The sequence below is a fragment of the Lutra lutra genome, chromosome 1 (genome assembly GCF_902655055.1).
Source record: "Lutra lutra chromosome 1, mLutLut1.2, whole genome shotgun sequence".
NCBI classification, from domain to species: domain Eukaryota; kingdom Metazoa; phylum Chordata; class Mammalia; order Carnivora; family Mustelidae; genus Lutra; species Lutra lutra.
Genome location: NC_062278.1, coordinates 77671537 through 77736594, shown reverse-complemented (window position 1 = coordinate 77736594; position 65058 = coordinate 77671537). Strand labels below are relative to the sequence as shown.

Here is a 65058-nt window from a genome sequence, read left to right as displayed (position 1 = left end):
AGGATGGTAAGGGGCTAGGAAAGCCATCCCAAGTCCTTCAGATTACACCCTGCACTGAACATGCAAGACATGTGCATTGCCTTGGGAGGAAGCTTCCAGACTATGTGCAGAGAGGTTGGGCTGCAAGGAGGAGGAGGGCCCCTCACCTCTGTGAATTTTGCAGTCCACCAGACATCTTTCAGGGCAGCAGCTCTCAAGTCACTTTGCAAGCATTCAAGGCTGATCAGTCCGTTATACAATCTTAGAGCACCTGCTCTCCTCTCTCTCTGCCCATTTTTTGGGACAGGCTGGGTGGGATGAGGAGCTTCCCTCTCCCAACCCTGGTAGATGGAGACTGGGTTTGCCCTGGTAGCTGTGGGGTGTACCAGCTTCAAGGCAAGCATGACTCACCATTAAGGTGGACATTGGTCGAGACTATTTACTGATGGAAACCTGAACAAGAGGAAAGGGAGAGACTCTGAGGGGTAGGGGGAATAGGGAGCTTTAACCTCTCACTAGTTGTTCTCAACCTCTTCCCTTCCAGTTAAATCCAGTACAGGTAAAAGCATGGTTGTTCTAGAAATGTTTCTTCAAGACCAGCCCCAAGCCATCTGCCCAGTTTTTCTAAGTGATTGCTGTTCCTGATCCCTTTTCTTTAGAAGTATAGAGCCTGCACTGTCCGGGTGCTCGGTGTTTGATCTGGGGGCACTCCATTTCTGAACCCTTTTCAATGTGACAGTCATTCCTGGCTCAGGGCTGTTGGGTGGTTCAGCAGATAAGCCCCATCCTCTAAGGGACAAGGGACAAAGCCATGTAGGTCGGTTTAGAGAAACAGGCACCTGCTCCTTAAAACTAGAGAGAGAAAGCCTGGGCAGGCGTGGCGCCCTGGCTTTTGGGATGAAATTCCCCCTCAGGAAACACCTTGAGATAAAATGCTCATAAAAATGCTGCTGTAAATTTAATAAATTTGTACTCTGATTTATAGACATGATGACCCTTCCCTCCCCCAACCTGCCACTTCTCCTGAGAGAAGCAGATACACCTCCAGTGACTCACCCTTGGCTGCTGGCCCTATTAAGAAAGTCTGAATGAGTCTGAGGCTGTGTGGGGGATGACCCAAGTCAGAAATCTCCAGCGTGTTTCCTGCAGGGCCTAAAGGACAGCATCAGACAATGGTTGTAGAGACGCTGCGGGAATAACTGTGTTGTTGTGAAAACCAGCCAACAATTAAAAGGCAAGTGTCTTAAAGGATTATGTTTCTTTGTTGGAATCTTGATGTGAGGGGTTTCGATCTACTCTCAGAGTAAACAGAATGGTAGATGTGTCCTCCCCTGAGGGCCATGAATCTAATCCTGGAGGAGAGGAAGACCTGGGGGCTCCCACTAGCTTCCGCCCCCTCTGTCCTCCATTTGGCTTGGTCAGCAGGTGCTCCAAGTGCTGGCCTGGGCCCCTCAAGTAGTTTGAGCGCACGCCCTACAGAAACACGCAGTTGGGGTGCTCACCGCTGCTCCCTCTGCACCTGCTTCTCCCTGGGTTCCCATTTGCCAGGGGCTGTACCTCAGCAAAAAAGCTTATGGTATCTAATACTCAGACATCCCAGGCCAGAAACCCCAAGAGAAGGTGGTGAGTGCACTTGTTTCCTGCCCCAGAGCGGCTCTCTTCGCCCCACTCCTCTGTGTGTCCCTGTCCTCCAGGAAGCTGTGGCTGGTGGGCACATTACCCACCATCCACTGAAATGAAGACCAGAGAGTGAACCCTCAGCCTAAATCTCTAAAGAGGAAATGAATACTTTGCTTATGCTGATATCCTGATATAGGATTCTTTCCTAATGACAATTAATAAACCCTTTTTCATCCAGTCAAAACCATTTATCTTGCATCTACAATGGATCTAGCCATCTATAAGGCACTGGGGATTGTGGGGAGGAAATGTAAAAAGAATGAGAAAAAAACATGTGAAAAGATCTTTTGTTGAGAGCAAAGAAGAATATCCTTCAAGACTCTCCACCCTTATTTTCTTTTTAAGGCTTTAATTTATTATTAAAGACAGAGTTTTTAAGTGTGCCAGTAAAAAACTCAAGCTAACCCAGGGACATTCCTTGACTACATTAATCACCAAAAATAACAACAATTATCCTAGAGTTTCAATTTTCACAAAATGGTAAAGAACTGTCTATCTAATTAAAGAATGCCAAATAAAGTTCTTCAATGTGCCTGAAAGAGTGGGGAAGGCAGTTCCACCTCCATGAAGGTTAGTCAGGCAGCCATTTCTCCCTCCACCACTTCCCCTCATTCTCTTCTTCCTGAGGGGTCAGGGTACTTGGAAGAGGGATATTTTTCTATAGTCTGAGTCAGACAAAGCCTTAGTGAAGTCTTGGGGCCCAGAAGAGTGTCCCTCCTACAGGTCTGTTGGTGGGGGACCTGCTCCCCGTTGTCATCTTGGGCTTCACCTGGACGGCAATAAGGATGACAACTGCACACAAACTCAGTTTCCCCGATGTTCTCTGGCGCTGGAAGAAGATGGTACTTGCTCCAGCACACATTCTGGGTTTAACCTAGCAGTACCTCCTCTGCCCCTCCCACCCATCCCCAACCCTAGGAATTTTCTAGCTAGTCTGTAGGCAAAAGCAAACATATTCCACAGGAATGTCTCAGACTCCGTTTCACACCTACACTAGTGACTATGGAATCAAACATCAATTTTTAAGTTCACCATGGTCATCCCCTTTTCCCAAAGCTTATGCGTTGGACTGGGCAGAGGTCTCTGGAGCACAGGTGAAGAAATGAAGTGAGCACAGGGGAGCAGAAAAACACAGCAGAGAGAAACAGTGAACTATCCCCCCACACACATCAGCACTAAACTGGAAGCTCTTTGGTCTGGATATATTTTTTTTATTAGCACACTTCATAGCTGACTCCCCTCCCCCCATATACTTGCTATTTCCTTTCTCAAATACATAAATATAAAATATATTTATGCCATACCAACGAATCCTCTCTTCTTTACATCAAAGGAGAGAAAACCTTCCTATTTTCCTTAGTATCTTAATCAGGGAGCATTTAATACGAAAAACAAAAACCCACTTAAAGCACCTTAGGCAAGAGAGTGAGAGCAAGAGGGCATGGGGTGGAGAGGGTGTGGGGAGAGGGAGAATGAGAGAACAGTGCAGTCAGCCCCTCAGGACCCACTCCCTCAAGCAGACGTCCACCTGCGCTCCCCACAGGGGAAGTGCGAGAGGGAGGGGTCACAGCTGCCGGGAGCGTGCGCGTGTACACGTGCGCGTGCGCGTGCCTGTGTCGGGGGGGTTCTAGCCAGAGAGTAAGTGAATTTGGCAGGTACCCCAAAACTACCCATCATGGTTGGTTATGTGATTTTGCATCCTCCATAGTAATCTTTACTCCTTGGAGTCTTTTCATCTTGCTTCTTGCTTTATGCCTGACCATCAATCCTAACCCATTTTACCGTGTTCCAAAATCAGAGAGAGGACCCTGAGAGAAAGGCATGGAGACGCAGTTTAACTTTTTTCTGTATCTCATTCACAGACATCCCAGTTGACTGAACAGCAGTTCCTTAGAAAAAGAAAAAGAAAAAGAAAAAGAAAGCACTTGATGATTTTTACTGACTAGGCAAAGCAGTTTCATTTCTAGATTTATTCATGCTACTCCAACATGACCAACTGTTTGCCTCCTTCCTCTGGTCTCCCCTCACTTCACAGACGCCTATGGCCAAGCCTCCACGTGCAGAAGGAGCTGGGGGTGCAAAGCAGCCTGCGCTGAGATTGTTCTGATTATGTTTACCAACACACATTTCTCTGCAAGAAGCTAACGTCAAGCCTTCTTATCTCCCTCCTGCCTTGCTTCCAGCTATTCTGTGAATCACATTAAAGTTCTTTATCTCATGAAACACATGCAAGATCGATGGCCACACCTTTCCCGTGTGTTTAATATCTACTGAACAAAGCTGCAGGGACTGACTTACCATGGGCATCCTGGTCCCTAGCTCTGGCCTGGAGATGCAGTACTAACTCACAAAGACAGCCACCCAATTCAAGGTGACAGCTCTGCCGGTCTCATCCATGTGGCGTTTCGCTTGTTAAAGTAGTTCCGTAGCTCAGCCACAGAGTAGCCTGTTTTTTGGAAGATTCTTAGAGAAATGTCCTTCTGGTCTGAGTATTAGGATTCATTGTGCCTCTGCCAATGAGCAGTGACTATTTATTTGTTTCAGTGGTACCATCAGCCACCATAGGTTTGTCACTGGAAAGCCAGAAGCCACATCTGTGGCTCACTTGTTGCTGTGTCTAGCATTTCAAGCATGGACGTTCTAGCCTTGTAACTAGCCTTATTACTGTTGGGTTGTGGGTTTCAATGATTTTTAAATTTTCTAAAGTTTTTATTTATCTCTTCGAATTCCATTTCAAGCTTGGTGAATTGTATACTACTTTAGAAGTTGCTTTAAGTTTTTTAGAACAAGGTACCACACAAATTTTACAAATCCAAGACTACCCATCATCCTAGGACTATAAGGCCATTAAGGAGAGATGTAAATAAAATATAACCTCATCCCAGGGGAACCTAGTGGCTCATTTGGTTGAGTGTCCAACTCTGGTCATGGCTCAGGTCATGATCTGAAGGTCATGAGATCAACCTCTGGTCAGGCTCTGCCCTGGGTGTGGAGCATGCTTGGGATTCTCTCTCTCCTTTTCCCTCTGCCCTTCCCCCCACCCACGGGCACACATTTATGTGCATGCACTCTCTCCTCTCTCTCTCTCCAAAATAAAAAAAATATATGTATATAAAACTCCATCCTCAACATGCTTTCACTTTAAATCAGTTCTGTGTTGTCCCCTGCTGAATCCCTGGCCCTTAGAACAACAACCCCTGACATGCATTAAACACTTGATAAATATTTGTTGAACAACTACGGCCAATTTTCAACCCTTCTTTCTATTCCAGAAAAAGCTGACTGCCTCTTCTTCTTCCTTTTTTTTTTTTTTTAAGATTTATTTATTTATTTGAGGGAGAGAGAGAGAGCCAGGGAGGGGCAGAGGAAGAGGGAGAGAGAGAGAGAGAGTCTCAAGCAGATTCCACACTCAGCACAGAGCCAGATGCAGAGCTCTGTCTCATGACCCTGAGATCATGACCTGAGTGGAAACCAAGAGTTTGAAGCTTCTAATCTTTGTTGGAGTCCCTAAACCGAGTCCCCTCCCTACCGTCTTGCATGTACCCCTTCTGGGTTTCCATCTAACCATAAATCTACCAGAACCCACACCTTCATTTTGAAGGGAGTGATGTTTTTGAGACATGAGGTCTATTAGACTGCCACGTCTTCCCAATCCTTTGCCAGCAACTGCCCACAACACAGGAGAGAAGATGTTGTCTATTCTAAGGAGTGAGTCAGATGATTTATGAGATAATGATTAAAATTTAGCCATGGACCCTATTGGAAAGAGAAGCACAGGACATGGTCCCTGTTCATAGAACTTAAATCAGTTTTCAAAAATCAGAGATACAGTGGTGCTGCTTAGATACAGATCATTTTCTCTAGAAGTGAATTCAAGTTGAGCCAGCTTGTTGAAGGTGGGGAGAAACTTGGTTCAAGCCCAAACTCCTGCTCTCACCAGTTCCGTGAGACTGGAGCCCACCTAACTTTTCCGGACCTTTGTGTGCTTATCTGAAACTAATTTAAGGGTCTGCAGACGTCCCCGGTAGATGAACATAAAGATAATCACACTGGATTTCATTTCCAAATTTTGATGGCTCTTAATAGCCCCCTGCCAAATAAAGAACCAAGGCATTGATTTCTGCCCTCTCTCCCACAGTCCTCCCATTTCTTTCTGGGAGTGTCTAAGTTCTGTTTCCTCAGGAACAAGTCTGTCCACACCAAGGCAGCTCACAGCCTACCCACCTCCCAGGCCTCTGTGAGGAGATTATTTTCCCAAAGCAAAAGGATTGTTCCATGAAGGCTACCCAGCATCCCTAAGGATCCAGAATGCACTGAGGTCTGTGACGGAGTCGGGGTGGGGATGAAGAAGAGCCCCTCCTCCACTCTGTTGCACACGTTGTCATCTGCTTTCCCAACCAGCCTTGTTTGTGTCTGGGATGTCACATATCTTCCAAGAAATCTCAAACCCAGACCCACAGGCTGAGCATGACACAAGTGTTTGCCTTCTCTGCTGTCACAAGACCCTATTCTCTCCTCTCCAGACACCCAGCTACAAAATTATCTTCTCCAACCCAAAAGGAGAAGCCTCACGGTGTATCAGCTCTTGTCAATGTCATATCAATGCATCCAGAAGGATCCCTAACTCACATTCTGTAAAGTCAGAATTCAGTCCACAGCTGGATTACTCATGACATGCATGAGGATCTCTAGCATCCCTCACAGCTACAACAGCCAACGACTCGAAGGAATCCAGCTCTTCTTCAGGGCACAGAACTGCCAGGCTGGGCGACACCTCCTTGCAAGCATAGACTTCAGTGGCATGAGGGTGACAGAGCATCCTAGGGCCGGCCGTAACCCAGTGGTCCCACATCATGGGCATTTGGGAGTCTGTTCTCTGTGGGGTTCCTCCATGCAGACCAGAAAGACAAGAAGGCGGACAGTCAGTATTTAAGGCCATCGGTATCCCTTGCTGATCTGATCTTTGAGGTTTCTTCTTCCCTTGTTTTTCTTCTCCTTCATATTAGTACTACTTTCCATTTTTCTTAAAAAGGCTCCCTAGGGAAATTGGAAGTTTCTGGGGAGGGCACCTCCAAATCTACCCTTTGCTCAGAAAGTTTAAAGCTGTGTCTTTAGCACCTTGTGAACTATAACTGTTCCAGAGTCCAAGTCAAATTAATCACTGCCTTTAGCTGAGGTTTCTTCCAGCCGCTGAAGGGAGGGAGGATTGCCCTGGTTTAACAAGCTGAGGTAATAGCCCGAGAAGGCATGTACAGTGCTGATTAGATCTATCTGGTGGCGGCAGTGTGGAGAGTGCTGGGAGTCCGTGGGAGGCCAGCTGCCTAGAGGCGGCATGGAGGAAGCAAGCACAGACTCCAAGGAAGGGCCGCGTGGGCTGGCAGTCCCACCATTTCTAACGAGAAATGGCATAGTTGGACTTACACTACTGAAGGGTAGTGTAAGTACCTACCAAAGCCTGTGGAGGAGGGATTGAAACAGAGACGGCTCAACCAAGAACATTTACAGAAACTCACCCAGGAGAAGAGAGGCTGCCTCAGGCAGTGGAAGGATGCAGAAATGTTTATGAGGCAAAGTAAATTGGGGTTCAGTGATTGGCCAAATGTGAGGAGTGAGGAACCGGTTGTCTTTGCCGTACTCAAGAGTTGATCTCAGGCTGTTTCCCTTACTGTAATAGATTGAATAAAATCTCTCCTGTCATTTTTTTAAAAAAGATTTTATTTATTTATTTGACAGACAGAGATCACAAGTAGGCAGAGAGGCAGGCAGAGAGAGGAGGAAGCAGGCTCCCCGCTGAGCAGAGAGCCCAATGCGGGGCTGGATCCCAGGACCCCGGGATCATGACCCGAGCCCAAGGCAGAGGCCTTAACCCACTGAGCCACCCAGGTGCCCCTCTCCTGTCATTTTTAACAAGTGTCTGGTGAAAGGGTGCCCCCCCCAAATGTCAGGAGGTGGGTGAGGAGCGAAAGGACAGAACGCAGGACTGGAGCCTCAGAGGCAGGGCCCACAGGTCAGAGAGGCCCCCTGGGAGTAGCCGCACAGGAGGTCTAGATGCTTGAGAGGGGCCTCAGAGGGAAGCAGAATCTCCCGGGAAACACGTGAGGAGGCAGGTCTTCCAAAGCCAGCTAGCTAAGCCTGCCTGTGGTGATCACGCAGTGCGGCGTGAAAGTGTGCCCATGTGGGGTCACACACATGTGTTTGAGCACACAAGCAATCCCAGCAGCCACCTGTGCAGCCCGATCTCAAGTAGAGGAAAGATCTGCCCTTTCTCCAGGAAGTCCACCTCATCTCTTTCCGGATACATCAAATCCCTTTCTGGAGAAAAGTATGTTTTTTAATGTAATTACAATTAAGGATAACGTGATCACTGGAGGGGAGGTAGATATCCAAAAACTCATATGTTTTCACAGTGTCGATGATGGCCGTTGGAGTCTTTTCTAATGGCTAATTTTGACTGGGAAAAAGCATGGCAGCAGGAAGAAACCGTAATGTACCTTTCAAAAGGGCACAGATTTTTAAGATAAGGGCACGAAGTGTTAAATTTTGCCAAATTTCCCTATAATTGAATTGCTTAGCTCAAGGTTCTTGTAAGAGAAACTCCTCTAATAAATACCAGCCAAGAAGTGAAATGTATTGAAGAAATAAGGTATATCACAGAATACAAAGACTTGATGACTTCCAGGACTCAGAGAAGACTCTAGGACCCCACAGATTTGAAAAGTACCTGCAGACCTTGGCCACTAAGAGGACTCCGTCATGATCAGCTGACCCTTGAGGCCAAAGTCATGTTTCCGAAACAAACAAACAAGCCAATTTGGGACAAGATTCTATGTTGGAATCATCCAGTTATGACTGGGATGTGGTCCCGTGCAGACAGCCGGCTCCTAGGGGCTCCCTCTGCAAGGTTAGCATGATCACATTCAGGAATAGTACAGAGCGCCAGGGTTCCCTCCACATATTACTAAACAGTAATGTGGCTTTTTCTTTCAAAAACCCAGTCACTTCCTTCTGACTCTTCACATCCTCACTTATCACATAAGGTAGGCTAAGAAAGGGTTCTTTCCTGTGAGGCAGTGATGCTTTCTTCCATGTGAAGATGAGGCTTATAAAGCTTAGCTGACCTGCCCCAGGTTACATATGGGCTAAATGAAGGCAGAAGGACTGCAAACCCATGCATCCTGAACTACAAAACCAAATATGTGATGGCGAGTGTGGGTGTAGGAGGGGCCGGGTGACTGCATGGACAGGAATGCAGGCACAATAGGTGAGTGGGTGTCTGGATCAGAACCACCAGACCTGAAGGAATGTGGTCACATGGGTTCCCACACCAAGCTGTTTACAAGAAGGTAAGGAAAAGGGGAGGAGGGGTCAGAATACTGATGGAGGAGAGGGAAAGCAAAAAAATAAACTCAGATAAAGAGGGAGACTCCTAGAGTTTGTGTACAAACATAATGTAAACATAAATATATACATCCGTGTGCCCCAACAGCTACTCTCTCCTTACTCTGTACTTAAAATATTCCCAAGACAATGAATGGTTGCCCAGCTAAGGACTACACTTCTAACCTCTCTTCCAATTAGTAGCCACACAATTCTGGCCTGTGAAAGAGAAGCAGAAGTGACATGTGCAAATTCTGTGTCATGCCCTTAAACATGTCCTTTAGCTTTTTTTCCCTCTCCTGCACTCTGGAATGCAGAGTTAATGGCAGGAAGTGAGGCAGCCATGTTGGACTATGAGATGAAAGCCAAGCATGAGGAGGGCAGGGCCACAAAATTGAGATGTCTGTGTCCTGAAGCCCTGATGCCAGATGATTAAGAAGCCACTATACTAATCACTGGGAACCCAGATTTATTTTCAAGTCCAAGAAACAGTTTTATGACAGTTATAGTGAAGAAATAATAAATTTCCATGTATCATGCACAGTATCATAGTAGGCACCCAACAAATGGTAAATGTTTCCATGATTGATGCATATGCTAAAAACTAAAAAAAAAAGTTGACTTGACTAGAGAATTAGGGATAATTTCTATGTCTTCTTTATTTATCTACTTTAAACTTTCAAATGATGTTTAATCAATAAAAATTTTATTAATAAAATGTATTCCATCAACTGAAATTTTTAAATGCTAGGAACTTTTAACACAACCATTTTTCCCCAAGGAATTTTTTTTTTCTCATAGGAAAACTTGTTTCTAAGTATTTCTATTATAAACACATCTACAATGGCTGTAATTATACACTTTTGGCAGTTGTGTGAAATTTTTCATGGACCAAATTCCTTTAAAGTACAAATTTTTAATCATTGGTTATGAACATGAAGTATTTTCAACTTTTATTATGGAAAGCTTCAAATATATCTATGATTAGAGAAAGTAATATAAGATACCCTTCTGAACCTATTACACATTTTCAGCTACCGACTCCTGACCAATTTTTTTTTAATCTATACATCAACCACTTTCAACCCTCCCCAACTCATTTATTTTGAGGCAAATTTCAGACGTCACATCACTTCATGCATTAACATTTTAGTATGGACATCAAAATAAGGACTTAAAAAAAAAGCAAAAAACACGATCACTGTACCATTATGACACCTTAAAAATGATCAGTAATTCTTAATGATTATCAAACATACAGTGCTTAAATTTCCCTAATTATCTCCTACTTTTTTTTGCAGGATCCAAATAAATTCTATGGATTGCAATCAGTCAATGTCTTTAATGTATTGGTTACCAGGACTTTGATGGAAAAGCCCAGTGACCTTCTAGTTTGTTGAAGCCGCTACTATTCGGATTCTCTGTCACAGCAGGGACATCCTAACACCCCATCTCTTTACTAGGTCTGCAGGATCCTCCATCTAGAACCACTACGTGTCCCCAATCTGAGGGCAAACCTGTGGCTCATGACCCTGGTCCCCATGCCTGGGCTGACCCAGCATGGGGACAGGACCAGAGTCTAGCACCCCATCTCATCTTGGGCCCAGACATGTCTGGTTTTTTCAGGCCACCCCAGGGTAGCAAGTAGGACTCATGGAAAGTACCAGATTTCCTGTAAGAACAGCCCAGGCGTGGTTCACCTGAAGCCTGGAATTTCTTTCCGGGTGAGAGGGAGCTGTACAAAGAATCAGTCAATTTGTAAAAGGAGTTACAGGGACCTAAGAGACAATCTAGCTCAGGGATCAGCAAACTTTTTCTGTAAAGAGCCAGATAGTAATTCTTTTAGGCTTTGCAGGCCTTAACAGCCTCTATTGCAACCATTCATCTCTGCTAGAGTGTGAAAGCAATCACAGGGGACAAGTAAACCAATGAGTGCGGCTGTGCTCTGATAAAACTTTATTTGTGGATGTAAATTTGAAAATCATAATTTTCATGACATATTATTATATATTATTGCATGTTACATCTTATAACTATACATTGTTTATAGTATACTATGATGTAGTATGATATTTTGTGTCATGAAATATTATTATTCATTTGTTTTCAACCATTTAAAAATGTGAAAACCATTCTCAGCTTACACGCCATACCGAAACAGACAGCAGACCAGATTTGTTGGCCTATGGACCATAAGCCTCCAACCCCAGATCCAGCCAACTTTCTCATGTCTTTTACTGAGAATTAAACTTAAGACCAGAGAAATGAATTAATTCGCCCAAAGTCACACAGCATGCTGATGACAAATTAGAACCCAAGCCTTCATCTCTCAAAATGCCCAAAAGAGTTGAATAATTTGCAAGAACAGTCTACTTAAGAACCATTGGAAAAGGCCAAAGACAGAGAGCCTGAGCTTATATTCAATGCCATATGGATACGTAATGACAACAGAAAGCCTGACTGCAGGGCCGTCTCCTAGTAACCACAGCCTCTCTGATGAAAGATTGCTCTGACTTGTTATTTATAACTTATTTCCCAATAGGGAGGGTGAGTGATTTGTTTATATTTAGTTACAAGGGCCAAGGAAATCCTGATCTACCATCTTCGGATAGACACAAACCTTATAGCCACAGCTGCCAGGAGATGGGTGAAAGCAAAGCAAACTGCAATGCACAGTGTTGTCCCCGTTACCAACAACAAGGGTCACATATAGCAATTACTGACTGCCTGACACAAATAACAGATGGTGTGAGGGGAGACGGGGAGGGAAGGGATGCATTCCTATTTATACTCTACGGAGGCAGTCATTATGAAAAACCTTTCTGCACCTTGTTCATTACTTGGAGCATCTGTTAATTTTGCCTGGATTTTGATGTTGTTAGCATTACTTTGCTTCTGGTTCCTAGAATTACATTCCTGAGAATGAATTCTGCTGTCTCTGAAGGGGCTTTCTTGGTTCCATAGAAAACTGAGTAATCTGAAGTGGAATGAGAGGGTACAAAGTATTACAAAACCACAAACAGCCTGTAAATGAAGAAGGCTCATGGGCCTGAATCAAGAGATTCCAGGTGGAGTTAGGTAGAATGGACAAATGAGGCCCAGACCAGGGAAGGTAAGCACTGAAGGGGTTATCAGGCAATTATATAGTGTTGTCCAATGTCTTATTTTACCTTCTCAGCCCCAGAGAGGGTTAGTGACTTGCATATGATCACACAGCAGATTCAGTGAACTCATATCTCATTCCTCGCTGCCCCATGACCTTTTTGACACATGAGCAGCCTCTAAAACAAGACAGAAAATACCTCAGGGCAGGCAGATGTAAAACACCAACAAGATAAATCAATACAGAACCTCTCCTTCCCTCTGTCCACAAATATAAAGAGACAATTATGTGTCATTCCACAATCAGAGGAAAGGAATGAAAAGCTCTATTCGTTAAAGAATGAGGAAGACAAGCCCTAGAACAATAACTCATCTCATCTGTGTGATGTCTTTCAGTTAACAGAGAGGTCTCATCCCCCTGAGTTTTGAAACAACCCTAGTCAGGTGGTGAGAAGTACCAAAATTGGCAGCAATTGTCCCTATTTTGAAGACAAATGGCTAAAAGTCATTGAACACTTGCTATGTGGCACTGTTCTAAATGCTTCTTAGGTATTAATGAATCCTCATAGTGAATCAATAAGATGGTTAATATTATTATACCCATTTTACAAGAGTAGAAACTGAGGCATATAGGTGAAATGACTGACCCAAGATCACTGCCAGCATGTACCTGTGGTGGATATACCCTAGGGTGATCCTACCACCCCCGACAAATATAATATCCTCCCCTTGAGTGTTGGTGGGACCTGTGACTTGCTTATCAACAGAATATGAGATTTTAAAAAGCCATTACATAATGATATAGAAGCCAATTCTCCAAGAAGACATGATGGTTCTTAATGTGTAAGCACCTAACAACAGAGTGTCAAACTATGCAAAGGAAAAACTAATAGAACTGCAAGGAGAAATAGATGAATCCACTATCATAGTTGGAAACTTCAACACCACTCTCTCAGAAATGGAAAGATCTAGCAGGCATAAAAATCAGTGAGTACATAGTTGAACTCAACAACACTGTCAATTAACTGGATATAATTAACCTATAAAGACTGCTTCATCCAATATGGAACACTCACCAAGATAGACCACTTTCTGGGCAATAAAACACACCTGGCCAGTTAACTGGTTGACCTCTTACAGTTGTTTTACAACTTAACAAATTTAGAAGAATAAAAATTATATAATGTCTGCTCGCAGACTACAATAGAATTAAACTAGAAACCAGTATCAGAAAGATAACTGGAAAATCCCCAAATACGTAGAGATTAAACAACTTTAAATAACATATGGATCAAAGAAAAAAATCTCAAGAGAAATAAAAAATATTTTGAGCAAAATGAAAATGAAACACAACCTACCAAAACCTGTGGGATGCGGCAAAAGCAGTGTTTGGAGGGAAATCTATAGTTTTGAATGTGTATATTAGAAAAGAAGAAAGATCCAAAATCAGTAGTCTAAGTTTCCACTTTAGGAAATTAGAAAAAGAAGAGCAAATTAAATCCAAAGTAAGGAGAAGAAAATAAATAAAAATTAGAGCAATTGAAAATAGGAAACCAATAGGAAAAAACAATCAATGAAACCAAAACCTGGTTCTTTGAAAAGATCAATGCAAGCACTACCCTCAGGGCACCTGGGTAGCACAGTTCAGTTAAGCAGGTTTGGACTCTTGGTTTTGGTTCAGGTCGTGGCCTCAGGGTCTGGAGATCAAGCCCTGCCTCACATCAGGCTTTGAACTCAACATAGTCTGCTTAAAACCCTCCCTTCCCATGGCGTCTAGGTCGCTTAGTCACTTAGTCGGTTAAGTGCCTACCTTTGGCCCAGGTCATGATCCCAGAGTCCTGGAATCAAGCCTGGAATCAGGCTCCCTGCTCAGTGGAGAGCCTGCTTCTCCCTCTCCCACTCGCCCTGCTTATGCTCTCTCTCTGTGTCAAATAACTAAATAAAATCTTAAGAAAAAAAAAAGACTCTTCCTCACTCTCCCTCTGCCCCTAGCCCCCCCCTCGCTAGAATAAATAAATGAATCTTTAAAAAAACAAAACAAAACAAAACAAAAAACAGTATGCGTTTAGCCAGGCCAAGAAAGAGAGAGGACACAATGGCTAATATCAGAAGTAAAAGAGAGGACATTACCACAGATTCCACGGACATTAAGAGGATGATAAAGGAACACTATGAACAACCCTATGCTCACAAATTTGATAACCTAGATGAAATGGACCAATTCCTTGAAAGACACAATCTGCCAAAACCCACAAGGAGAAAGAGACAATCTAAAAAGCCAACAGAATATGGCAAAGGTGAGGGGATATCACTCCCACGATTATGCTACCTTATCCAGCAAAGGTGAAGGGCTTTCTCAGGTGTAATCAATGTCCCTAATCAGTTTCGACTTTGAGCTAATCAAAAGGGAGATTATTCTGGGTGGGCCTAACCTGATCAAGCGAATGGTTAATAAGGGAGCTGGGGCCTTCCCCATGATGAGAAGGACTTGAAGCTGCAGAAACCTTTTCTGTTAGTCTTGAAGACACTAGTCCTATAATTGTGAGGAAGAGGATTCTACCAACAACTATGTGAGCTCCGGAGAGGACCCTGAACCTCGAGGGGAGCTGAAGGGCTGGCTAACACCTTGGCTGCAGTTTTGTGAGACCCTGAGCAGAGAACCCACTTAAAGCCATGGCTGGGCTCCTGATGCATAGAAACTATGAAAGAGAACAAAGGGACGTTGCTTTAATCTGCTAAATCTGTCTTAATCTGTCCTACTATCTGTCAGTAATAGATAACTGATAGAGTAAAGGAGTAAAAACTCCTGCCCAAGTAGCCTGACTTATGCTTAAAAAGCTGGGTGCCCAGTTGTTTTTGACACTAAGTGAGAAGTTCCCCCACGCCCTGCCCCGATTCTCCGATTCTCCGACTAGGTGAATTAGGTGTCCCACAATTAATTCAGTTCTGGCACTATCTAGAGTTAGAATCCATGGGTTGAAGGGCTCAGTTCCACAAGACTGTTTCCACTTCAGACTCCAGTCACAAGTATCAGATCATTCTGACCAACTGGCTAGAATCGGGGCTTCTCACAACCCCCTCGTTGGAACAGTAATTTGGTAGAACAACTCACAGGACTCAGGAAGCACTTTCCTTATATCAACTAGTTTATTATAGAGAATATAAATGAATATCCAGGGGAAGAGGTACATGGCGGGGAGGGTCCAGAAGGTCTCAAGTGCAGGAATCTCTGTCCCCAGTGGAGTTGGGGTGTGTCACCCTCCTGGCCCCCAGATGGTTAGGGGCTTTATGGAGGTTTCATTACACAGGCATGATTGATCAAATCATTGGCTATTGGTGATCAATTGCTCTCTGGCCCGTATCCCCTCCCTGTAGGTGGGGGGCAGGTGCTGAAAGTCGCCGAGGTCCCATCACTCTTTGTCACTCCGGAAATTCCAAGGAATTTTAAGAGCTCTGTTCCAGTGTGGAGGCCGAGAAAAATCAAGGCCATCCCACCTCAGATTTAGCCTTAGCATAACTACAGCCATCTTAGCTCCGGCAGCCATCTCAGACCCCTGTGCCCAAGGGCTGAACTTTCCCCCACCCTGCTTTAGAAAACCCCACCCTGCTTTGGTTCCAGAGACCCCCCCCCCAACCCTGCTTTGGTTCCAGGAAGCCCCACCCTGCTTTAGTAACAGGAACCCATAAATACCCCTGCCTTAACTAAGCTCGGGGTCCAAGTCCCTACTCCGCTGTGTCAGGTATACTTGGGCCCAAGCTTAATCTTGTCAATAAACCCTCGTGTGATTGCATCGGTGCTTGGCTCCTTGGTGGTCTCTCGGACATGAAAACTCGGGCATAACACCAGTAACCAGGGACAACAACTAAATATGTATTTCCCATTATACCACACTGGTCTTTTAGGTCTTCCAGATGAGGACTGGGCCCCACATGAGTGACTAAGTGACAAACCAAAGCCCACATGGACTGAGGGACTAGTTGGGACCAACATCTGCATTTTCTCACTTTAGGACTTGGACTTCTGGCTCCATGAGGCTCATGATGTGACTCTCAAAATACATAAAGCCATGAAAAGATAAAACATTTACAGGAGAGTTTTTAACATACAGGAGGCAAGAAAACATTGGTTAAAGATTAGGAATTTTCACATAAGTCATATTCATTATGATTCTATGAATTAAGCCAAAGAGCCACAGCAAATGAAGTTCAGAGAGACTAACTTTTCCAAGGTTACCAAGTCACCGGGAGGGCCCTGGCATTTGACACTGGGCCTAACACCCTCTTTCTCCTCCTCATCTCATCACCGGAGAACAAAAAGAGAAGATATCAGCCATCTTCTAGTTTCCAGGGGATTGGCAGAATTCTTTCAGTAAGGAATGTCATCAGGAAATTTCCATCTCCACAGAAAGTAGAACTAAAGAAAATGAATGATAATCAAAGCACAAAGGATTTAACTTAATCCTAAGGAAGAGCTCTCCAAGGGTAAGGTTAATTAAACACTAACGAGATTCTGTTTAAAAAAAAAGTCAGAAGTTTCTAAAATTTTACTTCTGGATTTCTGTTTATGAAGCATCATCATAAGAGAACAGCAACGAGAAAGGTTGGGGATCATTTTGCAAGCTAGTCAAAACGCTTGCAAGCCCAAGGTTTTCAAATTTGACTCTAATGCTGATTGAGTAAAGGATTGTAAAGATCAATCAAAGCTTTCTGGGAAACTACAGCAAATGTTAACCACATTGCATTTTTATATACTAATTTCCAAGGTTGGAATAGATCCTAGCTTTTCTCATGAAATCACTGGTATTATTTTTCAAATTTATCAACAAAGAAAGCAAATAGATTAAGACACAGGTTTCTGCACTTACTTAGTACACTTCCTTCATGGGTGAATGATTTCGGACCCTCTACCATCACCCACTACCCCCACTACATGGCCATAAAGTCTTCCCCCTCCTCCACTGTCCCTGCTCTGTTCTTGCTCTTGCCTTGAGCTGCTGCAGACCTACTATTGCCCAAGACTCCATAATCAGCCCCAATCCTTTGCCTCAGCAGGGAAGGCCTGGGAGCAAGAGCTTTAGGTGACTTCACATGCCATGAGGTAGGAGGAAGAGCCTAAGAATATAGAAAAGGACAATCCCCGATTCCACATATTTCTCCTGCCCTGTTCTTCCAACCTGGCCCAGGATCCCCCATCCCATCTTTCCTTTCTACCCCACTTCTTACACTCAGGCCTCCTGCTCTGAGTCTTGACAAAATGGCCTAAGAGGCGGCGTGGTTTCCTCTGGATGTGGCTGAATCACATTCTGGACTCTTGGTGTATTCCAAAGGCCAGCCCTTTCCATTTATAGAGCCCTTATCAATATCCAACCAAAAAGGGAGAGAATAGTAAGGAAATAAAGACAGTGCTTTATTTAAAAGAGCAGAACCATGAATTCCAACTTGAGAGTGAAAGGAATAAGAGGGCTGAGCAAGGGATGCTCACCAACAATGAAGAAAGTTTGGAATATGTATCAGAAGTCTTTGAAATGACCATATCGTTGGATTCAGGCATGCCACTTCAGGGGATCAAACAACGGGAAGATAAGTCAGGTCTAAACAAGTGGAGTGGCATACTGTTCTCAGAGATTAGAAGTCTTTATATGGTAAAAATATGAAAGTATCCCCACTTCACAGATGAATAAACTGAGGCACAAAGAGGTTAAATAACTTGTCCAAAAGCCATACAGTTCCAAGAGGTGAAGCCATGCTTCAAAACTAAGCCGTCTGGGCCCAAAGGCCACATTGTTACCCAGTCAGCTTTCCTGCCTATGTCTTGGGCACCCATAACCTGCTGAGCCTGTGTACACAGCATTTTTCTCTCTCTGTGTGTCTGTTTCCACCACTAGAGAGAGCAGGAACCTCATCTTACTCACCTTGGCTCTTCCAAGTGCCTGGGACACAGGAAATACTCAAAATGTGTTTATTAAACCCAACAGAACAGTTTACTGGTTAAGTTGTCTGTTCTCTGGGATTTATGCTTCTACCTTTATAGAATTGTCTGAAAAGAAGGACAGAGACACAAACAAACAAAAAAACGCAGATTTAATGATTCTTAAGGAAAGGGCTTTCTTATGATCTCACTGATATGTGACATTTAAGAAACAAGGCAGAGGCTCATAGGGGAAGAGAGGAAAAAATGAAACAAGACGAAAGCAGAGAAGGGGACAAACCCAAGAGACTCTAAATCATAGGAAACAAACTGAGGGTTGCTGGCGGGGAGGGGCTGGAGGAAGGGGGTAACTGGGTGATGGATTTGGGGGAAGACGTGTAGTAATGAGCACTGGGTATTATATAAGGCTGATGAATCACAGACTTGTACCCCTGAAGCCCAATAATACATTATATGTTAATTAATTGAATTTAAATTTAAGCAAAAAAGATAAAGAAAAAGGTTTTCTTAGCTATTCTCCTTTCTTGGTTTGGAGTCGTTAAACAATTTAAATGGGAGATGCAGAACTTTTTTTTTTTTTTAAGATTTTATTTATTTGTCAGAGAGAGAGGGAGAGAGAGCGAGCACAGGCAGACAGAATGGCAGGCAGAGGCAGAGGGAGAAGCAGGCTCCCCGCCAAGCAAGGAGCCCGATGTGGGACTCGATCCCAGGACGCTGGGATCATGACCTGAGCCGAAGGCAGCTGCTTAACCAACTGAGCCACCCAGGCGTCCCCAGAACTTATTTTTTAACATGACTTTCTAAATAGCAAAATCCAAGACATTTATCATCATTATATTATTTAAGAGCAAGGATCACATAATTTTTTTCCTATACTGGGAGTGCCCAGTAGATATTAAATACTGATGCTATTATTAAAACTATAAAATTATAAAAGGGGACAATAAGGCTTTAAAAAAGAGGATTTATGGTTAGAGAAGGGATGTAAGAAAGGAATTATTTGTGCCCATTACGTTTACAATAAAAATATGAAATCTGATGGAAGTTTGTGAATATGTGAAGTTTGTGAATATGAAATGGTTCTACAACCACCAGAAGTTCATTTAAGAAACTGAAGGTAGAGAAGTCCAAAGCAAAACCATGGACACCTAAATCCACCTGTGGTCTATCTAGTGACTTGCTGTGTTTCGGAGTCTCTGCCGTATTACATAAAACCAATCCCCTCAGTCCCAACCACACTAGTCATAATAAATCCAGGTCGCCTCTTTGCCTTGACTTCTCAGCATTCTCAGAATTTTACAGAACTCTTGATCAGAAATGTTCAAAGAGAAAAATGACCTCCTTAGGGTCAGTTCTGATATTCAGAGTTTTCTTGTCTCTTCGGATTTGGTTGAATATCAGAATTGACCCTAAGGAGGTCATTTTTCTCTTTGAGAAAGAGAGAGAGAGAGATCTTTATTGTAAGGAACTGGCTCACGTGATTGTGAAGGAGGACAAGTCTGAAATGTGCAGGGCACTTCCCTTGCAGGGAGACTCAGAGAAGAGTGAACACTGCACTCTTGAGTATGAAGGCCGATTAGAGGCAGAGTCCTTCTTCCTCAGGAGACCTGAGTCTCTTCCCTTAAGGCCATCAGGTGATTTGTTGAGGTGCAACCATATTTTGGAGTATAACCCACTTTCCTCAAAACCTACCATTTAAATGTTAGTCACATCCAAAAAACCAAAAAACAAAAAACCCTTCACAGCAACATTGGGATTGGTGTTTGACCAAAAACTGGTTTCTGTAACCTCACAAGAAGACACATAAAATTAACCATTACAGCAATGAATATTCTTTATTATGCCAGCTGTTGTGGCTACATTTCCTTCAGCGAATAGGACATGACATAATTTGGGGCCTCTCCCTGAAACAAAATCAAATCAGTCCTTCAAACTGTGTGCAAGATTTCTGTGTACTAAACTCTGTGTCAGACATCTGTTGGCCAGTTTCTTCCTTGGCCTCCATATGATCCAACAGTAGTTGACACACTTTTTAGATATCAACAGGATGGTGTTTACCCCTGCCCCCGCCCCCTTTGGCTATGTCTTTCTGCGGAAACAAACATTTCCACAGAGGCATGACAGCTTAAAGTACTATCACATTCCACCGGGATGGTATCCTTCATCAATTAAATTATCTCAATTGTTCTGATACAGAGAAGTAATTGCAATCCTTCGTTTATAAATCTGCATCTTGGATTAAACATTCATGATATCTATACAGGGAACAATAATACACAAAGTATTCCACCTCTGATGAAAGTTGAGTCATGATCTGATAGCAGGGGCTTACAGAGAGCCCAGAGCAGCGACAGTGTGGTGTCCTCTCATCGTTCGTTGGTCACAAGTCGGGGCAGCCCTCCAGCTGGCCAAGCCCAGAGAGCCAGCGTCTCGCTTCCCTACCACCCGACCTCTCTCTCCCAACCTAACAACTCCCTTCTTAATTTCCCCATATTCCCCAAAGGACTATGCAAGTCTCAGACCAGGAGCAATGCTCCTGGGAGCTGGATTTGGAAGAGATAACCAAGAAAATTTCATTTCTTGACAAATGGCGGCAAATCTTCAGTTGTCACAGGTATGATGTCCTTGTTTTCTCGTTTCTCTAGAACCAGAGGGATTTCAGGTGTTTTATGCTCACTACATGAGAAGTCCCCATTATAGGCTGACATTTAAGATGCTTCAGGAATAACCATTTGTGGAGAGAGTCTTCTCTAGCAAGATTGGGTTTGAGGGGGTTTGAGGGTTGGATAGAGTAAGTCATTTACTTGATGTTTTCTCTTTCATTTATAGGTTGGGAACTAATAATACAACTCTTCAGGTAATTACTTTTCTCGAAACCGATGTGTTTTCTTCTAGTTGCTTCTTCCAACAATCACATTAACGGCATAATCTGCATTTATTCTATGCACATAATGTTACTCAGGCACCCGGCATTTAACGTGTGAACACATAAAACTAGAAAGCTCGTTGAAATCTTGTCTTGTGCTTTCCTTTTTCATAAAAATCTCTTCCTACTTTTAAGTACTTTTCATCATTAAGAGTGCCATATGGTTATTATTTAGAAAAAAGTAATATTAGAATCTAAGGTTCTTACACTTGTGAAATAACACTAGATTCTGACATCCAAGTGTTTCAGTGTTGCTGAAGAAAAGTAATTTTGAAAGTCGCTATCATCTTTATTCAGCTTCTGAAAAACTGTTTTCCTTCATCATTTTCAAATAAGGCAAAGGTAACTGAATTCAGGTGTTACTAGGTATTTTAAAATCTGTTATATGATAGAAGATGAAAGATGTTTTTTTATCTCCTGTAACCTGGAAAGGTTACAAGGTAACGAACTTGGCATTTCAGATATTAATTCAATCTTTGAACAAACACAGCGCACAATAGGAAGGGGATTTTCCTGGCACCAATATATGATATGATCAAACAACTGAATTATTAGTATTTTAACTGTAACGCTAAAGCAACTACCTCCAAGTAACCTGTCATCAGAAGCTTTATTTGTGCTAAAACTTTCGTAACTATAGTCTAAATTAGAATCAGGGAGATAATGCTTCCATTTTAGTCCTGGAAGTATTAAGTGGAAATAGCTACCATTTGGGTGACTAGAATATTCAAAAGATAAAACAATCTTTGAAGGGAAAAATAAATAAATAAATAAATGTCAAGTTACGCTTTATACAAAAAGAGGGAAACCCATCACTACAAATGCAAAGATTTTCCATTTGATTTACAGAATGTCTCATACCCCAACAGTCGTCTGCAATTTGGATGCTGTGTTTCTGAGATAAAAAAGCATCTTAGCCTCTAGAATCCAGAAAAGAAAGCCGTTTCCTTCAGGTTTCAGCTACCGATAGGGCAGATTTGTTTCACGACATTAATGAAAGTAGACCTGATACTAACATATTTAAACGCCATAAGAATCTGTCAAGAAAAGCCAAAAATATTTTCTTTCCCTTAAAGGTAGGAGATGGATTTAAAAAAAAAAATCATGGGCGCCTGGGTGGCTCAGTGGGTTAAGCCGCTGCCTTCGGCTCAGGTCATGATCTCAGGGTCCTGGGATCGAGTCCCGCATCCGGCTCTCTGCTCAGCAGGGAGCCTGCTTCTCTCTCTCTCTCTCTCTCTCTCTCTCTCTCTCTCTCTCTCTCTGCCTGCCTCTCTGTCTACTTGTGATCTCTCTCTGTCAAATAAATAAATAAAATCTTTAAAAAAAAAAAAAAAAAAAAAAAAAAAAAAAATCATAACTCACTTATTAGGGAGCAGGAATCCGAGAGAATTAAAAGGAGGTAATCTGACTTTATTTAGTGGCCTGGGAACAACACGGGGAGGACCACCTCGTATAGACTGGAAGGATTCATTGTTTATAAATTGTTGTCTCTTCAAAACAAGAGACAGTGACATTTACATTCTTCTCTAAACATAATTTCAAGTCAATGTCTTGATAGCATTAATTATGTTTCCATAGTTACATTTAACCTCTCCCAGTCACATAGAACTTACAAGAAACCCCTTTGACACAGTAGGGTTTTTCTGCCTCTTTTACTGCTATTTATCACTATTTTCTGATGTCTGTAAAAGGGAGACAATATTTTCTGAACACTGCTGTTTCAGAGAGAAAGAGAGAAGAGGGGGAAAGCACATCACCAGCTCTGTTTGGTTTGTTTTTTGGTGGTGGTATTTTACACAGAATCACGAAGGCAACCATCCACCTGCTGATGAAACTGAAGCTGAAACGGGAATACCTCAGCCCAAAGGACAAGGATATTTGCCATCAAGTAGCCTTTGTTCTATCCCCAAACCCCCTATCATCTCTTCAAAATCAGGAGGCTTTCCCATCTCCCTAGCAATGGCCACGGTAAGTATAGCTTGTCAATTAAACATGAAAGGAAACGTAATCTTCTCCAAACAACAAGGCTGGGGAATCTTATCTGCTGTCACGGGAGAGTATTATCGAAGATAAGACTACAGACGGTGGTTATTGGTAAAAGGAGACTATAATTAAAATGACTTATTTATGCTATTTTTCAAGGACGTCGGTGATGTTACAATCTTTCCCCCCCAAACTCAGAGAGTGTCTCTATTCACTTCCTTGGTCTGCCAATTAACTTTGAGGGAGTGAGGGAGTTAAGTTCAAATAAATCACTATACAAGGTAAGATAGGGCAGGTGATGAGTGCTGCCAACAACTGCGCAGGAAGCCATGTCGCTGTGTGAGGCAGGCTCTGTCCTTGCTGGCAGGGGCAGGGAGAGGCGGGGCACCTGGGCCAGGCCTGGTCCTGGGGCAAGGAGCTGATCTCAGGAAATGTTTTCTGGGGCTGCCAACGAGCAGGCAGATGTGAAAAGAACCTGACACTGAGGTTATTCAAGTGGATCTGGAAGCTCCTGGTCCTGGGCATCATTTGCTCAATTCCACACTTGATGGGTGGGGGCAGAGAGCTGAGGCAGAGACCCAGCTACGAGGTGAACTAGCAGTATCTCGTTGGGTCAAACAGGCCAGGGCTGGAGCCAATACCTTGGCAATGGTCCGAAAGCCCAACTGTCAAGGTCAAAGAGGCATGATTGGGAACTGGGGAGGCTAAGCCCTGGGTCAAGCCAGGGGGAAAGGACCAGCTAGAGTGAGGGATCCCTTCAAGGGATGGGATGGGATATTTCTCTCAACCATAGTGAGACTCGGGACAATTTCTTCTCAGGACCTTCACCCTGACCCTTGAACTTGCACGCTATATCCTAAAGCCTTGGGCGGACACTTTTCCTGGGGACCCTAAAAACAAGAACTGGAAGAAGCACATCTTCCTGAGGACATCCTGCCCTATACCTGGGCAAGCTTGCAGAAAGCACCCAGGACGAGCCTGGTCACCTGGTCACCTGGGCAAAAACTAGTAACACTTGCTGGCTGTAGCAGGCCTATCAGGTACATACAGTTCCACAGCCCGTGCACTGCACACAGGGTCCCAGCTGAGAGGGATGAGTGGGGCTTGGAACCTCTGCTGGGCAAACCACACAGTCTCCACCTGCTTTTCGAGCTGGGTCTGACTGCAGTATTTCCAACCCTGGATACAGCCTTTCCTTATGGTCCTCAGATACGACATCATCTCGTGTAGGGACCAAGCCCCCACAGTCCTTTTCATCATGCATACCCTCACCGGCTTCACAGAGCAACTCTCTTTCCTGTCATATTTACAGTACAAACGGACTGGGAGGCCCATCGTTCTTTCTTATTATCAAAAACCTTTCTGCCTTAATCCACCTTCCCTCTGCTGTTTGAAGACCAGATGTCACAGGAAGATAGATCAGCCAGGCCCTCATGAGATGCTGCACCTGCTTATGGACCTCACAGCCCCAGATGGTGCCTTAGCTCGTGTCTTAGGTATCTAGTGAGTGGCTCGCCTTTCAGGGAATGAAGACAGGCAATGAACGTGGGATCCTGTCCAAATCTCCAGCGTTAGTGATTATTCAGCATATGCTGTGCCATAGAACCAGAAGTTAGAGCACCTATCTGTATTTTACCAGAAAAGATAATGTTTTTGACAAACCATCTTTAATTAGAATGTCTTCCTGGCTCTGTAATGAATTTCTATGGAGACCGTCATTTTTGAATTTACAAGCATCTGGAAATTAGACTCTACCTTTTCTATGAAAAAAGAGAAAGACCAGGGATCTATATCAGTATTGGCCCATATATGCTTACAGAAATTCCAGAAGCCTTCAAAGAATGTAACAGTGGAGGGAAAGAGTGGGTCAGGAGATGCAGGTGGGAGGGAGTCTTCTCTCAGTGTACCTTTTTGTACTCTCTGGATTTGGAACCATGTGAACGTGTAATCTATTTTTAAAAACACACATAGACATTTTAAAAACAGAAAAAAAAAAAAAAGGATTCGCAGGTGTTTCCAAAGTCTTCTAGTCTCTCTTTATATTGTGGAAGCAAGAGAGGCTGAGTCTGAATTCCCCCACTTATCTACCAAACACAAACATGGTGTGATTGCACACCTCCCCCATGACTTTTCCAAGGTAATTCTCCTCCTTTTGGAAAAGCCTGGGGGACAAAAGAATCAGACCACTCTAGCCTGAACCGGAGTTGATGGAGTGTTAAGGAAGTCCCAGAAGTGGAAATAATTGATTTTTTTCTTGAAAAAAAATTTTTTGGACTTATTCCCATTATGTGGGCCAGATGATAGTGTGTCCTTTAAATAGCAATAGCATTAATTAAACACACCCTGGGATTTCGAGATGCTGAGCCTTGGGATGCTGAATATGTGTGTTCTAGGGAGGTGGTTTGGAAGCTTGACCAATTCCAATCGACGTTTTGGTAGTGCAGCCTCCTGGCAAATTATCAGAGCTATTGAATCCTAATACTCACTGGAGAGTGCCTTTTGTTGTCATTCTCTCTCTTTTCCCTTCCCTGTTTGGGGTGGGGATGCCTGGGACTTCCTGACTTTAGCACGCACAGCTGGGAATCTGCTAAGAAAGGAGTGGAGGTGAACCTTCTCTCTTCCCAGCTCTCCTGTTTCTCACCTTTTGTTGACCCATTTCCAACACGACAGCTTTCTTCCTTCCCCCAACCAAACATCTCACAGTGCCTGAGGTGTAATGACTGGTGGCCAAGGCAGCCCGCCCAGGTAGGATTACAGAGAACATGAGCATCCTTCCTTGTGCTCTTCCACCAGCATCTCTCTGCCCCTCCCCGCAAAACTGCTTCGCTCCAGGGCACTTTCCCATCCTCCTCCACAACCAGGCCCTTCTCCAGAACCCAGCCTGGGAGACATTCTTGTAGCCTCTTTTGTCAGCAGCCAATAAACCAACCCCTGGTGTGTTTGCAATACCACCCAGCACAATCGTATTAAAAATGTAACACTGGGAGATCAACATATTCTGGTGGAGACCCAGACAAATGAAGCTTCCATGGAGGATAACAGGCAAGGGGGTGGCTTTTGGAAGTGGGAAGCACAGCCTGGTGCTCCAGCATAAAGTCTGGTCAATAGATGAAACTCAGGGGATGTTTGCTTGATTAATTCACTGCTCTGGACAATTTCCCACAGAGGCATCTCAGTATGGGGCAGCGAGTATCAACCGTGTGCTCCTCAGGTGCCCTCTCTACCCTTCTCCACCCTGCTTTCTGCCAAAATTGACCTGGAGGGACTCCATCAACAGGGCTCCCTCCTCCTCTGGCTTCCTACTGAGTTTAACCAACGGGAGCCCCCCACAGGGAGCCTGGAGGGAGGAAAGGGAGAGAGAAACCTCTGTGTAGCCAGCTGAATTCCTCTTCTCTTGTGGCAGTTCTCGCCCAGGACTTTCTCCTTCCTGGTTCAGGTCACTCTCCCCAGCCCCCGACACTCTTCAGGTCTAGGGCAGATAGTGCTGCTAGCGGTGGGACACTGCGTTAGTTACTGTGTTTTCCCCACACGCAGCCCACATCTTTGTAGACAGTCCCTGTCTTCAACTTTCCGCAAGTTAATTACCCTGACTTAAGCATGCCATCTGTTGCCTGCTGGGATTCTTACTGGTACAAGTCGGGAGGCTTGCACTGGGGTCCCGGAGTTGCCATTTACAAAATACCTGACCTTGGGCACATACATAGCTGCTGTGTACCCCAAACTTTTAAATTGTAGAATGGAAGGGCCAAATTAGATTCTTTAAAAAAAATTCAGCAAATGCTTATTGTGAACCTGTTATGTACCAGTCTCTGTACCAAATGCTGAGGGATCCATGTTGGACATGATCAAGCCAAGAGTCTACTCTACCACTCTGTTTGACAGGCTAGGAGAAAGATGTTTCTTAGGACTCACTAATTTTAAAACCTCTGATTCCGTGATGAGCTGGTAGTTTCTAAGGCAAGACAAGATTTAGAAAAGAAGCTTCAAAAAGAGCTATTTTAACTCACATTGGGGGCAGGGGCCAGTGTAGAGATGCTCCCATCTGCATGGTCAAGGTTGCCGCAAGGAAAAATCTAAGCCCAGGGACCAGAATCAAGACAGTCAGGGCAAGGAAATTAAATGTATTGGGAAGAATGATCAGGACCTCTGTGTTTTTCTGCATGTGTGTATGTGTGAACGTGTACATGTGTGTGAGTATGTATATGTGAGTGTGTGTGTGAGCGTGCGAGATAATGATCCTCATCATTATCCTCATCACAGCAATCAGGAGAGAGAGGTACTCATTACAAATCCTAGAAAACTCACAAAGTGAAAAGAGAGAAACTGTAAACCATGCTCGATTGTGTTAAATAGTAACGATCACTAGAGTCATTTATTAGGACCATTTGCCATTTGTGTCTACTTACCAGGCACACAATGACATAAGCCTGTCATTGAATACACCAGGTTAATCTTGTGATAAGTTAGATATGCTATGAAGGGAAATGTTATAGAGGTTAAGATGAGTCACCTTTACTGTGACGAGGGCCAGTGGGTCTGGCCTGAGTGGTCCACAGTTCCTCTGTTCGAGACCTGCCCAAGGTGTATCTGGACAGGCACACTCCCCACGCTGGAAGTCGTACCCAGCAACAGAAACAAGGGTTTGGTTTGGTTTGGTTTGCAGAGTTTTAGTAATTGAATTTGAGTTCTAAGCCTTCTTAGTGCCAACAGTCTTCATCTCCCACATTTATCCATGGCTTCCCCTCTCCTCCTCCTGCCAGGCTCGGCTCTTTTCTCCTCTGTGAGGGAACTTTCTTCCCTACAACATTCCAGTGGAGACAGGCTGTGTGTTCACAGAGAGAGTAACACCCTGCATTTACTCAGCACTCACGGTGGTTCCTAAAGCCTTTGTCCATACTTCTTCCTTGTCAATAATAGTCATAATGTGGACTGAGCAAGGATTATCTGCATTTCAGGATAAGCAAAGAAAATCTTAGCAAGAATGGGCAGTCTGTCCAAGTGCACATGGTCAGTGAGCAGCGGAAATGGGCTCTCAAGCCTGGAGTTGGGAGGGCTCAGTCTTTCTTCTGTCTGTGATGCCCTGATGTCAGGGAAGCACTTGGATTCATTTTCAGGCCTCTCCTCAGATGTCCTGGGTTGGTGGCCCATTGGCCATGGGGCACACTGAGTCTGTGTTTTCCAAGAGCAGCCTCTATGCCCTTTGGCTCCCTCTCCTTGACTTGCTGTTGCCCAGAAACACCAGGGCAACAGCACTTTTCTTCAAGTGAACTCCTGGGCCCTTGCTCACCCCAAAATGCACCTGCCTCTATTTCTTTGTAGAGATGGTCTTTTCTTTTGATGGTGGGAGCAGTGACAGCCAGGAAATAAACTCCAGCTCCAGAACCAGATCGTGGTCCAACAAGGGGAAAACCATTCCTCTCCTGCATCCGTCCTCTTAGAAACCATTGGGCTCTGGACCTAATGACTGCCTGTTCTTTTTGTCCACACTCTTCAGCAGGCTGTGAATGTGTGAATGTGATATCCAAGGCTTCCAGGATCCACCCTGTGGTACTTTCCAGTCTCAACTTGCATAGACTTCCTGCCCCATGGTTCTGGAACACACACATACATGCACACATGCACACGTCACAACATCTCCTCTCCCTGGATGCTCTGGGTACTTGACGTGTGTGTGTGAGTGTGTGTGTGTGTGTGTGTGTGTGTGTTTGCGGATCTTCTCCACCTAGCCTCCCCTCCATTATAGGCAATAGGCCACTGTGTGGTCTGTCCCAAAGTGTGTGATATGTGACTCTGCTGGAGCATGAGTGTTTTTAGTGATGTGTCATTAAGTAACACATTAAATAGACTGAGTCACTTTGTGGGAAAATTAGCTCCTTCTTCACTCTGGGAGACCCCTGGAGAAAGACTCTGTAAGGGGTACACATGTTGACACCTCTTTAACACTTCTGACTTCCTTTTCTAATTAAAAAGAATGTTGGGCGCCTGGGTGGCTCAGTGGGTTAAGCCACTGCCTTCGGCTCGGGTCATGATCTCGGGGTCCTGGGATCGAGTCCCACATCAGGCTCTCTGCTCAGCAGGAAGCCTGCTTCCCTCTCTCTCTCTCTCTGCCTTCCTCTCCGTCTACTTGTGATCTCTCTCTCTGTCAAATAAATAAATAAATAAATCTTAAAAAAAAAAAAAAGAAAAAGAATGTGAGCTCAGGCATTTCATAGGCAACGGTTTCTAGCCTAAGTCAATAACATTGTTTTATTTCCATTATTTTTTTCTATATGGCAAATGATTTTGTTTCCACTTAAAGATGTGATATGAGGGGGCGCCTGGGTGGCTCGGTGGGTTAAGCCTCTGCCTTCGGCTCAGGTCATGATCCCAGGTCCTGGGTTCGAGCCCCACATCGGGCTTTCTGCTCAGCAGGGAGCCTGCTTCCTCCTCTCTCTCTGCCTGCCTCTCTGCTTACTTGTGATTTCTCTCTGTCAAATAAATAAATAAAATCTTTAAAAAAAAAAAAAAAAAAAAAAGATGTGATATGAGGGGTGCCTGTGTGGCTCAGTGGGTTAAGCCTCTGCCTTCGGCTCAGGTCATGATCCCAGGGTCCTGGGATCGAGCCCCGCATGGGGCTCTCTGCTCAGCAGGGAGCCTGCTTCCCCCCCTCTCTCTGCCTGCCTCTCTGCCTACTTGTGATCTCTGTCTGTCAAATAAATAAATAAAATCTTAAAAAAAAAAGATGTGATATGAAGTGTCCTTATTAAATACATATTTTCTAAGTTATAAAAGAGTAGGTCAAGCTAATTAAAGATATCAATTTAGGGGCGCCTGGGTGGCTCAGTGGGTTAAGCCGCTGCCTTCGGCTCAGGTCATGATCTCAGGGTCCTGGGATCGAGTCCTGCATCGGGCTCTCTGCTCAGCAGGGAGCCTGCTTCCCTCTCTCTCTCTCTCTCTGCCTGCCTCTCTGTCTACTTGTGACCTCTCTCTGTCAAATAAATAAATAAAATCTTTAAAAAAAATATTTAAAGATATCAATTTAATAATGATTGGCAACCAAAAAGGAGAGCAATCATAGGATGATACCCACTCAAAGCTGGGGAGGCAGAATAGTGATGTTGGAATGGACTCAAAGCCCAGCTGTTTCTACCAGCCTGGTAACTTAGTCAAATACTTCTTGGTGAAAGGGAATAAGAGTACTTACCTCAAAGAATTAAAACAAACATAATGAACATAAAGCACTCAGGCCAGTGCCTGGTGCATAGAAAATGCTCAATAAATGCTAGATGCCATTTGCTGGTCCAGTTCAAATACTACCTCTTCCAGGAAGCCTTCTTGAGTGCTCCAGTCAGAAGATCTCCTTCTTCTGTTCTCTCAAGCTACTTTGTACCTACAGAACTTCACACATTCTATCTTCTATATAGTTGTGGGATATTGGACTTTTTACATATCTATATCCCACATAGGACCAATCACATGCTAAATAATGAACATGGCCCTGATTATGAATGCATTCCCTTGTTTTTCATGTGTTTGGCTTATAAAGGCTTTTTTTTTTTTTCTGGAAAGCTCTAGAAGACCCTCTCCAATCTCGACATGCTATAGAGTGTCCAGGAAAACCTTAAAGATTTTGAGGCACAAGAACAGAGAATGCTTGCTCAGTATCATTTAAATCAATATTGCACTCAGGCTAGAAACATGCAGTCCTGTCTGTTTCTTGTTCCTAGAGCAAGAGAGAAAGACTCAAAGATGGGAGAGGCAGGGGCTGCAGAATCAAGGCTGTAGATAGGGACAAGAGGCACAGAGGCAGAGCAGCTGCCCATGGTGGACTGCAAGTCATGAAGGAGAGATGGCTGGCAATGGAGGGTGAGACAGATGGGGACAACAAGGTGCAAAGTTGACATATTGAGCCTTCAGGATGAAAGAGTCTAGGGGTGCCTGGTTGGCTCAGTCAGGTAAGTGGCCCCATAATCTTAGGGTCATAACCTCAGGGTCGTGGGATTGACTTCCACATTGCGCTCCCGCCCAACAGGGAGTCTGCTTTTCCCTCTCCCTCGGCTCCTCTCCCCACTGTTCTCTCTCTCTCAAGTAAATAAATAAACTCTTAAAAAAAAATAGTCTAAGTGAACCTGGTGTGACTCTTTTGCACAAGACTCTGCAGTTAAGACAGGGAATAAGATAAAATGTAAACCAGAATGTAGGAAAGGGACAGGCCTACCTCCACAGGTTTACCACCTTACTTAAGGCTATTTGATAAGCAATGTGTCTAAGAAGAATTATCTTTGTTTGAATCCTTTATTTCCCCTCTCCTCAGAAGTTACGGCAGACCATCTTTGGAAATGCCACGCAAGTCTTCAGCTATGACTGGAAAAAGGCCTATTTCCGTTTCCATGATCCTTTTTCTGACCTGGCTTTTGCTTTGGAAGTAGGAAAGGTAATAATAGGCAAAAATTTTTAAATATTCTAATTCCATATTCCCTATCCATATTTCCTTCTAGTCACACCCATAAGAATATATGTTTTCATTATAATCATTTGTAGACGCATGTTTCATATAATTTAAAATTTAACCTTAAATGATAAGAGACTGTTTAAAATTATAGCTCAGTGTCAGGATATAGCAAAGTCTCGACCTCCTTCCCTCCATGCCTCACCCCCATACACCCTGCCCTCCCCAATTCTAGTTTTCCTGGCTCTTCTCTCCAAGTTCTATGTATCCCTGAGGATGTGAAGGTAGGAGATCCAGGAGCTCCTTCCTGGCTTGTTTAAAATCTCAGTAATTCATGTCATCAATTACCAGTCACACAGAATTTCAAGGACTAGCCAAAAAGTTCCTGACATTTTCCAAGTCTAAAAGCTAGATAGGAAGCGGGAGCATGGCAGAGGTAGGGTGGAGGAGGACACATGTCCCCAGGTACCAGTCTACAGGGTTGCACAAAGAAGGTGGTTGTTGCAGATTCTGGTCCAGCCATGGCATTTGCCAGAGCCCGCGTACATGGTACGGTGTTCCTTCACTCAGCGGAGAGATGCTGTATCCCAGGAGGAAAAGGGCTGCAAGGAATAGATGGCATCCATTTCCAAGAGTTCTCCTTTGTAATGTTGGCCCCATGGGGTTCCAGCACAATTGTAAAGCCCTGCTCCCAACCCTCACATGCCTCACTATTCATCTTCCCCGTTTCAGGGAGGTGCCCGAAGCATTCAGATGGCTGTACAAGGATCCATCATCAAACACTTGTTGTTTACAAGGGAGGAAAAAGACTGTAACCTTCACAGGTAAGTAGAACTACTTGAGAGAATTAACCATCTCATGAGAACCTTTGTGTGCCAAATAGTCACTATGGAAAATTCCTTGGCTGGCCTCGGGAAGGGAACTTATCTCACAAAACCAAAATGGCTCTGGTTCTCCCGGAGGGACTGGATTTGGTGGCTGGGGAGGACTCTCCTTGAGCCACTCTCGATGGCTGCCAGGATAATGCTATCGGTTCTTATGCTCTGTGGCAGATCCTCTTGTCAAGGAAAGCGGTGCACCTGGTCTCAGGTGGGCTTACTTGACAATATTTGACATGGGAAACCCCAAACTAACACCTTCAAGGAGGAACAAAAGGGCTGCTTTCTAAAAAGCCCTGATAAATGAAGGATTAATTCTCCTATTTCATCAGGCTGGCCAAGTACAGTTTTTGGTAGTTGCCTATTTAAGAAAATCACTTCAAATGGCTTTACTTAGAAGTCAACAAACCTCATCATGTGCAAAGCTCTATGCTTGATATTAGAAGAAATATAAACAAGTAAAAGGTATATATCTACCCTCAGCAGGATAAGTTATCCCTCAAAACAGGAACTAAATGTATAATTTTTCTAAGATCATGAAATGCAGTTTCCTGACAGAACAAGAGGTGGAAATTCTTTATACAAGTGATTTGTGAAGGGAATGTCCTGTTGGAGAGGAAAAAAGTTCTTTTACTCTTCTAGCTTCTTTGGCTGGTCTAATAATTAACCTGACATTAGAGAGATTAACAGGAGAAAACCAAACAGAAGTTTAATAACATGTATATATCCTGTATACCTAGGAGAAACCCAAGAAAATTGAGTAACCAAAGGCCTCACCTTAAATACCAAAGGCATAGCCAAAGGCATCGCCTTAAATACCATCTTTAGTGAAAGACCAAAGAAGGTGTTGGGGGTGGGGATTCTGTTATGGGAGGTTACCAGGAAAAGCACAGTAAACAAGGGTAAAGTTGTTTTGTAGATTTACATCTGTGCATTCTCTACTGATAGGAGTTTCTAAAAATTTAGAGCCATCCCCCTCCTCCAGTGAGGGAAACACCCTCAAAAATGGAGATTTCCCTTAAAATGTCTTTTGCGAAAAGCTAGCTTCTGAGTTTCAGAACTTCCCTCGAGTCTGTAGTTTGATTTTGTTTTTGTTTTTAAATAACCAGTTTAAAATAATCAGTACGCCAAAGAGGCATATGTTGGAGTGGCAAGAATGGCTCCCCTTCGGCCCTCAGGAACTGTAAGAGGGAAGCAGGAAAGGGAAGGAGAAGCAGAAGAAGTGGTCTGCAGTGACATCCAGCCTCCGTCGGATCCCCTGGGAGCTCTGCAACCTCAGCTGCCCCATCTTCAAAGAAGGAAATGGGCCTTTGTGCTTCCCACCTGGCCACTGGCTTTGAACCATGCCTCAAAAGGCAGGCCAAACTCGTAATCACTCCCGGGCAAGGTGGCTCCAACTCTTCAGAGAAAGTTGAAAAGTAGGAGCCACGAGTAGCAGTCCTCCAAAGCAGCTGGGGGAGCTGTCTACCAACTAAGTAGAGGGACCTCAAGGAATCTAGATGAAACACACACACACACACTTGCTACACCCATAAAGCACTTAGCGCAGGACCTGGCGTGCAGTAAATATTAACGATGTGGTAACGAGAAACCGTCTCATAGACCTGCCCCATGAAGACTTCCTGAACCTTCTTGGTCACAAGTCCTGTCTCCTTCTCCTGCACGGTCATAGCACTTTGTTTTATTCTCATCCACTTCCTCAGACTAGAGTTTTGGAGTATGAAACTCCTTGGAACTCGTTTCTGTATCATCACAGGGCTAGAAGAATGATAGATACCATGGCTGAGTTCATTCGTGAACCCCTATCACGTGTTTCTCTAACAGCTGTCTGTGTTAAACATTTAGAAAGCCAGCCTAGTAAAGGTCTACCACATAGACTGGCTCCCATTTCCCGGGAAATGCTGACAGCCTGGGATAGCTCCCTAGACTATCGTGGTGAAGAGCAGGGAGTAGGAGCAAGGCCGCCTGATTTCAGGTCACTGCTCTACCACTTTCAAAGTGAAAGACCAGGGGCCAATCATTCAACCTCTTTTTCTTTCTTCTCCTCTAAAATGCGAGGAAGAGTACTAACTACTTCACAAGGTTGAAGTGAGGATGAAATGAGGTGACATGTGTGAAACACTTAGAATAATGCTGAGGGGAGTGAGTGGCAGGTGAGCCTAAGTTACCAGTCAGTGAGGGTGACATAAGGTGAGTCTCCAGAGAGTCGTGGGGAGGACAGATAAGAACAGCCCATTAAAGGTGCACCAGGGCACGCAAAGGCACAAAGGTGGAATGTAGGAAGTGTGTTCAGGGCACTGGTCCTGTGGGCCAGGGGGTTTGCAAAATAATGCTGGGAAGTAACACTGCGAGGATTGTTTAGGGTCACCCTCGCAAAGGGCCTGTTATTGGGGTAAGAAGTTTGGCTCAGTCTCTGCTGGAGTTCAGGGATGAGGACATCGGTGGGGATTCAAGAGGGGTGATGACTCACAGGGCAGCACTGGCTAAGATCATGAAGAGAAATAATATGTGAGGATGCCAGTTCCCATGATAGAGTAAAAACAGGTCCTCTGTGACATTCTCACGGAGTAGGTTGAGGAAGGAACCAAACAGACCCACCTGGGGTTCAGAAGGGGACTTCAAGGTGGAGACCTCTCACATTCGGCTTGGTGACTGTTCATGCTCCTGTTTTCCTACCCAAATTCCTGTGCTGTAGTTTATGTGCAGTAAGCAAATGGGAGCAGGACCAAGGCCTGGCTACAGCACTGGCTGGCATCCTGTGGATGGCGGGAGCCGCTGAGAAGGCCACCGTCTGTCTTGTCACTGAGGACACTTACGTCCTCTCGACTCCTGACTACTCGGGAGATGATTTCACAGAGCGGGTAAGTGCACCCCGCCCTTTCTGCCAAATAAAGGGGCCAATGAAGCCTAAGAGGGTACTAGATTCAACATGGAAATGAAGACGAGGCCTCATCCATGCTCCTCGAAGAGTCCAATGTGGTCAAATCGTCTTCCAAAGAAGGTAGGGACCAAGGGATGTAAGTGATTCAGGCAGCCTTAGGAGAGAATCCTGCTATGAATTTTTCCTTCCAGAATTCACCACAATCAAAAATATCCCATGCCTGGGGCGCCTGGGTGGCTCAGTGGTTTAAAGCCTCTGTCTTTGGCTTAGGTCATGATCTCAGGGTCCTGGGATCGAGCCCCGCATAGGCTCTCTGCTCAGCGGGGAGCCTGCTTCCTCCTCTCTCTCTGCCTGCCTCTCAGCCTACTTATGATATCTGTCAAATAAATAAATAAAATCTTAAAAAAAAAAAAATCCCATGCCTGAAATCATTATAGACTGGATTTCCGTAACCACTATCTTAAACTTTGCTGAGTTCTACCTATTAGGAAAAAAATATGTTTATGGTCTTATGGCCCAAGATATCATATTGGTTTAAAACTAAGGAATGGAAAAGTGAGGCCAGGCCATCCACTCTCACTATGTCTGTTTTACATGGCCTTGTATAAGAGAATATGGCTAGTTTTAGCCGTGTGACTCTGCAATGAAACAAAAAGCTCCCTTGAGGAAATAACAGTAAGTTGACATCGTATGGATGTAGCTTTCATCTTCCTTTTCATTTTTATCTTCTATTCCTGATTTATAGCTCCAGCTGTTTGAACTTTCAGAGAAAGAAGCCACTGAGAGATTCATCTATGATCATTTACAATGTGTAAGTGTTTAAGTGTTGAGATAATTCCTTTATGTTGAACTGATCTTACAGGAATCTTCTTTCTTTTCCAAAGTGTATTTCTAATGATGCTTATTAAGAAAACCAGGTCATTTTGAAAGCTAAGAAAGGGCTGAATGAGAGAAAGAGAAGCCCGCCTCTCTCTCCCCACAGCCTAAAAAGAGGCCAGCTCACACACAGTCCACTCACAATTGCTTCTTTGTCCCTGACTAATCAAACCCAGAGAATAATACTATAGAGAGCATATGCCAAGATTTCTTTTGTGGAAAGAGAATATGTCAAAGCAGTCTTGCCTCATCTAATGGATAAAACATAAAAACGCTCAACAACGAAGGCCCTAGTCTAAATTGCCAAAATGACCGTTCACAGTGACTCCAAGGAAAGGACTTCTGGTCTGAGAGACGTGGCCCCGTTTCATCTATTATACCAGCACCTTCCACACAGTGTCCTTCTGGTGGCCATGGCTCTTGCCCACTTCCCAGAACAGGACAGTGTTGGTGGAAAATCTAAGATTCCTTTGCAGGGAAAGGAATGAATGCTGCGTATCTAAAGAATCAGAACCCTAAGGGGTAAAAGAGGACAGTTAGCAGAAGCCATGCAAGTATGGATTATACAGAAGGGGGAAATGTGTTCCATGAAACTCACTGCTCTGTTCCTTCCGAAGGCAATAAAGGCAGAAAGCTCCAGCATGAGTTCTCAGCCACACATTGGCCATATGATCTTGATTAGGCGGGTTACCTGAGGCCTACCTCCACCATCTCATAGGTCTGTGTGGCCGGCAGAAGAAAGTCCCCCTTCCCCACCCCGAACAAAGATGTCCATACCCTTCCCCTTGGAACCTTCAGAGAAAAGGGGGATTAAGGTGGCTAATCAGATGACTTAATTTTTTCATTTTTTAAAATTTTTGTTATCTAAGTGTAGGTGACATTCCATGTTATATTAGCTTCAGGTGCACAACACCGTGATTCATCAATTCCATTCCATGACCCAATGCTTTAAAATAGGGTGGGTTCTCTGGATTACCCAGGTGGGCCCGATGTAATCACAAGGGCCCTGAAATACGGAAGAAGACAAAAGCTGAAGTCAGAGGGTGTGATGGGAGAGCAGTATCACCTGCCTTTGCTGCCTTTGAAGCTGCAAATGGGGGATGGGGGGACAGGGCCACCAGAAGCTGTAAGAGACACGGAAACAGATTCTCTCCCTGAGCCCCTAGCAGGCCTGCTGACATCTCGATTTTGGCTCAGTTAGACCCATTTTGGACTGTTGACCTCCAGAACTGTAAGACAATAAGTTTGTATTATATTTTATTAAGTGTTTAATTTTAATTCCAGCATAGTTAACGTACAGTGTTATAGGAATTTCAAAATTTGTATTATTTAAACTACTAAATTTACGGTTATTTGTGGCAGCCTCAATATAAAAACTAAGAAACCCACATGATAGATGATAGATTTTAATATCTGACATGGAATATTAAGTTAGAAGCCGGCTTAGGGACTCTGTTGTGGGCAGGAGAGGTTTGACGGGGTGACTCAGAGAGAGTGGACCATGTAAGAAAGGTGCCTTCCAGCAAAGAGAAGCAAGCCCTTTCTTCTTTGTCTTCTGTGTGCTGCACTCAGGCCTGGGGTAGTCTGATTCACTAGGAAGGGCCCCCACATCTGCAAGGGCTTCCTCAGTGCAGCCAGAGTGGAGAATCAGAGGGTCAGAGCTGTGCACACTAAAGACTGAGAGTCAAGCCAGGATCAGCAATACGGGCCCAAAGCAGGCGCAGACCACGTGGCGTGGGCGAGCGTGGCACAGCAGGGCTTCCCGGGTCAGAGAGACCCGTGCTGACTGTCACCACAGCCTCCCCGGGGCAGCGCTGGCCCCATCCTTGATGTTTCACTCAAGGGCATCCCCAACCAGGGACTGCCCATTACAATGAACCCCCACCTGAGACCATTACCAAATCCCATTGAAGACGCACCAGTCCCATGTCCCATTCCTGCATCCCACCTTGAGACAGAAATCTCGAGATGGAGCTCTGAGAGCTATGTGTGGATAGCAAGACCTATTGTAATGGGCTGAATTTCATCCCCCAAGAAGATATGGACAAGTCCTAACCCCCAGTGTTTGTGGAGGTGATCTTATTCAGAAAGGAGGTCTTTGCAAATGTAATCAAGTGAAGAAGGAGGCATGCTGGATTAGGCTCGGCTCTACTCCAGGGACTGGTATCTTTAGAAGAAGAAAAGGGCAATGTGGACACAGACACAGACACGCAGGGAGAACACCATGGGATAAAGCAGGCAGACAGACCGGAGTGATGAGCCGACAAGTCACCACATTCCACCAGAAACTCCAAGATGCCAGGAAGGATCCTTCCCTGTGGCCCTCGGCGAGAGTGTGGCCATGCTCTGACACCTTGATCTCAGATGTCCGGCTTCCGTAACTGTGACAGAACAAATTCCTATTGTTTTAAGCCCTTCAGATTTCTGGCAATTTGTTACAACAGTCCTAGGAAACGAATATACCCATCATATGCGATCACCAGCAGTAGCCCACACCGTGTTGTATTTTTAAAAATTTGACGTAGCAACTGTCAAAAACAATCAGGAAATTCCACATAAAAACCCAGATTTTTTAGCTTTTCCCCCCAAATCAGAAAATCTGGCTGCATTAGCCCTATCTTCTAGCATGTCCTCAAATTAGCTGACATGGGGGCCCGACTCCCCTTGGACAAGTTGTGAGAAACTTGTTGATGCCACCTACCAGGTCAAAGGGCTTTGCAGATGTGATTAAGTTGAAGACCGTTTTGTTTTGTTTTGTTTTGTTTAAGATTTTATTTATTTATTTGACAGAGATCACAAGTAGGCAGAGAGGCAGGTAGAGAGAGGGGAGTACGGGGAAGCAGGCTCCCCGCCGAGCAGAGAGCCTGACGTGGGGCTCGATCCCAGGACTCCGGAACCACAACCCAAGCTGAAGGCAGAGGCCCTAACCCACTGAGCCACCCAGGTGCCCCTAAGTTGAAGATCTTAAAATAGGGGGATTATCCTGAATTTTCCTGGTGGGCCCAATTAATAAGAAGAGGCTTATTGGGGAAAGTAGATGTTAGGAGATAGAAAGAGGTATGAGGGGAGAAGCAGAGAGAAGAGGGACCATCTTTGGTCACAATGTGGGATCATGAGCCATGGATAAGGACAGCTTCTAGAAACTGGAAAAAGGGGGACGCCTGGGTAGCTCAGTTAGTTAAACCTCTGCCTTCAGCATAGGTCGTGACCCTGGAGTCCTGGAATTGGGCCTGGCGTCACTCCCTGCTTACCGGGGAATCTCCTTCTCTCTCTGCTCCTCCTCTTTCGCTCTCATTTAAATAAATAAATAAAAATCTAAAAAAAAAAAGAAGAAGAAGAAGCAGCAGCAGCTGGAAAAGGAAGTGAACGGCATGGCCCATAAAGCCTGCGGAAGAAACACAGGCTGGCCAGCAGTTTGAATCAAACTCAAGAAGTGACACTCATGTTGAGCTTCCCAGTCTATGAGACCTTAAGACAATGAATTTGGGTTGTTTTGCGTCACCAAGTCTGTGGTGATTTGTTACGGCAGTAATAGGAAGTAATAGGAAACTGATAGGCCAGCATCCCGGTTTGCCTCAGGGCCCACCTTCCCCCATTTCTCTCACACTCTGCAGGAACCCATTTGGGTTCCTGTCTGGCTCCTATGGCACTGGAATTTGTTCTGCCTGAGGGTCCTGCCTCTGCCAGTTCACAGAGCGTGAAGGGGACAAATTAATCCATAAAAGGGAAACCACCTGCATTTTAGTGGAAGCCTTCCTGATACAGTGCCTTTAAAGGAGAGGTTTTAACCCTGGGAACCTTGAAAGGCAGCCAAGGTGCTAGTTTTCAGCAGGCAGAGAATTGACATAAAGCTCAGGCCTACTACCTGAATGTGGCCTGGGCAATTTGGATTTGATCCTGGAGATCACGGGGCACCTTTGGAAACTCGTGAGCAGAAAAAATAACCTGAGCCAGAGAAGAGACAGGGGAGAAGTGCCTTAAAGAGGGACGGATACTAATTGTGCTTGGTTCTTGAGTGTTCCAAGCACAAAGGCTTGTGCAAGATGCCATTTAACTTTTGCAACAAATCTGTACTTTATCTGCAATTGTACATGAGGAGAGTGAAACTCAAGCATGTCAGTAACTGGGAGTGAGAGTAGAACTGTTTTGAACCTAGATCTGTGTAACTCCAAAGCTATTTCTATAAAGCATCTCTGCTCCCCTGGGGCAACGAGGAGGGAGAGGCTGGGAAGGGCGCCAGCCAAGAGCACACAGAGGGCCTGGGCTAAGGATGGACGCCGGAAAAGTGGAGAGGAAAGATATACTACACCTGAGCCAGAAGTCAAAGACAGCCACGTGATAGATATGGAGGAAATAAAAAGAGGTCGAAAAGCAAGAGAACTACAGTGCCTGAAACGAGGAAGGATGCGTTCGAGAGTGAAGATGACCCAGGGAAACTGTCCTATTAGCAGCTTTTCTAGCTTCTTGGGTATAAATCCTTGAATACGTGCCTAGAGATATACATAGGTGCATTGCTTTTAGCCAAACATGCTTTTTTTTTTTCTTTTTGTCCCCCCCTCCCCAAACAGTTCAAAGGGGAAGGAAGCCATGGTGTCATCTTGTTTCTTTACAGCCTCATCTTCTCCAGAACATTTGAAAGGTAAATTCAATGAATATCTGCACGGGCATTTCCTATTGCTCTGTAATCACGTAAGTGATGTCCTCTCGCATTGGAAAATATTTTCATGCCCTGTTGGAAACATGAGTACAGTTTTTTTCTGTTGCTTCGTCCTTTCCTATAGTTGGTTTGGCCATAATAATGAGTGAGTAGATATCATCAGGAAGGTTTAATTCTGCTTTTCTAGGACAGGGGTGGCTTCCTTCTTCTGGTGGTTATAAAGATGGACAGATAACTCCAAAGCATATTTGCATAATTGTCATGATAAAACTGTTTTATGATTTATAGACACAAGAAAATATATTCACAGATATTTATTTTGTCTCTGTGATATGCAAAGCCCTGTTCTTGGCACCATGGGAAATAATGAATAAAAAAAGAGATGGCCTGACCTGCAGGGTCTGCTCTGGGAAAGACAGGATGTATACACAGAGATACTGAGCGTGGCGCAGGTGGTAATTCATGTACCAAGTGAGGTGTAAAGACAAGGAGTCGTAGGGGTTTCTAGAGGAGGAAGGGTCCCCAGCTGACAGTCTAGTCAAGGAAGGCTTCTTAGAAGAAGTGGACTTTCTTCTGGGCTCTGAAAGGAAGGTAACCTCTTGAGAGTCAAAGAGAGATAGAGAGCCTCCTGGGAGGAAGAGCCTCCTTGTAACTCTTCCTCCTTGTAACTCTTCCTCTTCGGGCATTTAGGAATGCCCGAAAGCCACATTCCTAACACTTGCCTTTTTGCACAATGTCATCATATTTTTGTGGTCTGTATTATTATTTGCTTAACAGCTTACTTTAAATCACATATTTAGATATTAACTTCTTCCTAAACATCCATATCCTTTTATTTATTTATTTATTTATTTTTTTGACACAGAGAGATCACAAGGAGGCAGAGAGGCAGGCAGAGAGAGGTGGGGAAGCAGGCTCCCTGCTTAGCAGAGAGCCCAATGCAGGGCTCGATCCCAAGACCCTGAGATCATGACTCGAGCCGAAGGCAGAGGCTTAACCCACTGAGCCACCCAGTGGGTGAATATATATACATATATATATGTATATATATATTCATTTATTTTTTAAATCACGCCATGCTTTGGGCAATGCTGCCCTGAATTATATCTGATATAAAGGCACTCATGGTGCTTGACTGAAGTTTTCAGTTCCATTCACAGACGCGTATGACCTCCAGTCCTGTGAATAGGTTCCTTCAAGAACACATGACAGCTCACACACCAGTACTCAGCACCTCTCCCGAGAGAGCTGGAGCCCCATTCCACCTTGGCTTCACACGGTCCAGGGTCGGACCGCCCCCTGTTTCCCGCTGAAACAGTCAGGAAATGGGCTTCACCCCCAAACTGGTATTTTTCACTTGAACAGTCTGTTCAACTCAGTCTCAGGCCAGCACCCTCTGGAGTGGTCATGTGTCACTGTCCTAAGCCAAGCGTGCCTTGTCACTCAGAGAAAACAGTTTCTCCACTGCGTCCAGCACCCCCACAGAGCACACACACGTATGAATCTGTCACTTCAGCCTTCTCCCTTACCCCTTATCAGCAGCTTCCCCCAGATGCATCCGTAGCTTTTCCCCATCACCTCTGCAGCCTCCATCCCAGAGGCTTTTCCAGTGAGAGACGAGAAGGTGTGAGGCACACGGGAGGGACCGTGACCAGGCAAACTCACTCAACCGCTGCTTTGTGTTGGGAGGTGGAGGAAGGAGAGGCTGCAGGTTGCTGCTGCAGTCGTTGTCTCTGACCGAAGGCTGATGGCGCCTCGTGTTCTGCAGGCTTCAGAAGGACCTGGATGCTTCCACCACTCATCTGCTACAACCAAGTGCTGGGAGTTTCCTGTGCAGGCAGGTAGGTTGGGAGGCTTTGCCTTTCTGTTGTAGAATCTGAAATAGGCTTTTTTTCCCCCCCAATTAAGCATATTCTCTCCTGAAGTGATGAGTAATCGAGTTATCTTTGAAAGACTAAGAAGATGCTCCCCTGAGTTTGTTATCAGAGTCTACTTTCCAATTTCCACCACGGTCTTCCCAGTTTACCTCTGAGAGCCCCACATCCCTGAGATTCTACAGACCTGTTAGAAAATACCTTGACAAAGCCCACCAGGAATCCCTAGTAATGGAAAGAAAAGTACTATAACAACAGCTTCATGCACTGCTTCTTAAATCACAACTATGGAAAGCAGAGTCTAAAAGAAATGGAAAGGGAAGGAGGGCAAAGAGATCTGAGTGGGGCGCGTGAGGATCTCTGGGGTATGGCTGAAGAAACAAAGTCACTAAAGTTCTGCTTAAACCCTACCAAATGTCCGTGACATGTTTTTCCTTAATTAGATATTACGTCATTTCATTCTTTTAAGTAAAACTGGTAAAATTTTTTAGTGATTATTAAAAGAAAAAAGAAATTCAGTCCTTCTGTCGTCGCTACCTAAAATGTAAACATTTGCAAACTATATCATCTAGGCAGTTTTGAACATGATTCTGACCGGAAGAGCCAGCCCAAATGTCTTCAATGGCTATCAGAAGGGAGAGTCGCAGGAAATACTACATGGAGTCCTGACCCGAAGTGAGGTTGGGTATTTGCGGTGGTGTAAGGATGTCTCAGAGGATGATAGACTTTCTCAGGTGAGTGTGTTTGGGTTCTCAAGTACACAACCAGAGTGTCAATGTTTTGGTATTTTTTTCAGTCTCTATATTAAGGCAATGAAAATTTGAGCTAACATTTTCCTTTACTATATTCCTGACTACCTCCCACCCACCACATACACACATACAAACAGAGAGACTTTCAGAGTTTCGATGTAAATATCCAAGTCTGCTGTGCTTGCTTCATATTTTATTACATGCATTTTTATCTAGAGTACAGGTAATATAAGTAACAGGCAAATAACTTTTTTTGGAAAAAAATATTTGAAATATACAGATGAAAGGCAAACCTCCTCTATCCCTATCCAGCTATAGGCCTCCTTCTCAGAAATCAATATTCTCAGTAGCCCATGGTTATCTTCCCAAATCTTTGTTTATGCAAATGAATACATATTTTCTATCCATTGCTTAAAGTTAAAAAAAAAAAATCACTAGGGAAGAAAGCCTTCTGCCCCACTCCCTCTTAAATTCCTCTCAAAAAGATTTCCAGCCCAGGAGATTTACAACCTCTAACAAGCAGAAAGTAGAATGGGCCATTGAAAAAAATAATCAGAGAATTAAGTAAGATGTGATTCCACAGAAACAAACAGGAGAGAGGGTGAGAAAGCAAACAGACCCACCCCAAACCGCAAATCAAAGATGCTTCTGTGATATTTTCACAAAGATCTCCATCCTAAAACCCAGGGAAGGCAAGGTGGGTTCAGTGAAAAGCCAAGCTTCTCTGGAGTGGCCAGGAAATTAGCTGGGATGTAATTCATTAGGAATCACCCCCTCCCCCCAAGCCCTTCACCTGCCCCGACCTCTCCCAGCCACCAGCACCAAAAGAGAGCCTTGCTGCTCAGTGCCTGTTCTGTCCTTCACCCTCCCAGTTGAGCTCAAAATCCTTTTCGTGCACGAGACTTCAGGCTTTAAAAGATCCCTTTATACCCAGAGCTTCACTTGTCTCCCCTCCTGCTGTTGGCTTCAGCCACAATGCCTTATTCATGAAATCCACATCCCGTTATACCTACAAACCATGTAGCTGAGGGCACCAGAGAAGTAGAGCTTGACCATAGCAGAATTAAGTACATTTTGCATACAAGCATGTTCAAAATTTGCTTATTATTCCTTGAGTTTGGAATCTAGGCCCCTCACAGAAAAACAAAAAGCGACAGAGAAGTTACAAGTTAAAAAAAATGAACCCATTCCCATCACCCAGGGGGGGTCAATCATTTCAGCAATGCTTCCTTTTCTTTTTCTTTCTTATATAAATATATCCTATGCTTACTCTACGGAAACCTGATTTCTATCATTTAACACAGATATCTGTATGTGCCAACGAATGTACGTCCTTCGGCATATTTAAAGGATGCAAAGAGTTCCATGGCACAGGTGTATATACTTGGAATATACCCCGGACAGAGAAGGGATTTGTTATTGTTATAAAATTCCTAATCACTTGGTTTTAGATAATCTGGGAACTCATCTTAGGATTTGATAGATCTAGAATAAACAGGAAAACTAAGCCACAAAGAAGAGAACTATAGATTTCACTTTACCTATTTTTCTCTTTTTTTTTTTTTTCAACCACACGCAGTCACTTGGCAGTCACAGTCAAGCACTCCTCACCTCTCCCAGCCCAGTAACAGGCCAAGACTTAGTTTGGAGAAAAATGGCCAAACACAGGAGGGGCAAGTTTCAAGGAGCAGGGGTCACAAAGGCAACAGTTGTAATTTGACTGCTTTGTCTATGAATACAAAGCTCTTTCACACGATTTCACTCTATTCTCATTAAAAACTACTGAGATTTAAAGCAGTGTTTCTCGCATTTCAGTCATCCACGTAGGTAATTCGTGGCTTTGTCACAGCTCCACACCTGCTGCACGCTCTGCTATTATTTGATTAATATTTTTCTTTAAATCAACTCACTTTAAAAATTTGAATATAACCATTTCTGCAGCAGTAATACAAGCCACGGACTTGACGTGCTCATGATTTTTTTCCCCCCTAATGCTTCAAAGAAGTAAATATACAGATTTTGTTTTAAAGCTTACCCCTGGGCTACTGGCTTCCTGCCACAGGCCGCCAAATGGCACTTGTGCTGTGCTTTGGAAACCCGGAATATAAGTGAGGGGGTACCTACCGTAACATGCAGGAAGTGGCCCTGACCTGAAAACCTGGAGGTTCTGCCCTGCTGCCCGTCGTGGGGTGTGACTTGGGCTGATCATTCACCCTCTCTACAGTGGTTTCCTCATCTCAGGCTCGTGTCCTAACACCTGTTCTGCAACCACGTGACAGATGTGAAGAGCAAACTAGATCATGAATGCCAAAGCCTGTGGGAAAGCAGAGTGACCTGGACACATATAAGCTTAGGATGGATGATAAAGGCCATGTTCATTGATTATCTCCTAATTGTGAGGCTCTGTGTCCAGATACAAAGATGAGTCACACATGGGCCAGTACTTACACACACAATGACTGTCTGGGGAAGGATCTAGGCAGTAAATGATGGAGAACAGTGCTCTGCACTGGCTGCGCACTGAAATCACCTGGAGAGTTTGGTTTTCTAATCAACTTATATTTTAGAGCAGTTTTTTTTCCTCAACAAAATTAAGTGTAAGTTACAGAGATTTCCCATATATTCCCTGCCCCCACACATGCATAGCCTCCCCCATTATCAACACCCCCCACCGGAATTGGCATGTTTGTTACGTTGGTGAGCCTATGGTGACACATTGTGATTATCCAAAGTCCACAGTTTACATTACCATCTCGGTGTTGTATACCGTATGGATTTGGACAATGTATAATGACATGTGTCCACCATTATAGCATGATACAGAGTAGTGGCACTGACCTAAAATCCTCCATGCTCTCCTCATCCCTCCCTCCCCCAATCCGAAGCAACAACTCATCTTTCTACCATCATCTATGGTTCTACCTTTTCCAAAATGTCACATGGTGGAATGATAGAGTACGTAGCCTTTTCAAACTGGCTTCTTTCACTTAGTAATATATAAGTTCAAGGTTCTTCCCTGTCTTTTCACAGCTCAATTGCTCATTTCTTTAGAGTGCTGAATAATATTCCATTACCTAAGTAATACTCCATTGATGTACCAAGGTGTATTTTTCCATTCACCTACAAAAGTCATCTTGGTTGATTCCAGGTTTTGGCAAATATGAATGAAGCTGCTATAAACATCTGTGTGCAGGTTTTTATGTGGATGTAGGGTTTTACCATCTTTAGACAGATACCAGGGAGCATGACTACTGGATATATGACAAAAGTGTTCAGGGTTTTTTGGTTTTGGTTTTGTTTTTTAATTTTTTTTAAAGATTTTATTTATTTATCTGACACAGAGAGAGAGAGATCACAAGTAGGCAGAGAGGCAGGCAGAGAGAGAGGGGAAAGCAGACTCCCTGCTGAGCAGAGAGCCCGATGCAGGGCTCAATCCCAGGACCCTGAGATCATGACCTGAGCCAAAGGCAGAGGCTTAACCCACTGAGCCACCCAGGCACCCCAAGTGTTTAGTTTCGTAAGAAACTGCCCAGCTGTCTTCCATGGTGGCTGTTCATTCTTGCATTCCCACCAGCACCAAGTGAGGCTTCCTCACTGCACATCTTCACCAGCATTTGGTGTTGTCAGTGTTCTGGATTTTGGCCATTCTCAGAGGGGTATCATGGTATCTCATTGCTGTTTTCATTCTCATTTTCCGGATAATATGGGATGTGGAACATCTTTGCATATGCGCATTTGTGATCTGTATATTTCGTTTCACAAGGGGTCTGTTAAAGTCATTGGCCCACTTTGAGAGCTTTTAAAACTACCAATGACCAGGTCATCCCCCAGAACACCATCAGCTTCATGTGTGAAGGAATAGAGTGGGCACACAGGGCCCCACACTCAGAAGACCCTGCCCTCGGTCTAATGCTCTCCTGTCATCCCTTTAAATTCTTACTAATTTTTGAATGAGGGTCTCCATGTTTTCATTTTGCACTGGGCTACAATTGCATAGCCAGTCCTAGCCAATGACCCTATTCTATTTGGTCTAGAGAGCATCTGAGCATTAGGATTTTAAAGCTCACAAGAGATTCTTATGGGCAGCCAGGTTTAGAAACTTCTGTTCTAGATCAGGACTGCTCAACCTCAGCATGACTGACATTTCAGACTGGAGAATGTGCTTGTGGTGGGAGCTCTCCTGTGCATTGTGGGGTGTCTAGCAGAATTCCTGGCCTCCACCCCCTAGATGCCTCTAACTCCGCCCCTCGATGTGACAACCAACAATGTCTCCAGACCCTACCAAACATTCTCTGGGGGGATAGAATTGCCTTGGTCAAGCTAATGCTTTAAAGGAAGGGCAAAAACTCTCCTTAGACCTAACTGATTAAATCCACGTATGCAGAATTGGAAAACTAGCTATTGCAACTAACATCACAGAAACGACAATCTTCTTTCAAGCGGTGACAGCCTTCTGCTCCAGTAAACACCTGCAAGGCTTTAGGGACCCATCTCCGACCTTATCTTAAATTAAAATTAAGTAGGTGTCTGCTAAAGAGCTACTAAGTGGCTCTGAGAAAAGGGACCATGTCAAAGGAGATGCCACAGAAAGGGAAAGAGAGAGCGAGAGACTGAGAGAAAGAGAGCGCATGCCTCAAAGAGTCAAGAATTCATGGAGATCCAGCACTACCATTTTCTCTGGAGCACATTTCTTTCTACACAAGTCAGCTCAGCCCAGTAGAGCTGCTAAATCATGCTTCACAGAAAATTACCTGCAGAGCCTAAAGTACCCTCCAGTAATAAAGTGGATGTTTGTCGGGACCTTAAAGTAAGCCAAAAGGCCAAGGCATGAGGTAACAAGTAAGAGCTTTCCTACTGAGAAAGTGATTAATGTGGCAAAATGGACCAGACAACAGGACCAGCATGTAAATGCTCGCTCATAAATCAGAAGTAGGGCACAGCACGGAAACTGCTCACGTTCACTTTAAAATCTACATAGAAGTCATATCTACCATGCTCCTGTCCTTTCAAAAAGGGACTCATGTGACTTTTCAGCCTTCCTTCTTGGACGCTGTGTTCCCTCTCCAGGGAGACTCCTATGAGTCTTGCCCTCAGTGAAAATTGCCTGCAATTGTACACTAATGGCTTAAAACCCTGAGGATGTTTATTATGTTGTCTCTGTCATGCACTTGGAGTTTGGTTTCAGAACAAATGTATTAAAGAGCAAATGCTGGCTGGCGGCTAGTTTTCTTACGTGAACTGCTGAGCTATATGAATAGACACATACATGTATACATATAAAATTTTATTGGAAAGGGACTTTTTTATTCTTCCTATATCTGCTCATTATCTGGGGATAAAAAGCAATCCATAACTCATCTATATTACTCAAATACTCATATCTATAATTATGTTTTATATATATATATAATTTTAGATATATTTTTCACTATCCCTGGAGATGGTGATTAAAGGAAGTCTATATGAAGCTTATTTGTTCATTGTAGTGCTAACAGCCTCTTGTACAGAGCACACCCTGTGTGCTAGGCTCTCTCTCAGCCATTCGCTCTCAAGGATTCCTTATTTCATCTAATCTCTGCTTCCACTCAAAGGTGGAAGTGTTAGTTTCAGTCCAGTGACTGTGGTTTGACCATTGATTTTAGACCTGAGAAAACCCAGACAGAGCAAGGTGTAGGCACTTGCTCTTGGCCCCCAGTGAGGTGTCAGAGCCAGGGTTAGGATGCCTGCTCTACCCACATCAGAGCCCAGGCTCTGCCCACTGGGTTGTGCTCTCTGTCATTACCATCTTTCTTGTCTTCTAGTAAAGTCATCAATACAAAATGCCAGTTTTTGGATTATACTGTATCATGAGTGCTTTTATAATCTATCATATCTTCATATTTACATATAGATACAGATTTGTATCATGTCATCTATAATCTGTTGTAAGTACACTGATGTTAGATTCTAACATACACTTATTTATTTATTTATTTATTTTTAAAAATTTATTTGAGAGAGCAAGCAAACAAGCATGAGTGGGGGTGGCAGGGAAGGCAGAGGGAGAAGGTGAAGCAGGTTCCTCACTGAACAAGGAGCCCAATGTGGGACTCGATCCCAGGACCCTGGGATCATGACCTGAGCCGAATGCAGATGCTGAACCCACTCAGCCACCCCTCTAATATTAATTTTTTAAAAGATTTATTTATTTTTATTTGAGAGAGAGAGAGTGAAAGAACACTTGTGCGGGCAGGGGAGGAGCAGAAGGAAAGAGAATCCTCCATCAGATTCCCCACCAAACTCAGAGCCCACAGCGGGGCTTGATCCCAGCACCCTGAGATCGTGACCCAGGCCAGAATCAAGAGTTGGATGCTCAAGCAACTGAGCCCCGCAGGCACCCTAGACTCTAACATTTAGATGGTGGCAATACCTTGGTCAGGTTTTAGAACGCATGACTCCAGAAGCTAGAAATTTATACGTTGACTTTTAGGTGAAAACCCTTGTGAGTTGTAGGTAACTATGAACAACACGTACTTGGGGCACACCCTCTGAAAAGTATCCGCCCCCCTTCACCTGCTGGTTTGTCAGACCGTGTCTGTCAGGTATACTACCGAAGGACACGCTTGGTGGCACTGAGAGGCGCTAACAGAAGATGCACGTGACCTCAACGTATCTGAAGCCTCATACTTCAGAGTATTCTATCGTAGAACTGAAATACCTTACACAGCAGAAGTCTGCTCAGAAAGACCTAGATGGGGTTCCAGAACAGTGCTCTCTGTATCACTGGATCGAAGACCCCCATGGTCAAACCCCTTCCTTTTTGATCTGAGCAGGGTAACTCCTCCACCCAGGACTCCTGAACGTGCCAAACTGATACTTAAGTGCTGTATGGGTATATAGCAGCTCCTGCCTGGGGTGAGGCTGCAAATCGGAAGATTACATGTATCTACTGATAAGAAAAATCGAATATAAGAAAGGTTTCAGAGTTCAAAAAAACCCCAACATGCTAAAAGATCCCGCTGTCCAGGTGAAATCCATCTTATGATGCTATATCTGTCTTCCTAAAGTAAATCTCTTCTTACTCTGGGATAAAATTGCAGAGACTGCAAAAACACATGTCTTTCAATCGCAATGTCACAGCCCAGTGAGTGAGAGTAAAAAAAAAAAAAAATGGAGTTCTCATTAGATGCCACGGCAAGCCCCCCAGAGCCCACCAGACTGACAGTTCCCGCGGAACACAGCCAGCTACCCACAAGCTGAGGCACTATTTTGAAGCCTCCCGTCACTTTTCTATTTGAAGGTACAGGTTTGAGTGTGAGGTTCCAATACCCAAGTGAGAACATAAAGCAGTTTGAGTCTAACACCATCTGGAAAGCCTTGGGAGGTTCACATTATCTTCGCACCTGCCATGGAGAAGAAAAATCAACTCTGATTTTTAGAAGGGACTGAAGTCATTTAGGTCTTGCTGAAACGACTCCCCAGGCAGCCCTGACAGAGCACACCACCATCCGGGCCATACCCTCTTCCCTCTTTAAATTCCCTTGCAAGAGACTAGTAGGAAGAAATCCAACCAGAAAAGTACCCTGTGAAGCTCCGCCCATGGCTCTCCTGCCGGCAACCCCCCGCCCCCCAGTTGCTTAGGTAGCACCCGGGCCAACAAGACAACATACCTGCAAACTCGTCCAGGGGAGTTACAGCCACTCTGTGCTCCAGGTGCAGAGAGGAGAGCCAGACCCTCCACAGTCACGCTGGAGAATCATCACCAGGAATCAGGGAAGAAAGCACAAATCTCCAACACCTTTCTCCCACTCCCATTACCAAACTGGGCCCTTGGGACTTGCAGTATTAAGCTCATTATGCAAACATTCTAAGCGCCATTGTTCTAGATGGCCAAAAAAAAAAAAAAAAAAAAAGAATTACATGGATTCAATCCTTGCCCTGTGGTATTTAGAATTTGCCCATCTTTCGTCCTGTACTTAGAGTTTTACACTGGCTGTATCCTTTAAGGATACATGTCATGAGAGGCTTGATTGCTGCATGGAACACTGGCCTTATTACACAATGAGTGAACTTAAGGAGAAAGGTATTTTATTTATAGCACTACTGTATCCCCAGTTAATTTCCTTTTTTACCATGGCAACGCAAGGCGACACACACAAATTCTGCATTGGCGGAATTTCACCAATAAAACATATTTAGAATGTGGCTTTTGGGGGTGGAGGTTAGCTGATGCACTGTCTACCCAAAAGCAATACAAAGTCTTAACTGGAAGTTCCAGTCAAATGCATGATGGGGTCTACTAAGAAAAGAAGGGGAGATAACGTTTGGCTGCATTCAGGTGGGAGGGGCTTCATTTTGTTTTTTTCCGGGCTCACTTTAAACCAGGTGTATTCTCAGCTGTAATCTTAAAGCTTGCCTCTTAGAGTTAATAGCCAAACTACCCTGGCAGTCATGCATGCCATTTTCTTTTCTACTAGAATCTCTGAAGGCAGGCGATGTTTTGCCTGCACAGTGTGCAGTCTCTGTATGGTTACTTTGGGTGTGGGAGATTGTTGTATTATAACTGCTACATCTTCCTCCAACTCTAATAAAATCTTGAATAGCTTTGGGTTCAGAAGAGGAAACTATTGCATTGTTGCCGAAAGTAACAACAGTGTGGTGTCAGCACCTCCCAGAGAGTTACCCAAGTGCCGGCTGATTTTTGCCTACGTTATAAAAACTCCGAGAAACAATATCATACATGTCTGTATTCTATTCCATCCACCCAGATGTAATTTACAGGGGATTTCATTGGTGGAAAATCAGCCCAAATTCAATTCTTTTGGGTTGCAAAAGAAGTGACATTTTCTTGCAAACGGCCCTAAATTTCCTCATTAGTTTATCCAAGTTTCCCAACTTTAATAATTCCATGTCCTGCAGATCTTACTTTGGTTACATCTAACCTGAGTACACAAGGTGCCGAAGCAAAAAGGCATAAAAAAGAAAGTGCTTGTTTTATAACTAATGAATGGTTACAATGTTATTTGGAACTTGTGGGTGGATTCTTGGAATGTAAACACATTGGTTGGCTTCCATGGCACATCCTCTGTGTTTTATTTCCGACGTAGCCGGTGGGCGACTTGCCCGTTTGGTATGTGAGATGCTCATATTATACTCAGCGCAGAGGGGCTAATTCTCGTGTGAGTAGATGAGCAAATCCTGCAACCACTATGAACATGTCCAAATTAAGGCGCTAGGCTTGGACTGCTTTTTTAAACTACTAACTAAAACAGAGTTTGTGCCTTTCAAATACAGCGATACATTTTTCCTATGGTAGCTGAAAAGTGAAAATCTTAAAGACAAAAGCATTTCCGAGTCACCCCCTCACCCACAACTGAAGAATTTAAACTAAAGCAAAACGGAGAGATTTGAATAGAATGATTGAAAAATCCAAATGTTAAGTTATTAGCCTTTAATACGTGGGTTTATGAAATGTGATAATTTTTCAAAGCTGGATTTTCCATAAAACAGAATTTGTTCCTGAACATACAGGACAACTCTAAAAAGGACTAAGCGGAGAAAAGAAGGAGAATCGGACCCTTCGGCTACAGGCAAACATGCCAAGGCTGAGGGTCCAATAGCCCTCCCTGGTATCACATGAAAATGTTGTTGTTGCCTGTGTAAGTTCATAATTATTTCTTTACATAGAAAAAAGTAGTTTTTACATTAACAAGTTTTGATGACAATCTTTTAAAAAATATGTGCTTTCTTGTCTCTTTAAACAAAATGGTAGCTATCATACATGGAAATGCACTTTACTATCAGGTTCTTGGGGCTACAGAAGGTGCCTCTCAGAGTGGTACTCTTGTCCGTCTAATTCACTAGCTATGAGAATTCAAGGCCGAACTGATAGTTGCCTGCAAAAGCTAGATAAACTAGTTAAAGGTGCAAATTTAATATTATTATTGTAATGCTAACCTAGGATGCTCAGCTCTTGGTACATCTTCACATCTGATGTGCATGTTAACATGCAGGTATGTGTGTCTATGTATGAATGTTTATATGTATGTCTGTGTTTTCCCCTCACTTCCTGGAAGCTCTTTCCTCCATTCAAAATATTCTCCATTTCTATATTCTAAATATTCTCTAAATATTCTAAATGGCATTTCCAGAAGTCTGACCACCTGCTGAATGAAGTACTGTCCTATCTTGGGCACAGGAGTAAATATACCAGTCAATGATGAAGATAAGTTGAAGTTCTTATTCCAGCCTTCAGTTTATCTATTATTCTTTACTTAACTTCCAAGCCCAACTCCAAACGTGGGGTGCCTCCATGTCCCCCATGAGGCCGTGCCCACTCTGCAGCATCCCGGTGACACCACAGCACTCGTGCATGTAAACTCGCTCACCACAAAGCCTTCGCTTCAGATCTCACCGCACGCAGAGTGCCCCACGCACCTGCACCTGCAACGAGAAGTGTCTGAGCTGCTTTTTGATTACGATGACGTATCAGCATCTGTCGTGATGCAGCCAAATCTGTATGTTCATCTGCATTTCCCTCTTCCCTTCCAGGTGGGCAGCATGCTGAAGACCCCCAAATTACCTATTTGGCTGTGCAATATCAATGGAAACCCCGGTGTTCTTTTTAGCACAAACAAGCAGCTCTTGTCAGACTGGAGAGCAGAGCGTCGCTTTGATCTGTACCTGTACAGTGGCCGCCCCCCCCAGAAGAAGCCTGTGCATCTCACAGTAGGTGAGCATTTCAGACTCCCAAGTGCTGAGCCCCTTTAGGGTGCTCAGAAAGACGCGGTGATGGTGTTTCGCCGCTGTGTGGGTGTCCATGCTCGCCTTGCAGGAAGACGTTTGGACTTGAGTTCTGAAATGAAACCCACGCACGAGTCCCATGGGTCTAAACCCAAGGAGGGCACCCAGGGCAGTCTGCAGCTGCCTTAAATAAGAGCGGCGGGTTTAGATGTAGCACTGAGGAACAAACAACTTCTAGGTGGGAGAAACAACAAAAGAGAAAGAATCCCATCCGCAAAAAGCCCTCTCGAGGACCTTTTACCTGTGAGCACGGGGCACGTTAGTTAGTTCCAGCGCTGAGGGGAAGCACTGGAAGCATGGATGGACCGGGGCAGGGGTGTTCCAATCCGTCAATTCCATCCTACAACTGATCAGATGACCATCCAGTGACGTAACTCAGCAAACTGAGAGTGCATTTCTCTTCAGATATTAGAGGGCCTGCTAAGGGCCAGGCACTGAGCTAGATGGCTGCGAAAGCCATGATAACAAGGCATAGTCCCAGCAAAATGTAAGAGGTTCCGGTCCACTGGGAGAAGCAGACAACCACATGGGTCATTTTATTTCAGTTACAACCATATTCATTTAAACCCATAAGGAAAAAAAGCTAAACTTTAACTGCCTCTAAACTTGTAATGTCTTTGAGCCCTGGCCTTTTGGACAAGGGAATAAACACGATGAGACTGGGCATCTGTCATGGGTATCTTGGTCCTACTGGTGGAGGCTCGATGTTTGACTTGGCCTTTAGCATCACAGGCCTGGTGTTCAACAACTTTTCATGATAATGACTGAATCTGGAAAATTATCTTAATGACTCTTTTATCTGTGCAAGTTTTACTTCTTCTTTAATTATGGAAGATACATATTAGCCCATTTAATTTAGGGGGACATTGACAATATGTTCCTTAAAATATTGTTCCTACTTTACTCTCTTCTTTGAGGAAAGCATCATTTTTTAAAAGATTTTATTTATTTATTTATTTGAGAGAGAGAGAGAGAAAGAGAGCATGCATGCACATGCTCAAGCATGGGGGGAGGGGCAGAGGGAGAAGGAGAGAGAGAATCCCAAGCAGACTCTGAGCTTAGCACAGAGCCCGATGTGGAGCTCGATCCCAAGACCCTGAGATCATGGCCTGAGCCAAAACTGAGTCGGATGGTTAACGAACAGAGCCACCCAGGTGCCCCAGAAAACATGTTTGTATTAACTCACAGGCATTGCAAGAATTCTGTTCTGGGCACTGTATTGGAAACTGTACACATAATCCCAGTAAATTCTCCCAGCAATCATATGAGGTAGATACTATGATATCTATTTTCACATAGAAGACACTGAGGTAACCAATAAACAGTTGCTAACTGAATAAATGAGGCTGAGAGATGTTAAGTACCTTCTCAAATGGCATATGAGACAAAACTGGTTCTCTCTCTCTCTCTCTCTCTTTTTTTTTTTTTATTTGACAGAGAGAAATCACAAGTAAGCAGAGAGGCAGGCAGAGAGAGAGGAGGAAGCAGGCTCCCTGCTGAGCAGAAAGCCCGATGTGGGGCTCGAACCCAGGACCTGGGATCATGACCTGAGCCGAAGGCAGCGGCTTAACCCACTGAGCCACCCAGGCGCCCCTCTCTCTCTCTCTTTTAAAAGACTTTATTTATTTGAAAGAGACAGAGAACACAAGCAAGATGAGGGGCAGAGGTAAAAGCAGATGCCCCCCTGAGCAGGGAGCCCAATGCAGGGCTTGATCCCGCGACTCCTGGATCATGACCTGGGCCAAAGGCAGACGCTTAACCAACAGAGCCACCCAGGTACCTAAGACAAAGCTGGTTCTTGAGCCCTGTTCTTGAGCACCTCACTAAACTACCTCTCCCTTTACACAAAAATGTAAATGTACTCTTAGATGCATTGAGAAGTGATGAGCTCTCCTTCCTCCTGCTTTTCCTGATAACTTCCTGTAGCCCACACTTGGCTCTATGTGTCACATCATGGTGCTGGAATGTGCATCACATGATATATCAATATTCATGTTTCAAAATACACAAGCACCCATGCTACCACAGACTTGTTCTGTATAGGGCATTTCTACACACCATCTACTGGAATCTCCCTCTGCTTAACCAATTCTAGGAACACAGTTCACTGAGCCCAATTCCTGCCCACCCATCGTGTTTTTCTTCCTTCCTGGCTTCCTCTGGAATGGTGTATACAGGCAAGGGCCTAAATGCTGGCCATTTGGGGTGCTTGGGTGGCTCAGTTAGGCGTCTGACTTTGACTCAGGTTCTGATACCAAAGTCCTGAGATGAAGCCCCAGGTCAGCTCCCTGCTCAGCGGGGAGCCTGTTTCTCCCTCCCCCTCTGTCCCTCCCCCAGCTCTCTCTCTCTCACTCTCTCTCTCTCTCAAACAAATAAATCTTTTTTTTTTTTTTTAATGCGGCTGTTCCTCACTCAGATACTCACTCCCATCACTGGGAAAGGAACCAACATGAAGAGGAACACGTACCAGGAAGACGGTTTTCTCCAGTGGAGATGGCAATCAGAACCAAGTGGAGAGAAGCCACCGTCAACTGGCATGGAACCGCTCCCTTTCTCTAACGAGAGAGCCAGGACGTGCAGTGATTTCTGAAGTGTCGAGCTGCTCGGCACAAAGCCTCATATGGGGGTAGATCCTTTACTTCTATATTCCTCATTCATGAACCCCAATGAAACCCCACTTTTTCTTTTTGCACGCCCCACCCCTTTTTTTGGGTCTTTGCGAAGCCCTCTGCGGCTGTTAGCAGTGTTGCTGAAGAAACATAGGCACTTCCAGCAGGGGCCGCAAAGTGTATCCCTTCCTTTTTATTCAGTAGAGCAAATGAAGTGTCTTTCTTGACTATTGTTTTCAATCAGTCTTTTCTTGGTGTGATTCTCCCTGAGGATGACGGACACAGGCAGCTAGCTTTCATCTGGGGATGAAGTCATCAGTGATGCATCATCAGATTTTTAGTTATGGCAAGAACTCAAGCCTTCTCAAAGACTTCCCGGTATGGAGAGCATTCCTTTCCAAGGTTACATTTCACATGCCCACATTAGCAGGTTCTGGTCATTAAAATAGTAAATGGGCTTCTTTGGGCTTGGGGCAAGGGACTATTCCTGGTAGTGTGGCAGCGATAGTCGTCGGCTTATGGGTTCAGGACAAGGCGAGCACACAGGAGGAGACATTCCTTCTACCAGTGCTATGTTTGTTTCTTGTCTTTATAAGCTGAATATAAATACATAGACAAACAGATAAACTGAGAAAGAAGTCTTATTCCTAGGTAAAATAAAATTATATATAAAAGTAGATTCTCTTCTTACGTCATTGTTTAAAGGGAAACAATCCTTTTTAGAATGTAATCTTTCCCAGTCCTATTGAATGCCTACACTTTTTCTGAAGAAATACACAGAGTAAGACACCTATTCTTTTTCTTTTAAAAGTACACAGAAACCATTTTAGACCTTTTTCCAAACTCACTCCACTGATCTGCCAACTCTCAGACTTAGGGCTCTGTATTCACAAGCCAAAGGTTAGATTGCGAAGAACACCTTTTCCGAGCCCATTGTCCAAATTAATTTGTGAAATGCATTTTCATTTGGCTCAAAGAGTAATGTTTTAACTTAAGGAGCATGTAGAAAATGAAACTTCAAGGTGAATAATAAATTATGTCAAAAAAGAAAGCCAAGTTGGCTTGGATTGCTGATTACGGTATCTTTATTACTTTGATGTTCTCATGCGGGATTTGAAAGCCATTGGATAAATACGCAAATCCTTCTTGACCCTTGTTTCATTTGGTATTAGTCTTAGCAATATGGTGCTTTTCCTGAGGTGCAGGCCTGTTTTTTGTTTTATGGATACCGAGTCATTTCTAACCAAATGTGCCTGTTAGAGTGGACTGCTGGTAAGTGTAAGGACAATGAGAGACAACAGCACGTGCTTCAGGGAGAACGTTCCCAGCCACAATTAAGAGATTTCACTCAAAATGTCTCAATAAGGACGTGCTTTTCCAACAAGAATGGTCCAACAAGGGATCCATGACTCTCTTAGGTCAATCATGATTCATTTCCTAGGGCTGAGAGCAGGACACTTGTTACCAGAACAAAATCGGGGCTCTGCAGAAGGAAGAAGGTTGAGATGACTGTTGTGTAGACAACTGGTCTGTCATCCTGACAAAAGGCATTTTTAATTGGCCTCATTTCTGAGTCTATTTTTGGTCCCTACCCTATTTTTCCTTTGAATTTCTTTTTTTTTTTTTAAAGATTTTATTTATTTATTTGACAGAGAGAGATCACAAGTAGGTAGAGAGGCAGGCAGAGAGAGAGGAAGGGAAGCAGGCTTCCTGCTGAGCAGCGAGCCCGATGCGGGACTCGATCCCAGGACTCTGGGATCATGACCTGAGCCGAAGGCAGCGGCTTAACCCACTGAGCCACCCAGGCGCCCTTCCTTTGAATTTCTAATTTATTTATAATTTGTGTTACTTTGCCATATTTTATGTGTTGTAACTTGTCTTAAATTACTCCTAGAACAAATCTATAAATAAGTAAAATAATAGAGGAAAGACTAAGAACCTATGTTTTATATATAAAGGTATAATAATTTTGATATATATAAAGGTATTAATCACTTTTCATGTCAATGTTGGAAAATGAGTTTTTATTGTGTCTTATTAGCAGGGCAGCCAGTAATTTTTTTGAAAGGTGGAAATATGTTATTTAAAAGGAGCTAGAAATGTCCTGGGATAATCAGATCACCTCTGAACTTTCTGTGTTTTGAGAAAAATGATTTCAATTGTCCTATCAGCTGCTGCTGCTGCTTCTTCTTCTTCTTCTTTTTAATTTTAGGTATATTTATTTATTTTAGAGAGAGAGGGAGAAAGAGCACAAGGTGGGGGCCAGAGGGAGAGAGAGAGAATCTCAAGCAGACGCCCTGCTGAGCATGGAGCCCAGCACAGGGCTGGATCTTACAACCCTGAGATCACAGCCTGAGCCAAAATCAAACTTAACCGACTGCACCAGCCAGGGGCACCATGTCCTGTCAGCTTCTTAATCAGTCAGGAAAAAGTTATTTGCTTGAATACAGAAGTGAGTAATTTTTCTGAATAGTTATGTAAACTAACTGTATCCATAGTGAGACAATGTCCTTGAAGAGATGGCAAATACTTTTTTCTCCTCAGTATTGGCTTAGACTCTATGTCCCTCAAAATTATTGTCTGTTCTTAGAGAAGACGCGCGTATGACTTTTTTGAGTACATGTTCACCACAGTGGCAAGACAAGGTGGGAGCTGGCCCGGGGCAGGCAGCCTGAGAGTCCCTTCCCCCACACTGGCAGGGTTTGGCATTGGGTTCACGAGGTATGTGCAACCTGCAGTCATACCTGGACCTGATTTTATTTACAAATAAGTAACACAAACTGTTGACTGTTGTAATTGCCTTTTCAGGGCCTTGGAGACACAACTGTTCGTTCATTCACTCAGGGAACTTTTCTAACATTCTCCATGTGCCAGGTGCTCTGCTGGGTGCTGGAGAAATATGGTGAGCACAGTCAGCCGTGGGCCCTCTTCTCTCATGGAGCTTAGGCTCTTTTGAGGAGATGGCATTAATCAGAACACCACTTTAATGAATATAAACTTGAAAACTGAGATAAGCGGTTAGAGGGAGGGGATTTCCGATGCATAGTATCTTAGAATAAAGGCCTGGAAGTCCAGGGAAAGGTTTCTCTGCAAACAGATGGTTAAGCTGAGGTAGGAAGCTAAGTAGAAAAACCAGGAGGGTCATAGAGGGATGAGCAGGGGCAGAGCCCTTAGGTGACAGTGCTTAGGGACCAGAGAAGCCAGTGAGGCTGAGGTGCAGAGGGCAAGGTGGAGAGTAGCTGGGAAGCAGCTTGTGGTGGGGGAGGGAAGGACTGACCACAGGACAAGCTTGGAAGGTTTTAAGTGACCTGATAAGATTTGCATTTTGAAAAAAAAATGCCTCAGTGTGGAGAACAGGCTATAGAGAGCCTGGAGGGGATGTAGAGACAAGTTAGGAGACTATAGCTGTGGTACAGGGAAGAGATGGCCAGAAAAAGCAGTGGCAATAAAAGCAGACCAAAGTGGGCCACTCGGGAGCTACCTATCAGTAAAACAGACCAGACCAAGAGATTGGCTGGGGAGGGAAGGCTCAAGGGTAGGGAGACGGGGGAGGGGTGGGGGAGGGAGGACTCAAGCATGACTTCCAAGTTTCTGATTTGAAAACTGGTGGAAGTTTTTGGGACTCCACTGAATTTGGAAACACTAAAAGAATGGCCGATGTGGAAAGGAGGAAATCCCAAATTCAGTCTTGGAGAGAACATTCATGTGGAGAGGAGGAACAGGGGACTAGAAAGGGGGACCTGGCACTCAGAGGAGAGGCTTGGACCAGAGAACTACATCTGGGAGTCTTGATGGGAAGGAGCATGAGGGTCTGGAATAAATGTGCCTAAAGGAGAGTAGGAAACAAGAAGAGGGCTGGGGCTCCAACTGAGCCCTGAGGAATTCCAGGGTCAGCAGTCAAGTCAGGTGTGATGAGCCTGGGAAAGAGGCAGAGAAGGAGCAAACAGGTACAAGAGGCAGCTGGCCAGCGACACCTAAATAAAAGGTATTTTCAGTCAATGACTCTTGATGTTAAAGTCAACCAGAGGGGATCAAGTCTGAATAAATCCGGACTGTTATTTTCAGGATAGCAGTTCAACTTTAATTCTGTAGAATGTAGTCATACCCAATCTCCTTCCCAGAAGGACTTAAAATGGCTGACAACTGGCGAGCCTCTTCGAGAACTTTGTGTCTTTTTTCTGTTACTGAAGCTCATGAGAAAACTTCTCACTACTGTCCACAAGGTGGTGCTATGAGAGGGACTTTTTCAATCCCATGATCAAATCTAATTATCAAGTGAACGTGGATGATTCAGTCACACACACAAAACCCCAGTAAATAATTATAAAATTGATGTAAGGGCTATTCAATCTTTGTGATACTTGGAACTGGTATCTCTAAGCATGGTGAGTGGAAGTATTCTAACCTAGGGGTCTTCCTTTCTCTCCTGCTCCATTGGGGGCAGCAAGAACTATAAATGTTAACTTCAGAATAGCCCCACATGCACCACCCCCTTCCTGGCATGGGCACCCCCTGGCTCTCTGCTGGACTATTACAATAGCCACCCAAGTGTTCCCCTTACTTCTCTCTTATCCCCTTCCAGTCCTTTTTCAGCACAGCAACCAGTCCTCTTTCTAATACTGGAATCTGACCATATTGTAAGAATTCATATTGCTATGTTATGAATTCATTGTCATGTAATGAGGGCAAAATACCAAAATCTTAACTTGATCTATAAGAGCCTGTAGGATTCAGCTCCTGATTCATCTCATGCCATTTTCCTTCTTATCACCATACTCCACCTAAGCCACACTCACCCCCCACTTCAGGGGCTTTTTCTGTACTGTTCTCTCTGGCCACAACGATCTTCACTCTTGCTCTTCAGATCTCTGCTAGAAACCACTTCTTCAGAGGTTCCTTCTCTGATGTCACCCTCCTTCCAATAGCTCCCCTGGTTCACTTCTCTTAGCATCCTAATCTTTATACCATTTGCCACGATTTACAATGACATGCTTATTTATAAGCTTATGTGTTTAATGCCCAGCTGCCCCTAGACCAGTGGTTCTTAAGATTTTGATCTCAGTACACTTCTATGCTTTTATAAATTATCAGTGACCCCCGCAAAGAGCTTTTGTTTATCTGAGTAGTATCAATTAATACTTGTCCTATTAGAAATAAAAACTAAAAGTTATTTAAATATTAATTCATTTAAGATAGCAGTGGTGAAACTTATCACATATTAACCCAAGACAGTATTTTATGAAAAACAACTATATTTTCCAAAGAAAAAAATAGTGAAAAGGGTGTCATTATTTTACGCTTCTGTAAATCTGTTTAATGGCCAACTTAATAGAAGATAGTTATATTCTCACATTTGCTTCTGCATTTAATTTGTTGTGATATGTTTTAGGTTAAAATGCATGAAGAAAATCTGTCCCTATATAGATATATAACAGGAAAAGGAAGGAGAAATTTAACAGCTTGTGACTATTCTTCTTTGATACTACACCAAAACTCTACAAGTGGTCATGTTTTAAACATTAGTTACAGTGTAGAAACTGAAATCATATCAATGAATTCTTCAAACGCTGTTACATCAAAATCCATTCATTATTATTGCACCATAAGTGGATCTTTCCCATGCATTTGTCATTTGGAAAATATTGGTTTGTAGGGGCACCCAAGTGGCTCAGACTGTTGTGCCTCTGACTCTTGATTTCAGGTCATGATCTCAAGATCATAAGACTGAGCCCAACCTTGAGCTCCATGTTCAACAGGGAGTCTACTTGGGATTCTGTCTCTACACCTGCATGAGCATTCACTTGCTCACACTCTCTCTCTCAAATAAATAAATATATCTTTTTTAAAAAGAGAAAATACTGGTTTGTTGAATTGCAAATATCCTTAAATGACATTTTATAATACAAATCAAAAAATCACATTAGTTACTAATGAAATACTTATACATGAAAAAACATGGATGGAGCTCACAAACATAATGATGAAGGAAAAAAAAAAACCAAACAGGAAATAGCCGTTCTATAAGGATCCATTTATATATAGTTCAAAAACAGATAAAACTGATCTGTGGTGATAAAGGTCAGGAGAGTACATACCTTTGGGGGGCAGTGACTAAAGAGGAGTAAGGAGTTTAGTGGAGAAGTAATAATGTTTTGTTTCTAAGTCTGGGTGCTGGCTACACAGTTGCATTCACTTGCAAAATTTTTTCAAAAATATGCACTTAAATTTAGTCTCTTTTCTGTATATGTTATAGTTAATAAAAAGATTTTTCCAAAGAAGATATTTGAGGATAGACATATAGATCAATGGAATGGAGTTATGAACCCAGAAATGAACCCTAAATTTCATAGTTAATTGATTTTTTACAAAGAGGCCAAGACAATTCAATGGGGGAAAGAATGGTCTTTTCAACAAACACTGGGACAACTGGTTATCTACATGCAATAAATGCTTTTGGACCCCAACCGCACACCATATACAAAAATTTAACTCAAAGTGGGCCATAGAGTTAAGTGTAAAGGCTAAAAATATACCACTTTAGAAGAAAGCATAGGAAGAAATCCTTGTGACTTTGTTTTAGGTAGTGATATCTTAGATGCAATACCAAAAACATAAGCAACAAAAGACAAGATTGATAAGTTGGACTTTCCCATGAAAACTTTTGTACTCCAAAGGACAACCATTATGGAAAGGCAATCCACAGACTGGGAGAAAAATATTTACAAATCATGTGTCTGATAAGAGACTTGTATCCAGAATATATAAAGAACTTGCATAATTCACTAATAAGACAACCCAGTTTTAAACATGCAAGTGATCTGAATAGACATTTCTCTAAAGAGGATCTACAAATGACTCAATTGGCACACAAAATGATTTTCAACATTATTAGCTATTAGAGTAATGAGATACCACTTTACACTCACTAGGATGGTTATAATAAAAAAGGCAAGTGTTGCTGAGTATACTAAGAAGTTAGAACACTCATACATTACTGGTGGAAATATAAAATAGTGCAGCCACATTAGAAAACAGTTTGTCAGTTCCTCAAAATGTTAAATAAAAAGTTACCCTATTACCTAGCAATTCTATTCCCAGGTATGTACCGCCAGAAAAACAAAAACATATGTCCACATAAAAAACTTGCACACAAATGCTTATATCGTCATGATTTATAACAGTCAAAAAAGTAGAAACAACTCAAAGGTCCATCACCTGATAAATGAATAAACAAAAAATCACATATTGCTATAATGGGATATTACTCAGCCATAAAAAGGAATAGACAACTATATCATAGTTGACTATTACATAGGTGAATTTCAAAAAATTATGCTAAGGGAAAGAAGTTAGTCACAGAAGACCACTTATTGTATGCTTCCATTTATATAAAGTGACCAGAACAGTCAAATCTATAGAGGCATAAAGTAGATTAATGGTTGCCAAAGGTGGGGGGTAGGGGAAGGAGGAGAAGTGGGTAGGTGGGGAGTGGGGATGGACAGAGACTGCTAATAGGTACTAGGTTCCTTTGGGGGGATGAAGAAGTGTTCTAAAATGAGATTATGGTGATGGTTACACACTCTCTACATATAATAAAGAACATTTAAACAGGTAAACTTTATGGAATATAAATTATATGTCAGTAAGGTTATTATAAAAAATAGCTATTTATAAGGGGTACCAAAACCATTCCTATGAAAGGGACCATAGTAAAATAATAAGGATCTGACAGGTCTGCAGAGACAAAACATCTCTGCCTCTAACCAACATGTTTTGAGAGGCGTAACTGTTTCTGGGGTTGGGAAGTGGTAAAGGTTTCCTCACCATCCCCCACCCCCAAAATAACCAACACAGCTCCCTACAAAGACACTGGCATTTGATTTGTTTCATACCCTGAACTCAGACTCTTCCCCAACCCAATTAAGTCCTTTGACCTTGAATTATCTTTTCTTTTGCATGCGATTATAACCCCACAAGAGGGAGACAGCTGGCCCCTTCCTCTCCCTCGGGGACACCCAAGTTCACCGCACTGTAGGAGTTAATCAGACTTGACCAGGCAGAAAGACAGGGGAGCCCTGATGGGCAAAACAAAAGTGGCAGGTGAGCAACCTGCTTGGCTGCTACTTAAAAGTAAGACAGATGCACTAACTAAGCAATTTAAAACCACAGGGGTGGGGGGGTGGGGGGAAGAGGTGTGCAAATGAGCTGGCGAAGTGAACCCAACTGTCACCGTGACTGGACATAGCTGCCGTTGGTTCATGGGACGCTCAGAACGCAGGCAATGCCAAGCTCACGACGAGGTGTGTGCGCACGTGTACACGGAGTCATTTCCTAACCAAATCTGG

At 43.8% G+C, this 65058-nt stretch overlaps 1 protein-coding gene across 1 annotated transcript; it reads left to right on the top strand.

Moving 5' to 3' along the window:
• Nucleotides 1-20574: 20574 nt before the first annotated feature.
• Nucleotides 20575-56663, top strand: MINDY4B (MINDY family member 4B). The gene is made up of 12 exons (XM_047726896.1): nt 20575-20681; nt 20897-20924; nt 22794-22961; nt 31270-31389; nt 32137-32228; nt 34978-35143; nt 35909-35974; nt 40608-40678; nt 42465-42537; nt 43143-43304; nt 53853-54033; nt 56521-56663. Exons 1-12 carry the CDS (start codon nt 20575-20577, stop codon nt 56661-56663), a joined length of 1377 nt encoding a protein of 458 aa, XP_047582852.1.
• Nucleotides 56664-65058: the final 8395 nt, after the last annotated feature.

What these genes read in the sequence shown, in the direction of transcription:
- MINDY4B (XM_047726896.1), top strand. Translation starts at nt 20,575, where the DNA reads ATGCAAGTCTCAGACCAGGAGCAATGCTCCTGGGAGCTGGATTTGGAA. An exon ending in AAAGACTGTAACCTTCACAG is followed by an intron (nt 32,229 to 34,977) that starts GTAAGTAGAACT and finishes CCTGTGCTGTAG; the next exon opens with TTTATGTGCAGTAAGCAAAT. An exon ending in GAGATGATTTCACAGAGCGG is followed by an intron (nt 35,144 to 35,908) that starts GTAAGTGCACCC and finishes CCTGATTTATAG; the next exon opens with CTCCAGCTGTTTGAACTTTC.